At 35.0% G+C, this 72,089-nt stretch overlaps 1 protein-coding gene and 1 pseudogene across 1 annotated transcript; one reads left to right on the forward strand and one right to left on the reverse strand.

Annotated features, from left to right (window-relative positions):
- Positions 1-20,311: 20,311 nt before the first annotated feature.
- LOC146726086 (uncharacterized) lies at positions 20,312-23,814 on the reverse strand (annotated as a pseudogene).
- Positions 23,815-29,191: 5,377 nt separating this feature from the next.
- On the forward strand, positions 29,192-40,256 carry LOC146726087 (uncharacterized). The gene is made up of 6 exons (XM_085496281.1): positions 29,192-29,489; positions 30,679-30,866; positions 33,019-33,074; positions 33,830-33,924; positions 38,666-38,778; positions 39,966-40,256. Exons 1-6 carry the CDS (start codon positions 29,192-29,194, stop codon positions 40,254-40,256), a joined length of 1,041 nt encoding a protein of 346 aa, XP_085352407.1.
- Positions 40,257-72,089: the final 31,833 nt, after the last annotated feature.

Below are 72,089 nucleotides of genomic sequence, written 5' to 3' on the forward strand. Positions count from 1 at the left end.
GAAGACATTGGACAAGAGAATTGACCAAAATATTGGATGACCATATATGGTCATGCAACTCATTAAATATGCATGTCTCTAATATCTCAGGCACTATTGCAAGTACAAACATGGAACTAACGCTGTATTGAAGACATTGGACAAGAAAATTGACAAAAACATTGGATGACCATATATGGTCATAGAACTCATTAAATATACATGTCTTTAATATCTCAGGCACTATTGCAAGTACAAACATGGAACCAATGATATATTGAAGACATTGGACAAAAGAATTGACCAACATATTCGATGACCATATATGGTCATAGAACTCATTAAATATACATATCTATAATATCTTGATCACTTTTAAAGATATAGACATGTACCCAAACCTATACTGAAGGCATTGGACAAGAGATTTGAGCAACATATTAGATGACCATATATGGTCTTAGAACTCATTAAATATGCATGTCTCTAATATCTTAGGCACTGTTGCAAGTAGGAACATGGAACCAATGCTATATTGAAGACATTGGACAAGAGAATTGACAAACATACCCGATGACTACATATGGTCATATAACTCATTAAATATGCATGGCTATTCAATCTCGGACACTATCACATATACAAACATGGGACCAACGTTAATTTTGAGGGCTGTTGCAAACAGTCATACATGACCATGCATTGCATGTGACTTGGCCATGTGCCATGGTCTTGAAAACCGGTGATTGCTGCTATGCAGCTATATTTAGGTTTTCAAGACACATGTCTTGGAAACCTTTTGTAATTGTTATGTTTTTTATTATTAGGTTTTCAAGACACATGTCTTGGAAACCTATTGTAATCGTTATGTTTTTTATTATTATTATTCCGCCAGATTTTTCGCTAAGCGCCATTCGAACACCGTTGCACATATCTGGAAAATTTTTTCATATGTTTGTAAAGTTTGATGAGATCTAGTGCATATCCTAAAATGACGCATATTGGTCACGTGGTACGGCGGCCATTTTGAATTTTAGGCGAAAAATGGCATGCTCATTTAAACACCTTTCTGAGGGTCTAGGAGTTTCAAACTTTCGCTTAAAAGAAGCATTGACCCTAGAGCTACGTATTTCATGAAAAAAAAGTTGAACGGTCATGTGACTTTTTTTTCTAGAATTTTCTGAAATATTGTTTTGCATCTCATTTGCATAATTTTGATCGTATCAAATTTCTACGCCATAATTTTGAAGAACATCATACATACTACAGATTAATCAAAGAATCATGCAAGTGCGACCAGTAGTTTTGGAGCAGTTGATTTATGAATATTTTTCACATTTTATATAAAATACTAGTAGCCAGCAATGTTGCATTATGGGAAAGGGGGGAGGGCCCATTTACGATATACATTGAATTGACATATATAGAGAACTATTGCACATACAAACATGGAACTAACGCTATATTGAAGACATTGGACAAGAGAATTGACCAAAATATTGGATGACCATATATGGTCATGCAACTCATTAAATATGCATGTCTCTAATATCTCAGGCACTATTGCAAGTACAAAACATGGAACCAATGCTATATTGAAGACATTGAACAAAAGAATTGATCAACATAGTGTATGACCATATATGGTCATAGAACTCATTAAATATGCGTGTCTCTAATATCTCAGGCACTATTGCAAGTACAAACATGGAACCAATGCTATATTGAAGACATTGAACAAAAGAATTGACCAACACATTCCATGACCATATATGGTCATAATATGCGCCATAATCATATACGCCATAATTTTGAAGAACATCATACATACTACAGATTAATCAAAGAATCATGCAAGTGCGACCAGTAGTTTTGGAGCAGTTGATTTATGAATATTTTTCACATTTTATATTAAATAGTCAGCAATGTTGCATTATGGGAAAGGGGGAGGGCCCATATACGATACACATTGAATTGACATATATTGAGAACTATTGCACATACAAACATGGAACTAACGCTATATTGAAGACATTGGCCGAGAGAATTGACTAACATATTCGATGACCATATATGGTCATAGAAGCCATTAAATATGCATATCCATAATATCTCGAGCACTTTCAAAGACAGAGACATGTCCCCAAATCTATATTGAAGGCATTGGACAAAAAAATTGACCAACACATTCGATGACCATATATGGTCATAGAACTCATTAAATATGCATGTCTCTTATATCTCAGGTACTATCGCAAACACAAACATGGAACCAATGCTATATTGAAGACATTGCACAAAAGTATTGACCAACATATTCGATGACCATATATGGTCATAGAACTCATTAAATATGCAAGTCTCTAATATCTTCGCCACTGTTGCAAGTAGGAACATTGAACCAATGCTATATTGAAGACATTGGACAAGAGAATTTGTTAAGTTTGATGAGATCTAGTGCATATTCTAAGATGACGCATATTGGTCACGTGGTACGGCGGCCATTTTGAATTTTAGGCAAAAAATGGCATGCTCATTTAAACACCTTTCTGAGGGTCTAGGAGTCTCAAACTTTCGCTTAAAAGAAGCATTGGCCCTAGAGCTACGTATTTCATGAAAAAAAAGTTGAACGGTCATGTGACTTTTTTTTTTAGAATTTTCTGAAATATTGTTTTGCATCTCATTTGCATAATTTTGATCGTATCAAAATTCCACGCCATAATTTTGAAGAACATCATGCATACTACAGATTAATCAAAGAATCATGAAAGTGCGACCAGTAGTTTTGGAGCAGTTGATTTATGAATATTTTTCACATTTTATATAAAATAGTCAGCAATGTTGCATTATGGGAAAGGGGGGAGGGCCCATATACAATACACATTGAATTGACATATATTGAGAACTACTGTATATACAAACATGGAACTAACGCTATATTGAAGACATTGGACAAGATAATTGACCAACACAGTCAATGACCATATATGGTCATACAACTCATTAAATATGCATGTCTCTAATATCTCGAGTACTATTGTAAGCACAAACATGGCACCAATACTATATTGAAGACATTGGACAAAAGGATTGACTAACATATTCGATTACCATATATGGTCATAGAACTCATTAAGTATGCATATCCATAATATCTCGAGCACTTTTAAAGATAGGGACATGTACCCAAACCTATACTGAAGACATTGGACAAGAGAATTGTCCAACATATGAGATGACCATATATGGTCATAGAACTCATTAAATATACATGCCTCTAATATCTTAGGCACTGTTGCAGGTAGGAACATGGAACCAATGCTATATTGAAGTCATTGGACAAGAGAATTGACAAACAGACCTGATGACTATATATGGTCATATAACTCATTACATATGCATGGCAATAATATCTTGGACACTATCACATATACAAACATGGGACCAACGTTAATTTTGGGGGCTATTGCAAACAGTCATACCTGGCCATGCATTGCATGTGACTTGGCCATGTGCCATGGTCTTGAAAACCGGTCATTGCTGCTATGCAGCTATATTTAGGTTTTCAAGACACATGTCTTGGAAACCTTTTGTAATTGTTATGTTTTTTATTATTAGGTTTTCAAGACACATGTCTTGGAAACCTTTTGTAATTGTTATGTTTTTTATTATTATTATTAGGTTTTCAAGACACATGTCTTGGAAACCTATTGTAATCGTTATGTTTTTTATTATTATTCCGCCAGATTTTTCGCTAAGCGCCATTCGAACACCGTTGCACATATCTTGAAAATGTTTGCACATGTTTGTAAAGTTTGATGAGATCTAGTGCATATCCTAAGATGACGCATATTGGTCACGTGGTACGGCGGCCATTTTGAATTTAAGACGAAAAATGGCATGCTCATTTAGACACCTTTCTGAGGGTCTAGGAGTCTCAAACTTTCGGTTAAAAGAAGCATTGGCCTTAGAGCTACGTATTTCATGAAAAAAAAGTTGAACGGTCATGTGACTTTTTTTTCTAGAATTTTCTGAAATATTGTTTTGCATCTCATTTGCATAATTTTGATCGTATCAAAATTCCACGCCATAATTTTGAAGAACATTATACATACAACAGATTAATCAAAGAATCATGGAAGTGCGACCAGTAGTTTTGGAGCAGTTGATTTATGAATATTTTTCACATTTTATATAAAATAGTCAGCAATGTTGCATTATGGGAAAGGGGGGAGGGCCCATATACGATACACATTGAATAGACATATATTGAGAACTATTGCATATAGAAACATGGAACTAACGCTATATTGAAGACATTGGAGAAAAGAATTGACCAAAATATTGGATGACCATATATGGTCATGTAACTCATTAAATATGCATGTCTTTAATATCTCAGGCACTATTGCAAGTATAAACATGGAACCAATGCTATATTGAAGACATTGAACAAAAGAATTGATCAACATAGTGTATGACTATATATGGTCATATACACTGTGTAGACTGTTCCGTATTCAGAGTTACACATAGAAATCCACTTTAATGGATTCTCTTTGTATTTGTATAAATACAGCAAGTATACGGTAGTATCCATTACTTAGGTATCCAGTACATGTATAAACAATGTATTCTGAGAGAATCCATTATTTGATTATCCAGTACGAATATGCACAATGTATTCTGAGAGAATCCATTGCTCGCGTATCCAGTACCAGTATACACAATGTATTCCGAGAGAATCCATTATTTGATTATCCAGTACGAATATACACAATGTATTCCGAGAGAATCCATTGCTTGTGTATCCAGCACCTGTATACACAATGTATTCCGATATAATCCATTGCTTGTGTATCCAGTACCAGTATACACAATGTATTCTGAGAGAATCCATTGTTTGTGTATCCAGTATCAGTATACACAATGTATTCCGAGAGAATCCATTGCTTGGGTATCCAGTACCTGTATACACAATGTGTTCTGAGAGTATCTATTGTTTGGGTATCCAGTACTTGTATACACAATGTATTCTGAGAGAATCCATTGCTTGGGCATCCAGTACCTGTATACACAATGTATTCTGAGAGTATCTATCGTTTGGCTATCCAAAACGTGACACCTAGTGTATTCGGTGCATTCCATTGATTGTATTTTTTACTACTTGAATACAAAATGTTGTTGGAGAGAATGCAGTGCTTTGGTTCCCATTATAAGTTTTTTTTTTAAGTTTTCTTTGTTGTAGATTTACTATATAGTCGCAACTGTTCAATGTGTACATACGCAATTCATGTTTGAATGGATTGGGGAAAATAAATAGTGACATTCATTTAAACGTTACACTTAATGTATGCACTAAACGTACATAGTAAAGGTTGTACACTTCCACACCCTACACCATACAAACTATAAGCTTACTCAGTGTTACGAAACAATGAAAAAATCAGATTAAAAACAAGTATTGTTTTATCCAAGAGACTTGCCCCACAGTACATCCAGTTCGGTAAAATTAAGATGTTGATACCTAGTGATATCGCGCCGTTTTATTCATGGAATTGGTATAACAAAATATATACAGGTGCAGTCAACGGAGCTGTTCGTGAAAATATGTGTTTCGCTAAAGATTTTTAGCGGGCAGGCAAAATAAAACATCTTCAGTGGGAGGGCATTAAAAATAGGGTTTCTCGGAGGGGAATTCCAGTTGGAGAAGATTTTTATTCAGAGGGCAGGCAAATTCCATTTTTAGATTGAGCGGGTAAGGGCAAAATGCAGAATTTTCCGCGGGCATCAACAACCAAATTGCCAAAGGGGAAGAATGTTTAGACTGGCCAAAGGGGAGTAGTCCAATGGCGTAAACATGATAATATCCGCCGGAGGCAGACTGTGCCGTTCCATTTGTGGCACTTAGCACGTGATCAATTTGGCTGAACGCCACCACCGATGACAATCTGCGCAAACAATGCCTGTATTTTGCAGTCCAGTGCACGTTAGTTGTTTACGTTGCTTGTAGCGGAGCCGATTTACATGTATATATACAAATAGTACTTTCAATCATGTCTTACTACTCAATGATATATTTACACTCAATTTATATTCACATTCATTGATTTTTATCAAACATTGGTAGTAATATCAATGTGTAACAACTACGGACAACCTGAGGGTGTACACTTTGTACCGGGTGCGGTCAGAACTATGAGCTGGTATATACTGTTAAAAATGCGCTGAAAACACAAATTTAATGAGTTAATGTAGTATATTCACTGATTACTCGAACTGTGTCGCATTTGAACTTGGTCTTAATGAAGAGTGTTGTTGGTGAAATGGGTCATGGCATTTTGTCATCTTATGGAAAATATAGGTATTATATTACCATTAAATTCGCCTGCTATAAAATAAAAACGTTAAATTTAATTCACATGGGTTTATGGATTGGAGCTGGTGACCAAACGAGACTTTAACTTCTTCTCTGGGAAATGATAGGGAGGGCAGTGGGTAGCAAAATTGAGTGGGGAGAAGGCAGCAAGGAACAAAAACGGTGTGGCCAGAGGGAAGTGGGAGCGAAAAACAGTGGGAGAGCAATTTAATTTGGTTGAGAAGGAGGGGAGTTGCGAACAGATTGACCTCTCTCCTCCAAATTAAATTAAGCCTTAATAATGTTCATAACTTAGGTTACTGTTGATCAAACATAAATACCAAACATTTTTGCAAATTTAGGCCTAACTTTTTTTATTCCTTGTTTCTCGAGTTTTTATAAGGCAATTTTTTTGAGGAGAGCAAAAAAAAATAATTCTTTTTTTCCATTAGATTCTCAAAGTGTGATTCTCAAAGAATTGTAAGTGAGATCATTGATCGGAGAGAAGAAATGAAATACAATTTTATTCCATGTATAACCTTGTTTCTCATCTGCGCATATCATGATACTCCAACAAAAATGCCACTTGGATTTGTTATGCGGCGGGCGGTAAAATAATGAAGATAAAAATAATATTTTTTTAGCATTTTTTTGGGGTCCTACTACTTAACGCGCGAACACGCGAGGGAGTGTCTGGGCACGCGCGGAAGCGAACAGGGGGGAATACCTAACGCGCGGGGCAGCGGCTGTATAATACTTGTACTGTATAATATTCGTTTATGCTCAAAATTTGAACCAGAATGGCGAATTCGAGCAGCTATCCACACTTTTTATGATCGACGCCCAGGCATTCCGGCGAGTCGAGTCCGCCATGTTGTTTACTAATTTTGGTTAGCGTTTAACAATAGAACAATACCATTCGATCCATGGGGGTGACAGTTCTACGAATGTGCCGACATTGTCGAAGGACAAGGACAGGACAAGTTTGTGCAAGTGTGGCGAGAATCCTGTAATTACGCGGAAATTATTTACCTCATGTAAAAAAAGCATCGTTTCTGTTGTGCTGTATCGCATCATGGATCTAGGTAGTCCTGCGTACAGTCTATGGAGGTACGCAGGGCTGTGGTGGGGTCGTCTATCAACCAAACGCGCCCCCGTACACACAGCACTGCATGCAGGGCTAGCATCCAAAAGCTTCGTGGTTGTGTAGTCAAAATAATGTTACAATGTGAAAACAGACAACCGCTCAGCCATAATACGTATCGAGACAAAACATAATTTGTCGATAATCGAGTGTTGCCAGGAAAATTGAGATTGTCGCAAAATGTAGCAAATCGTTTCCAAAACAGTGCCGCTAAGAAAGTCTCGCTATATTGCAACGTTCAGTGAGACTTGAATCTTGTTTGCGCCCACTGTAAAACATGTATAGTAAACAAACCGCCCTTTTATAAAATATTTTTATTAAAAATAAGTACAAGTAAACGAAAAAAACGAAAATTAAAACACGCATAACATAAAATAGTTTTATTCAAAATTAGTCTTGTATATGCTACTGAAGAACAAGTCAACTAAAACGAAAATTAAAACATGTATAGTAAATAGACAGACACCCGCCCTTGTGGAAAATATTTTTATTCAAAATTATTCAAAGTACAAGTCAACTAAAACGAAAATTAAAACATGTATAGTAAATAGACAGACACCCGACCTTGTGGAAAATATTTTTATTCAAAATTATTCAAAGTACAAGTCAACTAAAACGAAAATTAAAACATGTATAGTAAATAGACAGACACCCGCCCTTGTGGAAAATATTTTTATTCAAAATTATTCAAAGTACAAGTCAACTAAAACGAAAATTAAAACATGTATAGTAAATAGACAGACACCCGACCTTGTGGAAAATATTTTTATTCAAAATTATTCAAAGTACAAGTCAACTAAAACGAAAATTAAAACATGTATAGTAAATAGACAGACACCCGCCCTTGTGGAAAATATTTTTATTCAAAATTATTCAAAGTACAAGTCAACTAAAACGAAAATTAAAACATGTATAGTAAATAGACAGACACCCGACCTTGTGGAAAATATTTTTATTCAAAATTATTCAAAGTACAAGTCAACTAAAACGAAAATTAAAACATGTATAGTAAATAGACAGACACCCGCCCTTGTGGAAAATATTTTTATTCAAAATTATTCAAAGTACAAGTCAACTAAAACGAAAATTAAAACATGTATAGTAAATAGACAGACACCCGACCTTGTGGAAAATATTTTTATTCAAAATTATTCAAAGTACAAGTCAACTAAAACGAAAATTAAAACATGTATAGTAAATAGACAGACACCCGCCCTTGTGGAAAATATTTTTATTCAAAATTATTCAAAGTACAAGTCAACTAAAACGAAAATTAAAACATGTATAGTAAATAGACAGACACCCGACCTTGTGGAAAATATTTTTATTCAAAATTATTCAAAGTACAAGTCAACTAAAACGAAAATTAAAACATGTATAGTAAATAGACAGACACCCGACCTTGTGGAAAATATTTTTATTCAAAATTATTCAAAGTACAAGTCAACTAAAACGAAAATTAAAACATGTATAGTAAATAGACAGACACCCGACCTTGTGGAAAATATTTTTATTCAAAATTATTCAAAGTACAAGTCAACTAAAACGAAAATTAAAACATGTATAGTAAATAGACAGACACCCGACCTTGTGGAAAATATTTTTATTCAAAATTATTCAAAGTACAAGTCAACTAAAACGAAAATTAAAACATGTATAGTAAATAGACAGACACCCGACCTTGTGGAAAATATTTTTATTCAAAATTATTCAAAGTACAAGTCAACTAAAACGAAAATTAAAACATGTATAATAAATAGACAGACACCCGCCCTTGTGAAAAATATTTTTATTCAAAATTATTCAAAGTACAAGTCAACTAAAACGAAAATTAAAACATGTATAGTAAATAGACAGACACAGGATACGACAGCAAAAAAATTATATTCTACGTCGACGTTTTGATTATAAACAAAATAAATCCTGGCTAACGAAATTGACAATGCTATGATAAATGTGTTTTTCGTTGTCCCTATAATGCAGTATCAGAACTCCAAGTTAAAATATTAACGGGGAAGTACAATTGCGCATGCCTTCCATTAGTTCCAATGAACGGCATTATCACGTCGGTATGTTCAATGGTCCACACTGAATACAAGGGCATAACACTTATAGTTTTGAAAAAAATACATTAACACGTCGGCAAGTTCAATCGTCCACACCTAAGACAATGGCATAACTCTGTAATAGTTCTGAAAAGAAGGCGTTATCATGTCGGCAAGTTAAATTGTTCAAACCACAGTCCCTCTATCATGATATCATGATCATGATCGAACTAAAAGCAACGTCATACACTGATTTAAAAAAAAAAAAAAAAAAAAAAACGCCAATAGCACACGGGTTTGGAAAAGATCGATCACGGGGCGTGTATACAGAAAACTACTGGTATGTAGCTCGCCAACTGGGCTTGGGATCTCTCCATCGCGTCAAGTGGTCATTCATTCGCAAACGTGAATTCGTACAGCGGGCGATGAACTGAACTTGGCCTTTCGATGTGTCGCTTCCAAGGCGTTGTGATACTCTCTTATTACTACCTATATTTAATAAAAGTGGGAACGTCATTCAGTTTCAGTTTCATTGTTAACGGCAGGTTACACTAGCGCACCGGAAGCGTGTGTGCGAATAGAGGTCATAGCCGTCGCATCGCGATTTTATAGTAGCTCATCACATACCGGACTCACATGAAGGCGCGACAATGTCATATAAATCATTATCGGATAATTATCGTCTAATAAAATCTAATGAAATTCTGGCAGAGATGTCTAACTTAGACATTTTTAGACGATATTATCGATAATATCGGAGAAAACGAACTGCCCCAATAGTTGCCCAGACAGACCTGTCTAACTTGGACATTATTAGACATTGTTAGACGATATTATCGATAATATCGGAGAAAAAACGAGCTGTCCCAATAGTTACCCAGGCAGACCAGTCTAACTTAGACATTTTTAGACATTGTTAGACGATATTATCGATAATATCGGAGAAAAACGAACTCTCCCGAGAGTTGCCCAGACAGACCTGTCTAACTTAGACATTTTTAGTTATTGTTGTCCAGACAGACCTGTCTAACTTTTTCTCCGATATTATCGTCTAATAAAGTCTAAGTTAGACAACCATGTGCGGGCAGCTATTGGGTAAGATAGTTTTTATCCGATATTATCGATAATATCGAAATTATCGTCTAAGAATGTCTAAGTTAGACACCCATACCCACCGGGAACCTTGTCATATTACATTTTATCGGTAATGTGACATGCGAGACGTATTTGCTAACTTGCGTATTTGCGATTTTGCTAACTTGTTTCCAGCGTTTCGGTGTTTTTGGTGGGAAATGCTTTAAAGCCGAAAGGAAGGAAGACAACTCTACGGCCGTTACGTAAAAACCCAACATACTCGTGTAAGAATTAACTATACTTTATTCCGCATTACGAATAAATAGCCATGGAAATATTTTCCTATGTTCATAGAGACAATAGTAGCATTAACACATTTTACATTTTATCTATCTATTAAAGTACGTAAATAAACTTTTTATTTATACTCTACGCGGCAAGTCGTGAACTAAATTGCACTATTAAACTTGTTTGTCCAGTTTTCACTGAGACAATAGTAGCACTAACACATTTTACATTTTATCTATCTATTGAAGTACGTAAATAAACATTTAGTTTATACTATACGTGGCATTGTTATGTACTTCTGTTAAGTCCGCCACTAACGCAATCCGATCGTTCTTGAGTAAATATATTTCGTTACGCTGTCAGTTGTCAAGGATTACTTGTTTATACTTAGAAAGATAAAGTATTTGTTGAGGTTTATAATTAGTTAATTCTGTAATTTATATTCAAATTAACTGAACGTGGGAAAGGTAAAATTAAGTCATTCCCTTCGAATGTTTTCAACGTTCAACGTAATGCTTGGACGCATTTTGTTTTAATTATAATCAGTTGACGAACGTTTCGGCTATACTAATACGGGGAATATAATTTTCAGACTAAAAAAAATCCTGGATGATTATAATAAAACATTTATTTCTCGACAAATCGCTGTCCGGGTAAATTACTTTTTTTAGTAGTTTATGCCACTATAAACACATTTTTAGACATTGTTAGACGATATTATCGATAATATCGGAGAAAAACGAACTGTCCCAATAATTGCAAAGACAGACCTGTCTAACTTAGACATTTTTAGACATTTTTAGACGATATTATCGATAATATCGGAGAAAAACGAACTGTACCCATAGTTGTCCAGACAGACCTGTCTAACTTAGACATTTTTAGACGATATTATCGATAATATTGAAGAAAAACGAACTGTCTCAATAGTTGTCCGGACAGACCTGTCTAACTTAGACATTTTTAGACTTTTTTAGACGATATTATCGATAATATCGGAGATAAAAGAACTGTCCCAATAGTTGTCCAGACAGACCTGTCTAACTTAGACATTTTTAGACGATATTATCGATAATATTGAAGAAAAACGAACTATCCCAATAGTTGTCCGGACAGACCTGTCTAACTTAGACATTTTTAGACTTTTTTAGACGATATTATCGATAATATCGGAGATAAAAGAACTGTCCCAATAGTTGTCCAGACAGACCTGTCTAACTTAGACATTTTTAGACTTTTTTAGACATTGTTAGACGATATTATCGATAATATCGGAGAAAAACGAACTGTACCCATAGTTGTCCAGACAGACCTGTCTAACTTAGACATTTTTAGACGTTTTTTTAGACATTTTTAGACGATATTATCGATAATATCGGAGAAAAACGAACTATCCCAATAGTTGTCCAGACAGACCTGTCTAACTTAGACATTTTTAGACGATATTATCGATAATATTGAAGAAAAACGAACTGTCTCAATAGTTGTCCGGACAGACCTGTCTAACTTAGACATTTTTAGACTTTTTTAGACGATATTATCGATAATTTCGGAGATAAAAGAACTGTCCCAATAGTTGTCCAGACAGACCTGTCTAACTTAGACATTTTTTAGACGATATTATCGATAATATTGAAGAAAAACGAACTATCCCAATAGTTGTCCGGACAGACCTGTCTAACTTAGACATTTTTAGACTTTTTTAGACGATATTATCGATAATATCGGAGATAAAAGAACTGTCCCAATAGTTGTCCAGACAGACCTGTCTAACTTAGACATTTTTAGACTTTTTTAGACATTGTTAGACGATATTATCGATAATATCGGAGAAAAACGAACTGTACCCATAGTTGTCCAGACAGACCTGTCTAACTTAGACATTTTTAGACGTTTTTTAGACATTTTTAGACGATATTATCGATAATATCGGAGAAAAACGAACTATCCCAATAGTTGTCCAGACAGACCTGTCTAACTTAGACATTTTTAGACGATATTATCGATAATATTGAAGAAAAACGAACTGTCTCAATAGTTGTCCGGACAGACCTGTCTAACTTAGACATTTTTAGACTTTTTTAGACGATATTATCGATAATATCGGAGATAAAAGAACTGTCCCAATAGTTGTCCAGACAGACCTGTCTAACTTAGACATTTTTAGACGATATTATCGATAATATTGAAGAAAAACGAACTATCCCAATAGTTGTCCGGACAGACCTGTCTAACTTAGACATTTTTAGACTTTTTTAGACATTTTTAGACATTTTTAGACATTTTTAGACGATAATATCGGATAACGTTAAAAAGTGAAATGTCGCGCCTTCCTCATGATTTATTCAAGACCTTTTGTTACCTGTTACAGCTCCAAACAGAAACAACAAATGCTTTGTCTCTAGATGCAACTCGCCCTGGTTATGTAAATGTTTTCCCTTACCATCAGGCTCCAAGCCGGAACAAATGACAACATTTTTTCTGAATTACACAAGTTTATCATATTTGGTATGTCATGTTTATTTGAAAAAAAAAACGTGCCTTGCTTGGGTTGAACGACGATTACTAAAAAATAGTGACCGTGGTTGAACTGAATTAGGGACAATGTACGTTCCCCCCTTTGTTGTAGTTGTACAATAGAGTGTCAATCACATGTGTCACGGCGTCAACACTTCGAAATATGTGGACGAAACGTAATATACCGTACGCTATATTGTGCACGAGATTGACCACAGTACTGTGGATTGACCAAACTCTGTGCTTTCGACAAGAGGTATAAACCAGGTTTACCGTAAACTGCGTGTACAATAAGAAATTTACCGCATGCTGTAAGAGTGGGGACAGGGGGTGGGTGACTGGTACAGGATGCAGTAAATAAAAAAAGCATCTTAAGTTTTTACAGGAGGTTACCATTTACAGTAAAAAAATCGATTTTTACACTTAAAGATATATTTGATATTTTGTAAATATCTATATTGGAAGCTTAATGTGGAAAATGCTTTAGACACTTACAAAATATACGATCTTTGTACAAATCATGGATGAATAAAACGGTTGATTACATTTTAAATCTTGTCCATGGCTACGAATATACGTTTTTTATTTGTTTGAATTACATTACAAAGTATAAAAACATTGGACCACAGCCTACGAAAATATCCCCTCTTTACCGTGTACGGACACGAGATTTACCGAACTCTGTACCGTTCACGATATTTGCCGTATACAAACTTGCACTGCAACAGGAAACACAGGGACGTTACGATATTCTTAGGATACCGATTTCATTGCACGTGTACGTAGCATTGTGAGAAAACAACATGAAGTGAATAATTTCTGCGTAACAGACGTCTTACATGGTCATTTTTTAATAAATCTTACTAAACAGTACTACGGGAGTCTCGCCACACTTCCACAAACTTGTCCTGTCATTGTCTTTCGACAATGTCGGCACATTCGCAGGACTGTCACCCCCATGGATCGAATGGTATTGTTCTATTGTTAAACGCTAACCAAAATTAGTAAACAACATGGCGGACTCGACTCGCTGGAATGCCCGGGCTATTATAAAAAGTGTGGATAGCTGCTCGAATTCGCCATTACAACAAAATAAGATCAAAACTTTACATTGTAGCTAATAAATGTATATCAAATTTTGACAAATTTAGTAATGAAAATAAATTCATATCATACTAAGTAACGAGAAAATGTCCATTCCTTTAGCGCAATATTTAAAAAACTGTTTTAATACAAGACAGCAGCACCTACATAAACTAAGCCAATAACACATTCCTTGTATACAAATTTATCTTTCTTTTTTTTAATGCTTTTTTGTTCCCTTACTTTTTATGTAGTTATTTTTCTTTTACTAATATTTGATTTGCAACCCTTTTCATCCCCTCCGGGGATGTTGTGTGTTAATAAATAAATAAATAAACTCTGTTTCAAATTTTGAGCATAAACGAATATTACCAGAGGTACATTACTTTGGGTTTGCAACGCACATAGTACTGTATGGTGACATCATGTCAAGATCCCATTCAAGTCTCATCTCGTAGTTAGCGAGACTGATGCTGCTACCTTCTGACATGACATAGGCGGTTTGTAATAAAACAATAAAACACGTATTACCACATTCATGGTGAAAAAATGTAATACATCGAAAATATACAGAAAATATAGTTATCGTAATCCGTCATATCGTGAGCAGCTATTTTGATCCACCTGGACATCCCAGTATCCTAGTTACCTCGGGCATGCGCATTCGCATTTTTCTGAGTTGGAACGCTTATGCGAGCGCGAGATTGTAACGGGATCTTGGTATCATGTCACCGTAGTTGCAAACCCCAAGTAATGTGCCTCTGATATTACACAGTACAAGGATTGCTGCCGCTACCCCGCGCGTTAGGTATTCCCCCTGTTTGCTTCCGCGCGTGCCCGGACACTCCCTCGCGTGTCCGCGCGTTAAGTAGTAGGACCGTTTTTGCGCTTACAAGTTGGCGGGCGCGAGAAATTACGCTGAAATAAAATTTTATTTTTATTTCATTTTCGGCTCCTGTTCATTCAGTAGGTTCGCAAAACAAGGGATAATAAAAGTCTGGCCTTACTCTATAGTGTAGTGTCAAAGCTGGGCAGTGATCTACAAACGTCAGATTGGCAAGCAATCTCTTGCCCGGTGTCAAAGTTGTACTGTGATTTAGCCATTATATCAGAGATGACTTTTTGTTCATTTCTGTTTTGCACAGATTTTTCCATAATCTGAAAAACCGGCAACATGATAAATACATGGTGCCATGAATACATTATTGTGATTGGACGATAATCTGTTTTAATTTATGCAAGTCATGGTTAAATAGAGTATAATGCACCATAATCCATTGATTGTGGTTTCAAAGTTATTGCCCAGAATATAAATACCAAGGAAAAAGGAATTTAATTATATTTTATTTATAGCTGGCGAAGTAAAAGGCTGAACATTGTGTTACATCATACAGATAAAAGTAACTTTACCTCAAATAAAGGCAGCGAAACCATTGTAATATTCTGCTGTCTACTCTAGCTCCCTCGAGCGAACATCACTGACCATTACATTGTACTTCAGATGCGTCAAGAACGAGCTGTTTAAGTTTAATTTTGTTTATCGGATCTTAATCGTTTTATAGTTGTTTTCCATTGCTTAAAAAACTATGGGAAAATAATATTGTAGCAATATTCCCCACCAAAGTCGAGTATACCACTCTTCATTGCAAAATTCACTGTATATATGCCGATGTGTGTGTCAGTAAATATACTTGTACCCTGGCTACTGAAGCAGGTGATTTCAGGGTATTCAGCTGTCATTCAAATACACGATTCTCTGTGCTCGTTCGCTTAACAGGCAAAATCAGGAGTTTTTTAATGAAAATAAAATTCAGGACTTTTCAATGTTTTTAGTGTAATTGTGAAACCCGTGTTTGGAACTCTCAACAGTTTTACTGCCGACTAAAATGCAATAATTACCACTATATACACCGAAGTGTTGATGCATATTTCCTTCTCTTTCTCTGTAATTGTAAAATTGCTGATGATACTAATTGAACTACCAACTATCACTTGACAAGTTTAACAAAATAAGCAGTTTTTAGTGACTGTGAACGTCAGTACTAAATAACTATTTACAATCATTATAAATATTTATAGTTCACTTGCACGATTTTTTTCTGTGATTCTGCTCATGACATTCATAATTGATTTCTAGCCAACTTGAATCAGATGCATGTACAAATATGTTACATGGTGTATGTGTGAAGTTTGAATATGATCAGTCCCGCCATGTTAGCAATATAACTCCAATATACAAAATTGCCATCAGTCAGCTCTTTTGAATCAAATCTGGGAAAAATATTATGTTCATTGAGGACCCATTATTTTTCAATGGACATACTGAGTTTGAATGAAATAAGTCCATGCCCAACCAAGGTTCAGAAACGGCAGAAATGCTTGATTTCGATGAGTTTTTAATATAGAATTCATTGCTATTTTGTCATCATGAATTGGATCATAAATAAATGTGTGTGAAGTTTTACTGAAATCTGGCCAGGTATGTCTGAGATGCATATACTGTGCTCCCGCCACTCACAGTTTTCACGTTTTTCTCATGACTAATTTCGTGCTGATGCAGTTCATAACATACAGAGGTAATTTGTAGCTAATACTGGGGGACACTGGTAATATGAGGTTATTACGAAAATACCTGTGTACTGTATGAGTGCATACTTTGAGGTATTTTCGTAATAACCTTATTATTATACATCTTTTCCTTCCAATGATACACCATGGGAAAGCTGAAATCTAAAATATTTAGAAAAGAATCAGTGGAACTTCTTTCTGTGGAATCGGGTCAAACTCTGGTGGCAGCCATGTTTGTTTGTATTATTAGAGGACACTTACGCGTGTAATCATTCCATATTTGGAATTGGTATTTCCTGGTATGGTAGGATGAAAATACAGCAAAATTACTGAACGGTGTAACTTATGGCGTTATGGTGACAGATGCACAATAATGATATATTATTCAATAAAATGCGTCTTTGTTCAGCTGGGGAAAATGCAAGTGATGTTGTGCAACTCAAAATAAAAAATTATTAATACCCTCTGACCCAATTCTCTCAATACCACAAATCATCTCTGGTATTAGCAGCGAATAATCTCTGAATATTCAACAAATATTTACCCGTGTACATCTTAAAAAATGAGGCAAATAGATGTAGTGTAAATGTTTTATTTTCAGTTTCATTTCAATTTGTTGTAATAAAACTAACCTGAGAAAATACATTACCTTAGCATACACAGCATGAATGAAAAAAAGGCACATCAAACCAACTTGTGCTTTTCAATGAAAATTACAGCTAAACTTCATAATAGAATATTATGTGAAATATCAAAAGGTATTTTTTGTACACCTTTCATTTACATAAGTGCATACCCTATCAATAGAGGAAATATAGTAACATGCACTTGTTAACAAATTGGCAAATTATAACAGTTTTCAGTCTACCTATATGTTTTGTATTAAGATTATCAAATAGAACATGATGCATGTTCAATGTTTCACATTTTACACATGGCAAACTTGAATGGTACTCAAAATTGCTAAAATGCAGTGACGAGAAGAAAAAAACTACTTATTTTTGCTTAATTAGACAAATCCTGCACAACAGTGAATTTTAAAATTAGAGTTGGAATTACAGTAAACGAACTTGTACAGAAAAATTAATTTGATTCACATAGTATTGTGATAAAAACAATCAAATGTACAACCAAAATTAGTAAGCTAATTTCATAGTTTGTCACCAGCATACAGCTGCGACATTTCTACTAGATAGGCTTGACACTTGGGTAAACAAATTTATTGCTTCTCATATTAGAGGAAAATTGAAAATGATTCAGTGACGAGGTTCTAATTATTTAATACTACAAGATATATGTTTAATATGTATAAAATTATGCATTTGAATACATGAAAAAAGGTTGGATCAAAGGGAATTTAAACAAATCTTTTTTCTATTACATTATCAGTGATCCTTATGGTAGTAAATGTGGTGTTTATCTTATCAGATTACAACTTTTAACTTAATTGAAATTGTAATCCTTGATTCAGATATGTAAATCTATAATGTAAACACCAAATAAACTGTTGATAACAGAGCCTTGGTTATGTAAGAGCTCTGTGGAAAGGTTTGAAGAAAAACAGCGAATTTTCTAAAAATAATTTTACTTGAATTACTTCATTCGTTCGGAATGACAAATCATCCCGAAAAAGTAAACAAACATTTCCCATTCTATTGATGTGGTTTTGAAACTGAAGGCATTTTATTTTTAGCCTCGTTGTATTTATTACAAACATAGCACAACTATAACAACCTTGCCGTTACCTAAATCTCAGAAACACAAAAACAATTTTGCAAGAACAGTGTAATAAGCAATATAAACAATTTGGTTGTTTCACACACAAGACAATTTTTTTTTCTCCAATTCTAAGGTGCAGTTTCACTTAGCAAATTTATGTGGACTCATCCCTTTGATCAACACATACACCATCGAATTTTGTTATTGTGGAGGGAGTAATGTAAAATTAACTGTAGAATAAGGATAAAAAAATAGGAAGCCAGATTTGTAAATAAGCACCAACATAGGAAGTTACCAAAAACTATCATTTTCATGTAATTTATATTTTAAGATTGTTTTCAGAATTATGTTTTATGTTAGAAAGTGGGAATACAACTTTAAAGCAAGGCCTGCACGACCATTTACATGAATATTCCGGTTATCCCATAATCTTATACTTTATAAAATAAGTTACTTATCGAAGCTGGTCACTATTACAATTTTCAAGTGGTACAACTACAGATACACGTTCACCCAACTGACAATAAGGAAATGACACTTTAACTTGCGTACATACACATAAGCACTGAATCCTTTGCACAGGTATGAATGCGGCTCCATGTACCGTTTCAATATCAGTTCCCCACACCTGAGTATGATTCCCATAATGGTTTTTCATGGGATGCCTTTTTAGCCATACAACTCTGGCTAATATATGGGGCACCTTCTCTATTTTCTCTCCCACAGAAAGAGTGACCTCACTTCTAAATATTTCTTGAATAATACAAGGCCTAGTGTCACTACATAAATCAATTGAACACATGCCATCACTACTCTCGTTACCAACCCACTTGGCCATCACACAGGCAGAACGATTATTACGGGAACGTTCAATGCTATACAGATTTCCAGCATAAGAAACACGCTTGTAGCGTTCTGCAATGCAAATCACATTCAAAATGTTACTTGGATTGTACAGTAAAGCATACATTTCTGTTAGAGCAGAAGTGTCATCACTGTCAAAATAGTGACATTGCTCTGGTGGCAACACAGTAATTTGGTGTTGCTCTCTAAAATCACTTAATGTCAATTCTGCAGATTGCGTCTCAGTGCATCTTTGAACAACATGTTGAAAAGTTGAAGTAGCCTCGCATGTCCCTCGTGACTGCTGACCGTAACCTAGTAGTGTTCGCAGATCAGGGATACATTCTGGCCACGGTTTATCTTCAATCTGCTGTCCTAAAGTAAATTTCCTCATAAGTTGAACAGTTATTCCCTGGTTATTGGTAGGGTAGTTGCCCAAAATACCATTATATCTTTCGAATGAAAAGCACCAAAATGCATAAACAGGCCCATAATCCAACAGACAATCTTTTAAATGGAGATGTAAATGCATATTTATAGTGCATGCTTCACTTCCATGGAGTTGTCTAAAAAACATGCAGAATTTATGCAAATAATCATGTGCCTTTAATACCTGTTCAGTGGATATAACTTTTGAACACATGATTCTGCATGCATTGACAAACAGGCCCCAGCAATTATATTGGTCATTGCTTATAATGTCTTTAAGAGCATATTGAGAGAAAATAAGCACCCAGTTTTTCCACTGGTCAGCAGTGAAACCAGAAAAACCTGACGCAATTTTTCTTGGAATTCTTCCTACATTTCCAGGAACTTTCATACCATCCACTTTAGACTGTATCATACTGAACATGTTGCCATCAATAACACCTTTATCTTTCCATATCTGAGTTACATGTTTAGCTGTGCCAAGAAGAAGGTTGTGCATCGGGTCTATTACATGAAATCTTACTGGATGGTAATACGGCAAATTGTTCAGTTCAGTCCAACGCGCTCCATACTCTCTTTCATGTTTGTTCTGTTCAGCCAGTGTTGCTGCATTCTCCACTTTAACAGCAAATGACTTATGATCTTCATCACATCTAGGTGGGTAATTGTCAGGGGAATAGCCTGAATAATCAGCCTTGGCTCCAAATGTTTCCCGCGGGAAGGTTTTCAAGCATTTACTGCAACCTAGAAGATGAATAATGAACATTTCAAAAATTTAGAAAAATGAGAAGCAGTTATAAATATGAACTTGTTTTCAGAAAATGTGATTTATTACTGTGCATTTAAATTTAATTTAGCATTGGAACACAGTTTGAGCAACAGGAAATTCACAAACTGCAGCGGCCATTGAAATCTATGTACTAGATACAGCAAATAAATATATATGTGATATTCTAATTTGTTAGTCAAAATAACAATTCTGTATACAACATCACAGGGAAATATGATTCACAATGTTACTTGTAGCCAACACTGATTCATCTATGGCCAAGACGATTTTACATTTTATATTTGTGGAATGCATGTTCTGCATTTTTAAAGTACTGTTAAAAATGCAGAACAAGCCTTCGATATCAAACATGAAAGCCATTCAAAAATTTGTATTTCACAAATGCAATTCTAGTGATTCTATGATGCAAAATTTAGATTGTTAATGACTTATATTGTATTCATTGTTATGCTAAATTGGTTCTATTGTTTATCCAAAAGTAAACGAATGAAAACCCCTACTCTATAATGCCCTGGAGAGAACCCTGGTTCATTCCATATTCTGTTTACCTTTCAAAAATTGTGAATTGCTAACTATCTTAAAAAAAAATCATGCCGTTTTTTTGCCAAATCAATTCCAACAGATAGTATATTGATGTGCAACAAGCGCCCAACCCCTTAAAAACATGATTTTGTGATTTTGCTAAATATTAGGCACTTTATGTAAACCCATTTTTCATAAAATCGCAATAGCAGCAAAGCAAAGCAATCGATCTCAATTATTTTATTTTTCTCATAAGAAACTTCGACAAAGGATACTGCATTCAACCATGGAGCTAAAAAAGGAGGAGCAATGATGCCTACTGTTTCCTTTGTGTACTATGATGGTTGGCAATTGTTAAACTGGTAAACTGGTATCTGTTTTTCTGCTATCTGTTTAATCCCTCAATAGCGATTATGCAATTCAGAGTATTTCAACAAATTTCAGAAATTTCAACTGCACAGTGGACGAGTCATAGTGTACATGGTTGGCAGCGAAAACCATACCATCGCACCAATATTCGTGATTTTCGACAACCGCTCGCTGTCGCACGCCAGATTTGACAATGGTTTTCAAAAGCCGATTCTACAAAAAGTTAAACATTTTTGCGGAATTCTGTGGATCATATAAATGAAGTGTTTCAAAAGCTGACTCGTCAGAAAGTATAAAATATAGTCAATCTTCAACTACAAACAATTAAATGTCCAAGTGTCTAGTTTGTGAATGGTGACTTCTTGTTTTCAACAAAAGTCACCGCACATAAGTACAGGCCTTATTTATGATCTGCGCAATTGATTTAATATTTCATCAGAAAATTTTTTCTGTGTAATCTGAACATTACGGCCGGTACACTTGCTTAAAGAAACGGCTTCGAGTTCAAACACCAGAAGTACAAAGGAATTAGGAGCTTAACAATTGAAGTTCATAGGCTTATTTTCCACCACTGCTTCTTCTTTTTTTACCTCCATGATGCATTATTTTAGATCAATTGGTCAAAATATTAATTTCAAACACAAGCTTGAATTTTTGGCTCCTTATGCAGGAGATTCAAGATGATCCAAACCATGTAACCAGTCAAAATTATTTTATTTTTTTCTCATATTAAGAAGCGTTTCAACATATCAAAATGATTGCTTCAAGTACTCACGAAAGAATAATGACAAGCATTTTTGATCAATAGTAGCAATATTTGGTTAAATTTTTCTATGGGCAACAGTGTTCAAGTTAGGGTTCAAAAACAAAAACTTGACTTGGCCTCTATGTACAGTACATGTTGAAGTTTTAGAGGAACACATTTTTAAAGTTTTTAGGGTATAAACATGTGACATTTTGTGTATTAATTATTACTGGTACATGTATAATGTGACACAGTGTCAAACAATTTAGGTCTCTTGCATAATTTCTCAACATATAGTTACGCAGTACAAATTTAAATCACAAACAAAAATCAGTTTGTAACACATTCATCCATAGTTGTGAGTTTATTTATGAGTGTGGATAATAAAAAATATTTTTTCTCACCTCTCAAAGCTCCATGTCCAACGAAACCTCCACATTTCCGACAGGCAGGAATATCACTTGACAGGCACATAACAATTGCTCTGTATGTGTTACCAGACATTGAACCATCTTCTAACTTTACTCCTTCAACCAACTCCTGCAACTCTGCTACAAGTGGCTTAAGATAGGAATTTAAATTTTTCTTTGGTTCATCCGGTCCTGGTAGGACACCAACAAGAATCACATTTTCTGCATTAAAACGTTCCTCTCTGGGAAGGTTATTGATAACCATATAAATGGCCCCTGCTGAGTATGGGCTGTGCTCATATGGTTGAAACCAATCAACATTGAGTGTCAAGCTCAGATCATAATCACTACTAAAGAAACCAGCTTCTACAAAATCTTTCCAAACTTTTCCATCATAAATGTCACTCATAACTCCTTCAGGAATGTTTCTATTTCTCCACTGGTTACATCGATTTAGAAAATTAGGTCTTCTAAGAAATGACTGCAATGTTTGTTTGAGGCTTTTGTAACAGTATAGTTTTATAGGATACAAATATTCTTTCATATTTCCTTTTACTTTCTTCAAAAGTGGAGAATTACAAGGCTGGCGATGTTTTCTCTGTGGGTGCTTTGGAAATCTAATGAAAGAACATTTCAGAGGTATTTTCAGCCCATTTCTATCAGTTCGGTAGCAATCTTGAAATCTATACAATTCTGCACACTTTGGACACACCACATACTTGTCAAAATCATCTCTGTTAAGACCCAGCAATTGTCTAACCTTGTAAAGTGACAGAGGAATGTAACTTGCTAACTCTATTAGCAATGGCAACTCCAAGTGGTCTGAACACATTAGAAGGAACTGTTTCATAAATTTCAAGAGAATTGTGATTCCTCTATCAGAAACGTTGTAACACTTCTGCCATAATAAAAGAAAAAACATCATTGCATCTACAAGTATCTGAAACATTGGTTTCGGTATGGATGAATCTTCATTAGTAGCTGATTCCTCATTCAATAACTCTGCTTCTCTCACATCTTCATCAGATTCCCATATTTCACTGCAGCAGGATTCTGGGTCTCCAGCTGTTTCCTATTGACAAAATGGACTTAAGAATAAACCTGTGTTTTATTTACTTTTATTTGTTCAAACAATGCAACGTAACAATACAGGGTCGGCCTGTACAATACACATGTTATATCTTTTAAACTAGCAAATAATTATGAAGACTAACAATTTTCCATTTGTGTAATAGTTTTACAATAATACAATACATATGCACATATACACATTTATACTAGTATTGCTGAATACTAGCATAGCTTGAATGACTTTGCATAACGCAATGTTCAAAATCAGGGCGCTAACTTGACTGCCTGCTAATGAATTGAGACTTATAAAGAAAGACTTGTTTATTTTTATAAAGGCAGTGTAGTTACTGTCACTGTTACATAACAATGATTGGCAAGGGTTTATTCGCAAGTGACCAGTTTCTTTTCAGTCTAGTTCTCAGTAGCAGTGTTGAAATCTGTATACTTGCCTTTGTTCTAGGTCTTACAATGGATGTACATCCATGGTCTTACATAGTCAAAAAACGTTTAATATAACTACTCAGCAAGTTACAGTATTTAAACATAGTTGAACTCTTATGACCCTGCCCTTGTTGTATAATATTATTCCATTTACCATCGTTTCAATATCAATATGCATGGTCATAATTAATGTTGTTTTGGGAAAAGCAAATCTATTGAAAGTCCTTGATTGATGTAAATATCTTACAGGAACATTGGTGTCTAATTTGTTTAATTATTTTAAGGGACATAATTTCCAGCTTTATTAAAAGTATTTTAGTATAAAAACAAATGCCTCATCTCAGAAAAAAAGTGCTGCATTTAGATTAGATTAGATTCATAAAACATCCAAGAAAATCTTAGCTGGGATCAGTGACCTTTAAATGTCTAGCATCAGTCATGGAGTTAGCTCCATGCACCAGTGAGCAGTCAAGTAGAATATTTATCAGATTTTCTCAATTTTTCTCATATTTTTACACAGGATATCTGTCACTTGAACTAAGGGAAAATTTTATATTGATGAATAAGGTGACCAAATTTGATAAAGTTTGGAATAGAATTAGTAAGTTATTGTGCGCACATTAACAATTATTAACAATGATGACGACGAAGACAACAACAACAAAGCTGACAGACTTTTTTCCCTTAATATACCTTTCCCTTCCATCTTTGATGATACAGGAAAGGTAAAAATATATGTCAAAATTGGAATTTGTTGATGTTGACACTGGGTATTACATGCAACCTCAGTCCTCAGAACAAACTGTGAATGACTTTGTTTATGGTGTGAATTGGGAATCAACAGCATGCATGCGTTTCTGAAAATACTCTATCTACGTTGTGTGTTTTTGTAAAGTCAGTTTTGTGCCAAAAGTGCGATAGAATAAGTTTGGGTCTATTTATGAATATTTTTTGAATGTAAAATATTTGTGAACTCTTTTCTACATCACTGGTTCTGGCAATGCATGTAGCAGACAGTAACAAATTTAAAATCTTAAAAACAGATCATATTTAGCTTACAGAATTTAACGGTTCATAGCCTGTACTAAGCACATAGGCTAACATTTGTTATCCCTTATAGCTTGTGCTAAGCTGTGCACAAATGCAACTAATAGAGTGGACTTTGTTACCAATCTGTTTTTTTTACTGCTATCTGAATCTGTGCCAACAATCATGGAGCTTTTAGCTCCATGCAACAATTGAATCAAGAATAACAAGCCAAGGTAGACAAGACAGCATTTCTGAGAGCCAAAAAAAAAATATTCTGAAATCATCTGCGCAATTATGCCTAATAACAATAATTATGAAGTCAATTTGCTTGCAAGCCATGAAGTCTACCTCCCAATGTTTAGTGGAAATCGTTGTACTATCATATACATACCCTGAATAATGTTTCTGTATCAATATCAACTGTCTCATGAATAGCATGCTGTTCATCTTCTACATCAGATTGAGTGTCAGAACTAATGTAGTCTAGATCCTCAATATTCCTTATTGTTAGAATATCACTGAAAAAAATTATTAATTTATTCAAGGAATTGAATTGAATAATAATGGTATCCATCTACTAGTATGTCACATAATTTGACAATGCAGAAGCATTTACTTTGTGTAATAATATGTGACAATGTTCTTATCAGAATAAACTTGGGTTGAAACAAAAGGAAAAGGAAAGCCAGTTAAGAGACTTAAGTGGCCACTTGAGAGGCATGGAAGGGCTCCTTTCATTGGTACCTTCCATAGCCTGTTCATGGAACTATAAACTATTATGGTTTATAGTTCCATGACCTATTCAACAGGGTTCTGCACAGCCAGATTTGAGTGCTGATTGCTCATTAATATTCATTCTTGTCATCCTATGAATTACGAATTAAATTGCTTTAAACAAATTCAATCTGTTTTTCTTTTCTAATAGAATGTTGTTAAATTACACTAATAGTGATAAATAATTATTTCTTGGATCGCCTACTCAACATAGGTTCTGAATTCAATTTTATGAACTAGTCATGAAGACAAAAATATCAACAAAGCTTTCTACACTAGCTGCAATGATAAACCTTCCTCCTGTTTATTTATTAGTCTTTCCTTCCATTATCTTGATGTATCACTTATTCCAATTGAGTTTGTTTGTTAGATAAAACCGAAATTAATACACATTAGGCTGAACATGGTGTCTCAAGTCAAGATTTGTTCTATTGTGAAAGCCCAGACATCTATAAGTACACTTATAAACAATAGAGATTATTTTTTTGCAAGTCTCCCTGTAGTAAACAGATCCAGCCAAGCTTTGTTAAATTCATGTTTTCCTAAACTTACAGGTTGATTTACTCATGGAACTATAAACCCCAGGAAGAACAACGAAACTAAGAGGATTAAAAAAACCTTTGTCTTAGTTTATCTTACAGTGCTTTCGCTTTTGTTTCCACAACATTAGTCATACTCCATGTTAATTGCCGCCGATACGCCCGTATCAACTTTGCTGGAAAAAAAACTTGAAAAAAAAATTTCATATCTGCGCAGTAAAATATTTCGTTGCGCAAACAAGATGGTCTGCAGGGTGACCTTCAGTGTACCGGAAATCATGCAACGAGTTGGAGTTTTAGCGAGTTTTCATAATTTTCAATGTCGTATTTAGATTACGAAAAATAAGGTTGCGAAAGTTTGCGAAACATGGTGTTTGGTTTGCTATTTGTTGTCGAAATATCCCGACTTATTATCCGTGTTTCCCTTCGATCGCCAGAAGTGGCAATGTGTGTTTTTTTTCCTGTTGAATGTCGCTCATTTATCAGTGTTCTTGTCTTGGCGCCATGGTTTTTTTTTATGCTATAACCGAAACAACTCGATCACGTGATCTCCCGACGTCGCCGGATTGATTCCGAAAATGACCGATAGTCGGAGATAAACGTTCATTTGCGTAAATCGGCTTATTTTTTAATGCGACGAAATAAACAGTCAAAATAAACATTCAACATCGCGGCAACTATCATAGTTCAAAGGAAACGAAGTGGTTGTTCTTCCTGGGGTTTATAGTTCCATGATTTACTAAAGTGGATATATGTGACTATGAATATCTCAGCAGTATATAGTATATATGTATGACAATAAATAGTACATGAATTGAGATTTTGACCAATAAAAGTCAAAAACACAAACCAGTTAAAGACTAGGCTAAGCTCGAACAATTACTAGTAACCGCTGTCAATCAATGTCACATGCCTTGAACCACTGAAACAAGGTGCATCATCTAAAGTTTCTAAACTTCACAAACATTGACAAATTCTCTAATGTATTTCTCATTATCACATAGCAGATTCAGCAAAGACAATGACAAACCTATGGAAAGAGTTCCTTAAAGTCTCCCCCATTCCAAATCTAAACCCTGAATCTCTTACTCTAGCCATATGATGTAATTTTATATGCCCCTCCAGATTACTATACATGCCCTGAGTTGGAGCATATGCAATTAAAATGACAGCGAAGAACTGGAGAGGCAGGGGTAGAATTAGCTTCAGGTGATGTGGCTCTAAGGAACTCTTGCCCACTGGAAAATGCATGTACGTTTATACGATTTATAGACATCTCGACCCAGACACCCTGGACATTTCGACCCACTGCATCGACGTGACCCTATCTCAATGTGGCAAACCTCTATTTAGTTCAAAGTTGATCGACATCTATTGATTTGAAACACCGGCCACAGAGAGAAATCAAATGCAATGGGTCAATCCAAAAAATGACGACATTGTCAGGGGTTACGTGCTGTGAAATGAACAACGAAAGTACATAACCGCCACAGTCCGCTTCATGTATATGACATTGAATGTTTAGTTTGATTATTGATAAATATACATTCACTGGTAGACTGTTGCTTTCATGTTGTGTCAAACAGGATTTAAAATTGTCTTTCCCGGGGTTTATTTTCCCTTGTCATATATTCAATGTATGTTTGTTTTGTCATGTATCACAACTGAATGTCAAAGCTGACTGTTTTGGCTGTGTAGGTGGGTCGAGATGTCTAGGGGCACTGTGTCGAGTTGTCCAATGAAAAACAGGTCGAGATGTTCAGCCTTGTTTATACCTACCTAGATGCAGAGTCGGAACATGGTGCACATACACTCATCGTTTCCGTCATTGTAGTACCCCCACTTTGGATATCGGACTCTTCTGCTGGTATTGCCGGCGACGGCGGGTTGTCAACCAAAATCGGCGCGGTTTTTTCACATTTTTTCCAATGACCATAGGGGTCAAAATACGATCGTCTATGCTCATAATAAGCAGATTTCTGCAAAAACTGACCACAGTGGCCACACTCTTTAGCTTTATAACGACGATTGTTCATAATGTATGGAGAAACAAAGACTAAAACTTTCGTATACAAATACTAATTTCCAAGCTGACCGAGCGCCTCCAGACTGTCAACTTCCGTTTATCAAGGCCCCTCGTGTTGCTAAGTATTATCACAATCGATTATGCGAATAAAATAGCTGAACTGAAACTTTTGAAAAATTTATTTAAATCCATAAAGTTATTTACTAGTATACGGTATTTTGTAAATCATATATGTACATCAAAAAGTGTACATACACGCTGCATAAATTCAGCTAAAGCATAAACCTATATAATAGGTAACTTAGGGCGTCTTCTCATGGCATGACGGGAAATGTGTGGTTCATTTAAATCTGTTCACAATTAGAAATTGTATTTACGTAACTCTCGTCATTCTGCCAACACTATCAAGTTTTATTTGCAACTTCACAATGATGAGACGCAATCGACCACTTTCTAGACAGGATATTTTAGATGACGTTTTAGTCAACCCAGCTACTGGCGTAAGAGATTTCAACGGGGATCCCAATGTCCCGTGGAATGAAGATGACGGTGTTCAACCATTTTCTCCTGGACCGCTCCGTGGTCATCAACTTGCCAACGGTGCATTTTCCTCCAGAACACCATCTTTACACAGTACTCCAAGCCCAGACATGAGATTTCTAAATCGACGAAGTCATGAGAGTGCTAGTAGCAATGAAGGATCACCAGTTGTGGGCAATGTTCAAGGTATTGTTATATGTTGTAATGTTACTTTCTTGTATTTTAGAGCATCGGCTCATGGCCTATGTAATAACCTATATTTTTCAGTGACCCTACCAGTTTTTTATCTTATGATTGTCAAGTGTTTTTCTAAAATTCAGATTGTTTTGGGCTCTAACCAGATATTACTGCTGACTATAACATTTTACCATATCATGCCATATTAAGCCCATTGTCGACGTACATTGTACCCGACACACTTGTCATTGTCTGCTACAATCATGTGTTTCATTTCCTAGTATTTGTTTATATACATGGCATTGTTCTCTTCAACGACTTTCACACCTTTCTTAGGGTAGGGCATGGCTTATTATGCTAGTTTAAAATCTAGTGACGTCATGTTATGACCAAGGCTAAACAAAGCTGGTAAATTTAAAAGAAGATTGCTTGAGTCACAAATTATTTTGTCTTGAGTTATTACATTTATAATATGCACAAACCTAAATTTTACTAAACTTGCATGTACTGCACTGTATAGGAATGCAGTTTTGAAAGGAATAGCATATTCTCTAAGACAGACCGGAAACAAGACAAAAACAAAAGATTTTTTGAAGTTAGCATGGGGGTAATATAGTTGCTAAGTATTATCGTCAGGAAAAGCTATTGTTTAAGCTAGTCAGTGATTGGTTGCTGGCAATGTTTGGGGGATTTTGACCAGTTTGTGACGTAGAATTGACTTGAATTGGAGAATTTGAATAAAAAATGTTTGCAATGTTAATCACCTATCTTAAACAGAAGCTTTCAAACACTCCATTAAACATAATTTCTGGGGGGTAATTCTATTATGTAATTATCTTTTACCCAATGAAGATGTTTCCCCTTGCATAAAGGGACATAGGAAATCTTTTGAAAATATTCTTTTAATAAATTTATAAGATAACTCTTCATGTATGTCACAAACTTTAAATACTGTTAGCACCAATCACAAGGTTCCATCATGGTTAATTTTTGACCAAATGAACACAATTGATCAATATCTCTATAGTCTTTATTTTACTGAGCTAGATGATGTCATATTATTTAACAGTCTCAGTACATGTACCGTAATTGCATTTTTGCATTTAATTTGATTATTTTATAATATCAAACATATCTCATTATCGGAAAAAGCTTTCATGCAATTATAAATAGTTATTATCAATATTTTTTCTTTTAGGGCAAGTCGCTATAAATACATTTCTTGAAGGTCTGAAGAAAAATCAGGATGCCTTCCAAGAAAAGGTTTTAGAAAAAATTAACATTCTTGTGGAGAAATCAAATATGCAAGTAGTTGAAAAAAATATTCCGCAAGACTGTAGTGGTGAGTCAACTACCAGTAATATAAGAACTCCACGTGAACTTAGTGTAAGTAAATTTCTCTTATTTATAATCACCTGAAGTATCTTCACTATTGTTAATCATAGGATTAGAAATTCCATTTGATCATATCATGTGCATTTTCAGTTCAGCTGTAAGCAAAGTTTATATTTTCTAGTGTTTTTTTCCTACTGGTATAATTTATTCACTATTGTTTCATTTGTTGAGATATAAACAATATGGTAACTGGAAGTCTACAAGCACTTCCCGGCAAAGTGAAAGAGCAAACAGTTGTTCATCCATAAATTTTCTAAACTATTGTCTTCACTATTGTGTACAGCACACAATTACAGTAATTCCGATCACAGCTATTTTTTTAATAACCATGTTCCAATCACAAAAATGAATATATGAACAAAAAATAGAATTAGAAATTAATGAGTGAGTTACTTGTGTAGTCAACATGCTTCTCCTTAAGAATAATGATGTACTTAGGCCAGGAAAAAAAACCTCTGTTTTAATTTTTAATCGCGCTAAAATGGGGGGGACAGGGATCTCGCCAGCCCAACGTGAGTGCCGGTCGGTCATGAATATTGATGAGCTATATGAATATTAATTAGCAATGAATATTAATGAGTTCAGTCGCAGTGTAAAATATTTTTGAAATTATTTCACAATTTAGAAGAGTTTTTAATGTAAAAATTTAAAATATTCAAAATACGAATGCTGCAGACTAAAAAACAGAAACAAATAAATTATTGTTGCAATATTAATGTCTATTGTAAAAAGTTAAATAAAACGCATTTGAAACGTTTCAGCCAGGAATATGTTCACGGTCTTATTTACTCTAAATACATTCTCCTTCAAAAAATCGACCACATAATTATTTGGAGTATTGTTGTAATTTATTATTCGTACCATCAACTTCTATATTCACAGTAATGAACGAACAAATAAAACTTCTGAACTTTCAAAGTTACGATGTGACATAACTTACTTCACGATGTTATTCACCGATTATACCAATAATTCCTCTTACTCAGTCATGATGCCAAGCAAAAAAATTTACTTATTTAAATTTGACTTAGTTTTATCGGGAGTGAATATTTTTGATCACTCGATCGCTTCTGTCAAAAAACACAGCCCGCCATAATGTTTGTGACGTATTAGTTGACAGGCACGTGTTCTTTGACCTGATGGATCAATAATTCCATTAACCAATCAGAATGCCGCATGGTAATGCCGGTAGAATCCAAAGTTTTCCGAATGGTTGTGATCAGTTCAAATGTACTTAACCAAATCACGCAATAAACACGTTGATTTTTTTCTTGAGTAGCGTAAACTGATCGTGAACTCCGCTTTGACCATGTTATATCGAGGTAGAATTGATTTTGAAAGAATTTTAGCTTTCAATCTAATTAAGACTGTCTATCACAGAAAGTATTTACTTACATACAAAGAGGTGCTAATTTCACAAAATTGACTAGCCGCTACGGATCGTGCAACTAGGTCTATTGCTTACAAATTATAATCCACGACTGGCAGGAAGCGTGTCGGTCGGTACATAATTAAAATAACAATCGGACAATAGTTCTGGTCGGGAGCATTTCCGTGGTGGCCACTAATTTTGAGTGCCAGTCGGGGCTGACCACCACCGAACAGCGTGGCGAGATCCCTTGGGGAGATTTGAGACAAGTGCGAGTACAAGCGCATTTTGGAATGCTTCAGAAGGAAAGAAAACGTCTGAGGCATATACTGTAAAACATGTCTTTTTCACAAGCATGTCTTTTTTGCGAATTTAGTGAGAGAATTGATTTCCTAATTCAAGATGTTGCTAATGACTTCAAAATGGCCGGCAAACATAGAAATCAACAATGACAAGAGAGATTCGCTAAATCAACATTTCGCTATTGCGTCATTTCACACACATTCGCTAAAATTGCATGCCACTTTTTCAACATGTTTTACAGTAGTTCAAAATGATGCGCGTGGAAACGAGAAACAGAGATATGTTTTTTCTAAGCCTTACAAATGTGTTTCACTTTCTTGTGTGTGTATGAATTCAAATGCATGCTATTAACTTGATACATACTGTATATGATTCTGTGTGCATTTTTAGTATGCAATTGTGCATTTTTCTGTGATGCACTCAGCATTGTTGACAAAATTGGTGTGTAATTCAAAATATTTTATATTGCAGCGAACATTGAAAAATTTATCAAAACAAGATGGCTACCAGTTCATACCAGAAGAGAGGCAAGTATTCTTTATAGAAGCTACTCTTGCAGGATTTAGAAATGCATAATAATATTTGTATTGCAGTGGTATCATGTCAAAGATGGAAATATTATACTCTACTTTAATAACTCTATTTCTATTCGAACATCCATTATTTTGATATTAACTAATTACCAGGTATTAAATGTAATCTATTAATTCAAAATTTTCAAAAATCATTTAAATTGCCTATCCAAACTAACCCTTGGCAGATTGAACCATTACAGTGTGTAGTGAATGGGTGCCCTTAACAACAAGGAGAGGAAATGCGACAAAATAAATAGGCAATCAGTTATCTTGAATCAAAATACAGTAGGGCGTTTTTTGTTAAATGGTAACCCAATGAAAAACAGATCACGCAGTTTTTCAAGATAAAAAGTCTCACCGATCACCAAAACCAAGCAATTGAGTTATTACTAGCTAGTTTGTTGCAATGAAGACAGTTTCATTAGAAATTTTGTAAGTAATCGTGCTACATGTCACTATTTCGAACATTTTGTTCTTTAGCTTAGCATGCAATGTTACACAGCATCTGATAGGGCACCTTTCCAATAGGTGCACCCAATCAAACTTGGCCTTTTTAACATAAAATACGCGTTTACCCAGGCTGATCTTGCACGGGTTGGTGAAGTCGACAATGATTCGGCACCAACAAATCGTGCCTTTCGGATGATGTTAAATAGCGCACTATTTTTTGTGTACATTAAATTGTTTAATCCTTTCTTCTATTGTAGAATTGAATCTGTGCGAAATAGTGGTGTGAGAGAAAAATTGAATAATGTTTTAAAGGACAAGTTTCAAGACAAATTTACTCATTTAGAGTATCAAGGTATGTTAATATTTATATTGGTTTTGTTAAGTTACATTCACCAAGTGGCCCAACGAATGACCAAATTTACATACACATTTCCAACAATCAAGATTTCAATTCAAGCTAAAAGCTTCATTGATTCAAGTCATTTGGTGCTAACTTCACCTCCTGGTGGACAAAGTTGGTTGAACTACTCATTCAAAATAATCATAAAACAAATTAGAATGAAGCTGGTTCAGTCTGCATGTAGTCTCAATTAAATTAGCAAGAGGGAAAAAATGAGCAATAGTTTAATAGGTATGACTTTCCCAGTCGTTATTAAGCATGCAGCTTTGCTAATGTATATATTTTCACAAACATGAGATATATAATAATATGATCAAGTATTTTTTCATACATTTGCTTGGGAGATTTAGTTACAGACACACAGGAGCTACATTCACACATGTCTAAAAAAAACTCCGGTGTTGACACTGTTTTTTTGTGGTGGAAATATTAGTCTGCTGAATTGTCAGCTCACGTTCTCACTTAGAAAAAACACCGGTGTTTGAGGATTGAATGCTGGCCTTCCACCTAATATTTTGTGTTGTTCATCCCAAAATGGCACAGTTTTCAAATCTCTACCGCTTCTGTTGTTGTGCTCAGTCACTTCTCTGTACTTATACGTAAAGTTTTGATCTTCCGTTGACATTGTAATGACTTCCTGTACAACCCCTTTCCAGCCGCTTTTCTGCAATCACAGCATATACTCTACCATCATTCCTTGAAAATATTAGATTCTCTCCATACAGATATCAGTAATCATGTTTCTTCGTCTGACCAGTTCAAAATTCGATCTGTAACCTCTGACGGCATCTTGTGTAATGACAAGCATAAATAAGTTGGCGATAGAGGGTGTTTGTCCGTCATATTGTGTTCACATTGTGCTGTGCATGAGCCGGTGTGACAGCTGCGTTAAGGATCTAGTCCACCCCTTTTACCACAGTGTCAAAAACGCTGATGCCACAACGGCGTATTCTATTCACACACACATTTTAACAACGATCTCAAATAAAAGGCAGTTTCTTATTGTTTGTTCTTCCATAAAAGAAGGTGATATTTTTTATGGTCATGATAGTCAAAAATTAATTTCAGTAAAAACGCTATAAAATGTTTCTGTGTTTTTGGAGAAATATCTCCAAGAGAGTGAAAAAAATAACTTGCTAACTTGAACAAGATAGCATATCACAAAACTAATTTATTCAAGATTTTCTATGTTAAACAACTCACCAGTACAATCAGTTCTTTAATCATGGGGCGGGCTGTTGTGACAGCATTTGTTTACCTACAACATATACACTGTACATGATATACTCTGCCTATGGAGAGTATTGTTATCTGTTTTTTGATAACAAAGTTGGAGCTAATTGTTTTGCATCTTGATAAACAAATTGGATGTAGTGTTGACTATGTTAAACAGAGATTCATGTGTGGTTGTTGTTTTGTTATATAGTATATATGTGATGAGGATTGACTAGCATATACCGGTACTATCCTATGCTGTGTGTCACAGTCCCATAATACTGGAGGGGGTTTCGTTATATGAATTATATTTGTACATAGTTGTAGTATACATTTATATAGTACCACTGTCACTATTTAATTTTCAAAACTATCATTCAACATAGACACTTCAAAATATATACACAGCATAGGGGCAAGTCAATTTAAAATTCTGTGTTCACCTTTCTTGTCATCATTGCACTTTGAAACTAGTAATGTTAACGTTCTGACCATGATGCGGACAAGTCTTTTTGTTATGCAAAAACCACAGTGCCTATAGTCTACAAAGAATGAACTAACATTAAAATGGCAGAAAAACGTCCAAGTAAATGAAGACACTGAGAAAACCTTGAAATCTAAATACTAGTACTTACTATAGTGGGAGTCTTTGTGCTATTAATGTGATCTTGCAACAGTCAGATTACCAAGATATAATGAACCTTGATGGCCAACAAATCAATGTGCAACTTGAATCCTTTGTTTCAGTCCATCTCTCAACCTGGTATGTAAATGTTCAGAGGACCACATAGACTTTATTTCTGACTTTTCAAAGCACGTTTATGTCTGCTAAAGTTCCCTCACCACCGAATGACTATGTACACAAGACTAAAAACATCTCATTCATTGTTCAACCTGTTCAGATGCCTTGAAAATTGGTTATGATCTGGAATATTTTTTCCATGGCATGACGGACATTTATTCAGAATTGCTGTTTTGATGTGGTGTTTGTGAGGAGTTATCACTGGAATTAAAGGCAGATGCTGAGGTGTGTCATAGTCATGCACAGATTCAACTGATCTGGAAGCAGTACATTGCACAAGAGACAGTAAATCATTCTGATTTCTCCAATTAGAATGTTTTTGAATGTGACCACAAGTGTCCTGATGTGGTTTCAACAAGATGGCCCATAGTTTCACAAATGTAATAAAAACAATGACTGTAAATGTAAGATCTAGTCATCCCCTACCAAAGGCATCACAACTATCATTAACAAACCTCTTAAGATACTGGAAATGTCTACTCATTTGTGTCTACAGAATATGATGAGTCTTCCCTATCAGCTTTTACAGCATACTACCATAGCAATGTGAAGATGAGACTCCTGTTGGCACATTGTGTTGTCAAATACCTTTTCTACAAATGAGTTATTCAGAGAATATTGATAAATCATGATTCAGGCAATATCCTGCCCAAGAGAATGTTATTAGCATACTGCAAAAAGTTATTGATGTCACATCAGAAAAGCATGAATTTACATATATATCGTTAGTACCACCCATGATGTTTACTTATCTGAACATCTTGATTCTCCTAGATGTCAGCACAGATGATTAAACTAATGTTTGCAAATCACCTTCTAATAATGCCTCCATCTTAGATGAAGACAGTGGTACCACTATTGAATATTCATCACTTCTCACTGTTGTTGTGCATGACATGGAATAAAAATGGATATTTCGTGGTATATTGCTTGGCAAGTAGATATTAGAAAGTATATCACATGGTTGATGTCATTAAAACTATACTGGGCATAATAAATTATGATTCACTGAACTGAACCGTGTCATCCAGCTACACTGAATACAATGCCAGGTTCCCTGCACGGGAGTGCTGGCTCCAGTCCTCTCTTTCAAGGTTTTGAACAGAGCCATTCAGCTACACAAAGAACATGCCACATTCACTGCACTGAACTGGTCCTGTCCTGGCTGCTATTGCTTTCAAAGTTTTGAATGGTGCCATCCAGCTACACCGAGAACGTGCCATGTTCACTGCACTGCTCCTGTCCTGGCTGTTATTGCTTTCAAGGTTTTGAACTGAGCCATCCAGCTACACTGAGAACCTGCCACATTCACTGAACTGGTCCTGTCCTGGCTGTTATTGCTTTCAAGGTTTTGAATGGAGCCATCCAGCTACACCGAGAACGTGCCATGTTCACTGCACTGCTCCTGTCCTGGCTGTTATTGCTTTCAAGGTTTTGAACTGAGCCATCCAGCTACACTGAGAACCTGCCACATTCACTGAACTGGTCCTGTCCTGGCTGTTATTGCTTTCAAGGTTTTGAATGGAGCCATCCAGCTACACCAAGAACATGCCATGTTCACTGCACTGCTCCTGTCCTGGCTGTTATTGCTTTCAAGGTTTTGAACTGAGCCATTCAACTACACTTAGACGTGCCAGAATAGATATTGTAAGATACGCCATCTGATATTTGGGATTTATATGATGTGAATATGTTTGGCAAAGGTACAACTGAATCGTTGCGTCATGTAAGATCGCAGTGACACATTTTATGCATACCATGCTGATGCTCACAAGAACATTCTAAGCTGAGCAACATGTGAATACAGATAGTTGATAGGGTATAATCTTGAGAAAACTTTCACAGTCACTTCAACATGTTGACAGTTTTATCTGGCGAGTGACAGAATAACTTGCATTTGAAATAATTTACACCTGTTCCATTTCACATTACTAAAACATTTATTGTGTATTTCACAGTTGTTGTACAAAACTGCATGCTATTGCGTAATGTATCACTTATTATATAATACATTAAGTATTATATTGCATATTACAAAATATGAATGTTATTTTGGAACAGGTGTGGGAGATGTATGTTAAATGTAGTTGTGCATGGTATATGCATGTTTAATGTAATCAAACATATGGTCATTAGGGCAATATCACGATTTGTTGTTGGCCCTTATATAATGATTATGCCCTCACATATTTAGATCTGGCATACTGTGGTCAGGTAACAAATGTAATCTCGCCCTCACAAAAATTATTTAAATATAACTCAAGGATGTATTTTGTTTGGGGTTGAATGAATCCTCGCCGGTCATTAATTGCACACATACATAATATTTGCATGCCTTAAAGCTACAAAATGTGCAACAATACATATATTCTTTATACATAGCCTACTAAACATCATAAAAAATAACTCCATTTGTATTCATATTGGTACCCGGTACCACCATGCTAATTATTTTTTATCAATATCAAGTGCATGCTTCCTGAATTGTTATGATTAATACATTTATTAACTGGCAACCATTATTCAACTTTGAATATTGCAGATCTTACTCATCTGTGCTAACAAAATCTTTTTATAATGATTTTTTTTTTTTTTTTGTACCTGTTTGCGAGTCATGGGTGAACGTTTAGTAAAGGAAATAAGTACATTCACATTGTATTTTCACTTATATTGCAGTTTCTGTGACACAAAGATACAATAGTGAAAGGGTAAAATTCCGTGAAAGTCAAAATCCTGATTTTGGCGACCAACAAAAATCGAGAAGAAGGATTCGAAGCAGACAGCATAAGGTAATTATCAGCTACTATAAGTGTGAATACTAAATTTTTAAAAGGTAAAAGTAGTGTTGAAAAAAGTTTTGACATCAATCGCAATGATTAACAGTTCAAATGTATTTTACCTACTTATGCATTGAACAGACCATAACCTTTGCATTGACCATAATATACCGGGAAGTGATTTTGACAGAATTTTAGCTTTCAAATTGAAGGACTTGTGTATTGTCAGAAAGTGTTTACTTACAAACAATTGGGTATAATTTTACAAAATTGACTTTTTCTGTTTATAAGACACAACTTGGTTCATTGTTTTACAAATTCTAATCCACGACTTAAAGGATGCATGCCAGTCAGTGAGTAATTAAAATGATAATTGTCCTGGTCATGAACATTTCAGTGGTGGTAGCTAATTCTGAGTGCAAGTTGAAGCCGGTCACCACCAACCAGCTTGGCAAAATCTCTGACTAAATGTGTTTGTCTAATATCCCATCTTCGATGATGTTTTTAAAGGTAATATTTTCAGGCTAGCCCATTGAATTGTTTGGTGCATTTGGTAAGCCTACATACAATATTACAATTGAAATCATCAGTAAAAACAAGAAATAATGATTTTAATGTAATGGTAAGCATTAGTTTGAATGAAAGTTTCAAATAATAATAAACATGAACGCATTGGTTTGGTAGCAAATGACCACATGCTATACCCTACTTGTTGTAAAAATATTATTATTCTGTTGCGATTATAATAGCATAAATGTCAGTTTATTATGAAATGCAAGTAAAATCAAACTTATTTTCATTGTTAGCAAATGTTTTTGGTTGCAAGAAAACATTTCATGCAAAATAATGTTTGCTTTTTGCACGTGAGGCTGACATTTGACCTGGCATTTGTTAACCATCAGAATGCTCGGTGATTTGAGCCGAGCATATTATCAAATATTAGCAAATTATCGCCACACAAAAGTGTTGTAGTACTATCAAATCTACAGTAAACAATAGATATATCAGTATCTGACCATGTTTGACAGTAATCCTTATTTAGAAAAAAAATGCTTTATATTGCACATTGTTTACTGCTATTGTATAGCTTACAGCTATATTAAATGACTGATAGTAGTCAGCAATTTTGCAAATCATGCTGCAAATTGTAAACTACAGTAATATTCATATTTCAAAAATGATGTATTTTATATCTACAGTTAATGAAAAGACGGCAACTAAAAGTTTTAGAGAGTGAGAGGCCTATATGGAAGCACGTCAAGGCAGAGCTTATGTCAGAAGAAGAGGGCGAGATTGACGGAGCAGTGCTATGTCAGAAGCCAAGTTGGCGAACGGACAAACTCAATGAAATAATAAATACAATTGACGAGCGCTTAAAAGCGAACCCAAAATTTAGGGTCTTGATGAATCGACGAAAATACGCTCAACGCCCATGCAGCCGACCTCGGCCAACAAAGTACTTTCCTGCTGAACTGGTTCAACCAGAATAGTTTTTTGTTAGCTCCGATGTCGAGCGAAGCTTATCATATGAGTGATTGATTGTCCACCGCCATCCATTGTCCGTGTCAACTTTTTACTTTTTTGACTTCTTTTTGAAAACTACAAACCTGAATGCGTTGATACTTGGTGTATATGTACATTGGGTAGACCTCTCTTAGATTTGTTCATTTCATGATGTTTCCTTCAATTCTCTAATTTTAATGAATATTTTTGTCTTTTTTGGCAAAAATTGACATTTCAACTCCTTATTAAAAACCGCAAGTTTGATTGTTTTGATATTATAATATAAGTACTAGAGGTCAGGTAGACCTCTCTGAGATTTGTTCATTTCATGATATCTTCAATTATTTAATTTTGATAAATATTTTTGTAATTTTTGGTAAAAAGTGATATTTTAAATTTTTTCAACACCAAGTCTGATTGCTTTGGTAGTAAACATATTGTCATCTATGCGTTCCATTGTATTGTAACCGATCGCAGTTCAGAGTTGGGGAATAGTTTCAGTTTTTGGGGAAAAGGAAAGTAATATATTGACCTGGTTCAGATCACAAGTTTGATTGCTTTGATATTATAATATAAGTACTAGAGGTCAGGTAGACCTCTCCCAGATTTGTTCATTTCATGATGATATCTTCAATTATTTAATTTTGATGAATATTTTTTTCATTTTTGGTAAAAAGTGATATTGCTTTGATACTATACATATTGTTCATTTTATAATTATATCTTCTGTTCTATATTTGAAATGTGCATTGCTAACTGCGAAAATATTTCAGCCGACCGGCTGCTTGTTAAAAATAAAAAAATAATACTTTACTTCACTCGATATATGCTGTTTGAGTGAGTGTGGGTGTATGGGGTGTGTGTTGATACCCACTTTTTCTCCAACTCAAACCACAGAACCAAGTAACCTACAATATATGCAATAAGTAAATGGAAAGTTTATTTTCCTTTACTAATCATGCATACTACTCTTGAACAATGTAATACTGGGCCAAAGTAGTTTTTGTGACAATAAATTTATAAACAAAAATACAGTAGTTCTGGCTATGTAGATGTCTCAACATTTATATTTTAATTTGATACTACAAATTCATTTTGGATGAGTGCAGTATTCTGTTTTAAAACCTGTTGCTAACGTTTTCTATTATTAGAAAATTTTAATCCATGAGGACAAAATTTTGCACAATATCCTGCAAAACTAAAGCAGTGTTACCCTTTAAGGAAATAGCAGAAATATGTTGTATACGCTGTAATCTCAGAGAATAAAAAAGGATTCCATTGAAATCCTCTGTTATGGATAGTCATAATTACATGCCAAAGGAATCCAGCGGAAATTCATTGCCATACACATTATTTGTAAAGAATACATAAAGAATCCATTGTGTATAATGACTAGGCATAATTACATGTCAGAGGAATCCAGCAGAAATCCATAGCCATACATACTGTATTCTCAGAGAATACATAAGGAATCCATTGAAAAACATTGTGTATAAATACTAGGCATAAATACATGCCAGAGGAATCCAGCAGAAATCCATAGCCATACACACTGTATTCTCAGAGAATACATAAGGAATCCATTGAAAAACATTGTGTATAATGACTAGGCATAATTACATGCCAGAGGAATCCAGCAGAAATCCATAGCCATACATACTGTACTCTCAGAGAATACATAAGGAATCCATTTTGTGGATTCTATGATGGATATTATTGTTCCGTATTCATTGGAATCCACTATGCATTTCAGATGAATTCTTCAGATATCAATAATGGATTCTTTCACATTCGTATGGATAGTGAAGATATCTAGTAGAATAAAGATAGGAATCAACAGTGGATTCTAGCTATTTCGCACAGTGATAACTCATTAAATATGCGTGTCTCTAATATCTCAGGCATTATTGCAAGTTCAAACATGGAATCAACGCTATATTGAAGACATAGGACGAGAGAATTGACCAACATATTCGATGACCATATATGGTCATAGAACTGATTAAATATGCATATAAATATATCTCAAACACTTTTAAAGATAGAGACATGTACCCAGACCTATGTTGAAGACATTGGACAAGATAATTGACCAACACAGTCGATGACCATATATGGTCATACAACTCATTAAATATGCATGTCTCTAATATCTCGAGTACTATTGTAAGCACAAACATGGAACCAATACTATATTGAAGACATTGGACAAAAGGATTGACCAACATATTCGATTACCATATATGGTCATAGAACTCATTAAGTATGCATATCCATAATATCTCGAGCACTTTTAAAGATAGGGACATGTACCCAAACCTATACTGAAGACATTGGACAAGAGAATTGTCCAACATATAAGATGACCATATATGCTCATAGAACTCATTAAATATGCATGCCTCTAATATCTTAGGCACTGTTGCAGGTAGGAACATGGAACCAATGCTATATTGAAGTCATTGGACAAAAGAATTGACCAACATAGTAGATGACCATATATCGTCATAGAACTCATTAAATATGCATATCCATAATATCTCAAGCACTTTTAAAGATAGAGACATGTACCCAAACCTATACTGAAGGCATTGGACAAAAGAATTGACCAACATTTTAAATGACCATATATGGTCATAGAACTCATTAAATATGCAAGTCTCTAATATCTTAGGCACTGTTGCAAGTAGGAACATTGAACCAATGCTATATTAAATACATTGGACAAGAGAATTGACAAACATACCCGATGACTATATATTGTCATGGAACTCATTAAATATGCATAGCTATAATATCTCGGACACTATCACATATACAAACATGGAACCAACGTTAATTTTGAGGGCTATTGCAAACAGTCATACATGGCCATGCATTGCATGTGACTTGGCCATGTGCCATGGTCTTGAAAACCGGTGATTGCTGCTATGCAGCTATATTTATTATTAGGTTTTCAAGACACATGTCTTGGAAACCTATTGTAATCGTTATGTTTTTTATTATTCCGCCAGATTTTTTCGCTAAGCGCCATTTCGACACCGTTGCACATATCTGGAAAAAATTTTCATATGTTTGTAAAGATTGATGAGATCTAGTGCATATCCTAAGATGACGCATGTTGGTCACGTGGTACGGCGGCCATTTTGAATTTAAGACGAAATATGGCATGCTCATTTAAACACCTTTCTGAGGGTCTAGGAGTCTCAAACTTTCGCTTAAAAGAAGCATTGGCCCTAGAGCTACGTATTTCATGAAAAAAAAGTTGAACGGTCATGTGACTTTTTTTTCTAGAATTTTCTGAAATATTGTTTTGCATCTCATTTGCATAATTTTGATCGTATCAAAATTCCACGCCATAATTTTGAAGAACATCATACATACTACCGATTAATCAAAGAATCATGAAAGTGCGACCAACAGTTTTGGAGGAGTTGATTTATGAATATTTTTCACATTTTATATAAAATAGTGAGCAATGATGCATTATGGGAAAGGGGGGAGGGCCCTTAATACGATACACATTGTATTGCCATATATTGAGAACTATTGCATATACAAACATGGAACCAACGCTTTATTGAAGACATTGGACAAGAGAATTGACCAAAATATTGGATGACCATATATGGACATAAAACTCATTAAATATGCATGTCTCTAATATCTCATGCACTTTTAAAGATAGAAACATGTACCCAAACCTATTGTGAAGGCATTGGACAAGAGAATTGACCAACATATTCGATCACCATATATGGTCATAGAACTTGTTAAATATACATGTCTCTAATATCTCAGGCACTATTGCAAGTACAAACATGCAACCAGTGCTATATTGAAGACATTGGACGAGACAATTGAGCAACATATTCGATGACCATATATGGTCATAGAACTCATTAAATATGCATATCCATATTATCTCGAGCACGTTTAAAGATAGAGACATGTACCCAAACCTATATTGAAGACATTGGACAAGAAAATTGACCAACATATTCGATGACCATGTATGGTCATAGAACTCATTAAATATGCATGTCTCTAATATCTCAGTCACTATTGCAAACACAAACATGTAACCAATGTTATATTGAAGACATTGAACAAAAGGATTGACCAACACATTCGATGACCATATATGGTCATAGAACTCATTAAATATGCATATCCATAATATCTCGAGCACTTTTAAAGATAGAGACATGTACCCAAACCTATACTGAAGGCATTGTACAAAATAATTGACCAACATTTTAAATGACTATATATGGTCATAGAACTCATTAAATATGCAAGTCTCTAATATCTTAGGCACTGTTGCAAGTAGGAACATTGAACCAATGCTATATTGAAGACATTGGACAAGAGAATTCACAAACATACCCGATGACTATATATGGTCATGGAACTCATTAAATATGCATGGCTATAATATCTCGGACACTATCACATATACAAACATGGGACCAACGTTAATTTTGAGGGCTATTGCAAACAGTCATACATGGCCATGCATTGCATGTGACTTGGCCATGTGCCATGGTCTTGAAAACCGGTGATTGCTGCTATGCAGCTATATTTATTATTATTATTATTCCGCCAGATTTTTCGCTAAGCGCCATTTGAACACCGTTGCACATATCTTGAAAATGTTTTCATATGTTTGTAAAGTCTGATGAGATCTCGTGCATATCCTAAGATGACGCATATTGGTCACGTGGTACGGCGGCCATTTTGAATTTTAGGCTAAAAATGGCATGCTCATTTAAACACCTTTCTGAGGGTCTAGGAGTCTCAAACTTTCGATTAAAAGAAGCATTGGCCCTAGAGCTACGTATTTCATGAAAAAAAAGTTGAACGGTCATGTGACTTTTTTTTCTAGAATTTTCTGAAATATTGTTTTGCATCTCATTTGCATAATTTTGATCGTATCAAAATTCCACGCCATAATTTTGAAGAACATCATGCATACTACAGATTAATCAAAGAATCATGCAAATGCGACCAGTAGTTTTGGAGCAGTTGATTTATGAATATTTTTCACATTTTATATAAAATAGTCAGCAATGTTGCATTGTGGGAAAGGGGGGAGGGCCCATACACGATACACATTGAATTGACATATATTGAGAACTATTGCACATACAAACATGGAACTAACGCTATATTGAAGACATTGGACAAGAAAATTGACCAAAACATTGGATGACCATATATGGTCATAGAACTCATTAAATATACATGTCTTTAATATCTCAGGCACGATTGCAAGTACAAACATGGAACCAATGCTATATTGAAGACATTGAACAAAAGAATTGATCAACATAGTTGATGACCATATATGGTCATATAACTCATTAAATATGCGTGTCTCTAATATCTCAGTCATTATTGCAAGTACAAACATAGAACCAACGCTATATTGAAGACATAGGACGAGAGAATTGACCAACATATTCGATGACCATATATGGTCATAGAACTGATTAAATATGCATATCCATATATCTCGAGCACTTTTAAAGATAGAGACATGTACCCAAACCTATATTGAAGGTATTGGACAAGAGAATTGACCAACGCAGTCGATGACCTTATATGGTCATACAACTCATTAAATATGCATGTCTCTAATATCTCGAGCACTATTGCAAGCACAAACATGGAACCAATGCTATATTGAAGACATTGAACCAAAGGATTGACCAACATATTCGATTACCATATATGGTCATAGAACTCATTAAATATGCATATCCATAATATCTCGAGCACTTTTAAAGATAGTTACATGTACCAAAATCTATACTAAAGGCATTGGACAAAAGAATTGACCAACATTTTAAATGACCATATATGGTCATAGAACTCATTAAATGTACAAGTTTCTAATATCTTAGGCACTGTTGCAAGTAGGAACATTGAACCAATGCTATATTGAAGACATTGGACAAGAGAATTGACAAACATACCCGATGACTATATATGGTCATGCAACTCATTAAATAAGCATGGCTATAATATATCGGACACTATCACATATACAAACATGGAACCAACGTTAATTTTCAGGGCTATTGCAAACAGTCATACATGGCCATGCATTGCATGTGACTTGGCCATGTGCCATGGTCTTGAAAACCGGTCATTGCTGCTATGCAGCTATATTTATTATTATTATTATTCCGCCAGATTTTTCGCTAAGCGCCATTCGAACACCGTTGCACATATCTGGAAAATGTTTTCACATGTTTGTTAAGTTTGATGAGATCTAGTGCATATCCTAAGATGACGCATATTGGTCACGTGGTACGGCGGCCATTTTGAATTTTAGGCAAAAAATGGCATGCTCATTTAAACACCTTTCTGAGGGTCTAGGAGTCTGAAACTTTCGCTTAAAAGAAGCATTGGCCCAAGAGCTACGTATTTCATGAAAAAAAAGTTGAACGGTCATGTGACTTTTTTTTCTAGAATTTTCTAAAATATTGTTTTGCATCTCATTTGCATAATTTTGATCGTATCAAAATTCCACGCCATAATTTTCAAGAACATCATACATACTACAGATTAATCAAAGAATCATGCAAGTGCGACCAGTAGTTTTGGAGCAGTTGATTTATGATTATTTTTTACATTTTATATTAAATAGTCAGCAATGTTGCATTATGGGAAAGGGGGGAGGGCCCATATACGATACACATTGAATTGACATATATTGAGAACTATTGCACATACAAACATGGAACTAACGCTATATTGAAGACATTGGACAAGAGAATTTACCAAAATATTGGATGACCATATATGGTCATGCAACTCATTAAATATGCATGTCTCTAATATCTCAGGTACTATTGTAAGTACAAACATGGAACTAACGTTGTATTGAAGACATTGGACAAGAAAATGCACCAAAACATTGGATGACCATATATGGTCATATAACTCATTAAATATACATGTCTTTCATATCTCAGGCACTATTGCAAGTACAATCATGGAACCAATGCTATATTGAAGACATTGAACAAAAGAATTGATCAACATAGTTGATGACCATATATGGTCATAGAACTCATTAAATATGCGTGTCTCTTATATCTCAGGCATTATTGCAAGTACAAACATGGAACCAACGCTATATTGAAGACATAGGACGAGAGAATTGACCAACTCATTCGATGACCATATATGGTCATAGAACTCATTAAATATGCATGTCTCTTATATCTCGGGCACTATTGCAAACACAAACATGGAACCAATGCTATATTGAAGACATTGTACAAAAGGATTGACCAACATATTCGATGACCATATATGGTTATATAACTCATTAAATATGCATATCCATAATATCTCGAGCACTTTTAAAGATATAGACATGTACCCAAACCTATATTGAAGACATTGGACAAGAGAATTGACCAACACATTCGATGACCATATATGGTCATAGAACTCATTAAATATGCATGTCTCTTATATCTCAGGCACTATTGCAAACACAAACATGGAACCAATGCTATATTGAAGACATTGTACAAAAGGATTGACCAACATATTCGATGACCATATATGGTTATAGAACTCATTAAATATGCATATCCATAATATCTCGAGCACTTATAAAGATATAGACATGTACCCAAACCTATATTGAAGACATTGGACAAGAGAATTGACCAACACATTCGATGACCATATATGGTCATAGAACTCATTAAATATGCATGTCTCTAATATCTTAGTCACTGTTGCAAGTAGGAACATGGAACCAATGCTATATTGAAGACATTGGACAAGAGAATTGACAAACATACCCGATGACTATATATGGTCATAGAACTCATTAAATATGCATGGCTATTATATCTCGGACACTATCACATATACAAACATGGGACCAACGTTAATTTTGAGGGCTGTTGCAAACAGTCATACATGGCCATGCATTGCATGTGACTTGGCCATGTACCATGGTCTTGAAAACCGGTGATTGCTGCTATGCAGCTATATTTAGGTTTTCAAGACACATGTCTTGGAAACCTTTTGTAATTGTTATGTTTTTAGGTTTTCAAGACAGATGTCTTGGAAACCTTTTGTAATTGTTATGTTTTTTATTATTATTATTATTATTATTATTATTATTATTATTATTATTATTCCGCCAGATTTTTCGCTAAGTGCCATTCGAACACCGTTGCACATATCTTGAAAATTTTTTCATATATTTGTAAAGTTTGATGAGATCTAATGCATATCCTAAGATGACGCATATTGGTCACGTGGTACGGCGGCCATTTTGAATTTTAGGCAAAAAATGGCATGCTCATTTAAACACCTTTCTGAGGGTCTAGGAGTCTCAAACTTTCGCTTAAAAGAAGCATTGGTCCTAGAGCTGCGTATTTCATGAAAAAAAAGTTGAACGGTCATGTGACTTTTTTTTCTAGAATTTTCTGAAATATTGTTTTGCATCTCATTTGCATAATTTTGATCGTATCAAAATTCCACGCCATAATTTTGAAGAACATCATACATACTACAGATTAATCAAAGAATCATGAAAGTGCGACCAGTAGTTTTGGAGCAGTTGATTTATGAATCTTTTTCACATTTTATATAAAATAGTCAGCAATGTTGCATTGTGGGAAAGGGGGGAGGGCCCATATACGATACACATTGAATTGACATATATTGAGAACTATTGTATATACAAACATGGAACTAACGCTATATTGAAGACATTGGACAAGAGAATTGACCAAAATATTGGATGACCATATATGGTCATAGAACTCATTAAATATGCATATCTCTAATATCTCAGGCACTATTGCAAGTACAAACATGGAACCAACGCTATATTGAAGACATTGGCCGAGAGAATTGACCAACATATTCGATGACCATATATGGTCATAGAACTCATTAAATATGCATATTCATAATATCTCGAGAACTTTTAAAGATATAGACATGTACCCAAACCTATATTGTAGGCATTGGACAACAACATTGACCAACATATAAAATGACCATATATGGTCATAGAACTCATTAAATATGCAAGTCTCTTATATCTCATGCACTATTGCAAGTACAAACACGGAACCAACGCCATATTGTAGATATTGAAGAAGAGAATTGGCCAACACAATCGATGACCATATATGGTCTTAGAACTCATTAAATATGAATGTCTCTAATATCTCAGGCAGTATTGCAAGTACAAACATGGTACCAACGCTATATTGAAGACATTGGACAACAGAATTGACAAACATAGTTGATGACCATATATGGTCATAGAACTCATTAAATATGCATATCCATAGTATGTCAAGCACTTTTAAAGATAGAGACATGTACCCAAACCTATACTGAAGGCATTGGACAAAAGAATTGACCAACATTTTAAATGACCATATATGGTCATAGAACTCATTAAATATGCAAGTCTCTAATATCTTAGGCACTGTTGCAAGTAGGAACATTGAACCAATGCTATATTGAAGACATTGGACAAGAGAATTGACAAACATACCCGATGACTATATATGGTCATGGAACTCATTAAATATGCATGGCTATAATATCTCGGACACTATCACATATACAAACATGAAACCAACGTTAATTTTCAGGGCTATTGCAAACAGTCATACATGGCCATGCATTGCATGTGACTTGGCCATGTGCCATGGTCTTGAAAACCGGTGATTGCTGCTATGCAGCTATATTTAGGCTTTCAAGTCCCTTCAGGCTTGAAAGCCTATTGTTTTTGTTATGTTTATTATTATTATTATTATTATTCTTCCGCCAACTTCAAACGACTTCTTCTCTGAAACGGCTGGACCGTTTTGCCTGAAAATTTGTATATACCTTCTACATGTCATGCCATTAAAAGTGACTGAAACAGATTTTCGATTAGTCACGTGGTTCGGCCGCCATCTTGGAACTCATTAAATATGCATGTCTCTTGTATCTCAAAAACTATTGCATGTACACACATGGAACTAACGGTATATTGAAGGCAACGGACAAGAGAATTGGCCAAAATATTCGTTGACCATATATGGTCATAGAACTCATTAAATATGCATGTCTCTTATATCTCAAGCACTATTGCATTTACAAACGTGAAACTGACGCTATATTGAAGGAAATGGTCAAGAGAATGAGCCAACATATTCGTTGACCATATAAGGTCATATACCTCATTAAATATGCATACCTATAATATCTCAGGCACTATTGCACATACAGACATGGAACCATTGCTATATTGAAGGCTTTGGACAAGAGAAATTGTCAACATCTTTAATGACCATATATGGTCATATAACTCATTAAATATGCATGTCTCCAATATCTCAAGCACTATTGCATGTACAAACATGGAACTAACGGTATACCGAAGGCAATGGACAAGAAAATTGGCCAACATATCTGTTGACCATATATGGTCATAGAACTCATTTAATATGCATGTCTCTATTATCTCAAGCGCTATTCCATGTACAAACATGGAACAAACGCTATATTGAAGGCAATATAAAAGAGAATTGGCCAACATATCCGTTGACCATATATGGTCATAGAACTCATTAAATATGCATGTCTCTAATATTTCAAGCAGTATTGCATGTACAGACAGGGTACCAACGCTATAATGAAGGCAATGGAAAAGAGCATTGGCCAACATATCCGTTGACCATATATGGTCATAGAACTCATTAAATATGCATATCTATAATATATCAGGCACTATTGCACATACAGAAATGGAACCATTGCTATTTTGAAGGCTTTGGACAAGAGAAATTGTCAACATGTTCAATGGCCATATATGGTCATATAACTCATTAAATATGCATGTCTCCAATATCTCAAGCACTATTGCATGTATAAACACGGTACAAATGCTATATTGAAGGCACTGGGAAAGAAAATTGGCCAACATATCCGTTGACCATATATGGTCATAGAACTCATTAAATATGGATGTCTCTTATATCTCAAGTGCTATTCCATGTACAAACATGGAACAAACACTATATTGAAGGCAATAGAAAAGAGAATTGGCCAACATATCCGTTGACCATATATGGTCATAGAACTCATTAAATATGCATATCTATAATATATCAGGTACTATTGCACATACAGACATGGAACCATTGCTATATTGAAGGCTTTGGACAAGAGAAATTGTCAACATGTTCAATGCCCATATATGGTCATATAACTCATTAAATGTGCATGTCTCCAATATCTCAAGCACTATTGCATATATAAACATGGTACCAATGCTATTTTGAAGGCACTGGGAAAGAAAATTGGCAAACATATCCGTTGACCATATATGGTCATAGAACTCATTTAATATGCATGTCTCTAATATCTCAAGCGCTATTCCATGTACAAACATGGAACAAACACTATATTGAAGGAAATAGAAAAGAGAATTGGCCAACATATCTGTTGACCATATATGGTCATAGATCTCATTAAATATGCATGTCTCTAATATTTCAAGCAGTATTGAAGTTAGAGACATGGAAATAGCGCTATAATGAAGGCATTGGGCCAGAACGTCGTGTAACCTACACTTATATACATTGCACAAATCAAATCTTCAAACTTTTTTTTCCAAATTTAATGGTGTTATGGCCCTTTTTTCTTGAAAGCCGTTAATAGCTGCTCTGCAGCTATATTTTATTATTATTATTATTATTTTTCCGCCAGATTTTTCGCTAAGCGCCATTCGAACACCGTTGTACATATCTTGAAAATTTTTTCATATGTTTGTAAAGTCTGATGAGATCTAGTGCATATCCCAAGATGACGCATATTGGTCACGTGGTACGGCGGCCATTTTGAATTTTAGGCTAAAAATGGCATGCTCATTTAAACACCTTTCTGAGGGTCTAGGAGTCTCAAACTTTCGCTTAAAAGAAGCATTGGCCCTAGAGCTACGTATTTCATGAAAAAAAAGTTGAACGGTCATGTGACTTTTTTTTCTAGAATTTTCTGAAATATTGTTTTGCATCTCATTTGCATAATTTTGATCGTATCAAAATTCCACGCCATAATTTTGAAGAACATCATACATACTACAGATTAATCAAAGAATCATGCAAGTGCGACCAGTAGTTTTGGAGCAGTTGATTTATGAATATTTTTCACATTTTTATAAAATAGTCAGCAATGTTGCATTGTGGGAAAGGGGGGAGGGCCCATATACAATACACATTGAATTGACATATATTGAGAACTATTGCACATACAAACATGGAACTAACGCTATATTGAAGACATTGGACAAGAAAATTGACCAAAACATTGGATGACCATATATGGTCATAGAACTCATTAAATATACATGTCTTTAATATCTCAGGCACTATTGCATGTACAAACATGGAACCAATGCTATATTGAAGACATTGAACAAAAGAATTGATCAACATAGTTGATGACCATATATGGTCATATAACTCATTAAATATGCATGTCTCTAATATCTCAGGCACTATTGCAAGTACAAACATGGAACCAACGATACATTGAAGGCATTGACCGACAGAATAGACCAACATAGTTGATGACCATATAAGGTCATAGAACTCATTAAATATGCATATCCATAATATCTTGAGCACTTTTAAAGATATAGACATGTACCCAAACCTATAGTGAAGACATTGGACAAGAGAATTGACCAACACATTCGATGACCATATATGGTCATGGAACTCATTAAATATGCATGTCTCTAATATCTTTGGCACTATTGCAAGCGCAAACATTAAACCAATGTTATATTGAAGACATTGGACAAAAGGATTGACCAACATAGCCGATGACCTTATATGGTCATACAACTCATTAAATATGCATGTCTCTAATATCTCGAGCACTATTGCAAGCACAAACATGGAACCAATGCTATATTGAAGACATTGAACAAAAGCATTGACCAACATATTCGATTACCATATATGGTCATAGAACTCATTAAATATGCATATCCATAATATCTCGAGCACTTTTAAAGATAGGGACATGTACCCAAAGCTATACTGAAGACATTGGACAAAAAAATTGTCCAACATATGAGATGACCATATATGGTCATAGAACTCATTCAATATGCATGCCTCTAATATCTTATGCACTGTTGAAGGTGGAACATGGAACCAATGCTATATTGAAGACATTAGACAAGAGAATTGACAAACATACCCACTGACTATGTATGGTCATATAACTCATTACATATGCATGGCAATAATATCTCGGACACTATCACATATACAAACATGGGACCAACGTTAATTTTGAGTGCTATTGCAAACAGTCATACCTGGCCATGCATTGCATGTGACTTGGCCATGTGCCATGGTCTTGAAAACCGGTGATTGCTGCTATGCAGCTATATTTAGGTTTTCAAGACACATGTCTTGGAAACCTTTTGTAATTGTTATGTTTTTTATTATTATTATTATTATTATTATTATTAGGTTTTCAAGACACATGTCTTGGAAACCTATTGTAATCGTTATGTTTTTTATTATTCCGCCAGATTTTTTCGCTAAGCGCCATTTCGACACCGTTGCACATATTTGGAAAAATTTTTCATATGTTTGTAAAGGTTGATGAGATCTAGTGCATATCCTAAGATGACGCATGTTGGTCACGTGGTACGGCGGCCATTTTGAATTTAAGACGAAATATGGCATGCTCATTTAAACACCTTTCTGAGGGTCTAGGAGTCTCAAACTTTCGCTTAAAAGAAGCATTGACCCTAGAGCTACGTATTTCATGAAAAAAAAGTTGAACGGTCATGTGACTTTTTTTTCTAGAATTTTCTGAAATATTGTTTTGCATCTCATTTGCATAATTTTGATCGTATCAAAATTCCACGCCATAATTTTGAAGAACATCATACATACTACAGATTAATCAAAAAATCATGAAAGTGCGACCAGTAGTTTTGGAGCAGTTGATTTATGAATATTTTTCACATTTTATATAAAATAGTCAGCAATGTTGCATTATGGGAAAGGGGGGAGGGCCTATATATGATACACATTGAATTGACATATATTGAGAACTATTGTATATACAAACATGGAACTAACGCTATATTGAAAACATTGGACAAGAGAATTGACCAAAATATTGGATGACCATATATGGTCATGCAACTCATTAAATATGCATGTCTCTAATATCTCAGGCACTACTGCAAGTACAAACATGGAACCAACGCTATATTGAAGACATTGGCCAAGAGAATTGACCAACATATTCGATGACCATATATGGTCATAGAACTCATTAAATATGCATGTCTATAATATCTCAGGCACTATTGCAAGTACAAACATGGAACCAATGCTATATTGAAAACATTGAACAAAAGAATTGATCAACATAGTGTATGACCATATATGGTCATAGAACTTATTAAATATGCGTGTCTCTAATATCTCAGGCACTATTGCAAGTACAAACATGGAACCAATGCTATATTGAAGACATTGGACAAAAGAATTGACCAACATATTCGATGACAATATATGGTCATAGAACTCATTGAATATGCATATCCATAATATCTCGATCTCTTTTAAAGATATAGACATGTACCCAAATCTATATTGAAGACATTGGACAAGAGAATTGACCAACACATTCGATGACCATATAAGGTCATATAACTCATCAAATATGCATGTCTCTAATATCTCAGGCACTATTGCAAACCCAAACATGGAACCAATGTTATATTGAAGACATTGGACAAAAGGATTGACCAACACATTCGATGACCATATATGGTCATATAACTCATTAAATATGCATATCCATAATATCTCGAGCACTTTTAAAGATAGAGACTTGTACCCAAACCTATACTGAAGGCATTGGACAAAAGAATTGACCAACATTTTAAATGACCATATATGGTCATAGAACTCATTAAATATGCAAGTCTCTAATAGCTTAGGCACTGTTACAAGTAGGAACATTGAACCAATGCTATAATGAAGACATTGGACAAGAGAATTGACAAACATACCCGATGACTATATATGGTCATGGAACTCATTAAATATGCATGGCTATAATACCTCGGACACTATCACATATACAAACATGGGACCAACGTTAATTTTCAGGGCTATTGCAAACAGTCATACATGGCCATGCATTGCATGTGACTTGGCCATGTGCCATGGTCTTGAAAACCGGTGATTGCTGCTATGCAGCTATATTTATTATTATTATTATTCCGCCAGATTTTTCGCTAAGCGCCATTCGAACACCGTTGCACATATCTTGAAAAAGTTTGCATATGTTTGTTAAGATTGATGAGATCTAGTGCATATCCTAAGATGACGCATATTGGTCACGTGGTACGGCGGCCATTTTGAATTGAAGGCAAAAAATGGCATGCTCATTTAAACACCTTTCTGAGGGTCTAGGAGTCTCAAACTTTCGCTTAAAAGAAGCATTGGCCCTAGGGCTACGTACTTCATGAAAAAAAGTTGAACGGTCACGTGACTTTTTTTTCTAGAATTTTCTAAAATATTGTTTTGCATCTCATTTGCATAATTTTGATCGTATCAAAATTCCACGCCATAATTTTGAAGAACATCATACATACTACAAATTAATCAAAGAATCATGCAAGTGCGACCAGTAGTTTTGGAGCAGTTGATTTATGAATATTTTTCACATTTTATATAAAATAGTCAGCAATGTTGCATTGTGGGAAAGGGGGGAGGGCCCATATACGATACACATTGAATTGACATATATAGAGAACTATTGCACATACAAACATGGACCTAACGCTATATTGAAGACATTGGACAAGAAAATTGACCAAAACATTGGATGACCATATATGGTCATAGAACTCATTAAATATACATGTCTTTAATATCTCAGGCACTATTGCAAGTACAAACATGGAACCAATGTTATATTGAAGACATTGAACAAAAGAATTGATCAACATAGTTGATGACCATATATGGTCATAGAACTCATTAAATATGCATATCTATAATATCTCGAGCACTTTTAAAGATATAGACATGTACCCAAACCTATAGTGAAGACATTGGACAAGAGAATTGACCAACACATTCGATGACCATATATGGTCATATAACTCATTAAATATGCATGTCTATAATATCTCATGCACTATTGCAAGCACAAACACGGAACCAACGCTATATTGTAGATATTGAAGAAGAGAATTGACCAACACAATCGATGATCATATATGGTCATAGAACTCATTAAATATGCATATCCATAATATCTCGAGCACTTTTAAAGATAGAAACATGTACCCAAACCTATTGTGAAGGCATTGGACAAGAGAATTGACCAACACGTTCGATGACCATATATGGTCATAGAATTCATTAAATATACATGTCTCTAATATCTCAGGCACAATTGCAAGTACAAACATGGAACCAATGCTATATTGAAGACATTGGACAAAAGAATTGACAAGCACAGTCAATGACCATATATGGTCATAGAACTCATTAAAATGCATATCCATAATATCTCGAGCACTTTTAAAGATAGAGACATGTACCCAAACTTATATTGAAGGCATTGGACAAGAAAATTTACCAACATATTCGATGACCATATATGGTCACAGAACTCATTAAACATGCATGTCTTTAATATCTTAGGTACTATTGCAAGCACAAACATGGAACCAATGCTTCATTGAAGACATTGGACAAAAGAATTGACCAACACAGTCGATGACCATATATGGTCATATAACTCATTAAATATGCATATCCATAATATCTCGAGCACTTTTAAAGATATAGACATGTACCCAAACCTATATTGAAGGCATTAACCAAGAGAATTGACCAACATATTCGATGACCATATATGGTTATAGAACTCAATAAATATGCATAACTCTAATATCTCAGGCACTATTGCAAACACAAACATGGAACCAATGCTGTATTGAAGACATTGAACAAAAGGATTGACCAACATATTCGATGACCATATATGGTCATAGAACTCATTAAATATGTATATCCATAATATCTCAAGCACTTTTAAAGATAGAGACATTTACCCAAACCTATACTGAAGGCATTGGACAAGAGAATTGACCAACATATTAGATGACCATATATGGTCATAGAACTCATTAAATATGCATGTCTCTAATATCTCAGGCACTATTGCAAGTACAAACATGGAACCAATGCTATATTGAAGACATTGGACAAAAGAATTGACCAACATAGTTGATGACCATATATGGTCATATAACTCATTAAATATGCATATCCATAATACCTCAAGCACTTTTAAAGATATAGACATGTACCCAAACCTAAATTGAAGACATTGGACAAGAGAATTGACTAACACATTCGATGACCATATATGGTCAGAGAACTCATTAAATATGCATGTCTCTAATATCTTAGGCACTATTGCAAGTACAAACATGAAACCAACGCTATATTGAAGACATTGGCCGAGAGAATTGACTAACATATTCGATGACCATATATGGTCATAGAACTCATTAAATATGCATATCCATAATATCTCGAGCACTTTCAAAGATAGAGACATGTACCCAAACCTATACTGAAGGCATTGGACAAAAGAATTGACCAACATTTTAAATGACCATATATGGTCATAGAACTCATTAAATATGCGTGTCTCTAATATCTCAGGCATTATTGCAAGTACAAACATGGAACCAACTCTATATTGAAGACATTGGACAATGGAATTGACCAACAAAGTTGATGACCATATATAGTCATACAACTCATTTAATATGCATGTCTCTAAAATCTCGAGCACTATTGCAAGCACAAACATGGAACCAATGCTACATTGAAGACATTGGACAAGAGAATTGACAAACATACCCGATGACTATATATGGTCATGGAACTCATTAAATATGCATAGCTATAATATCTCGGACACTATCACGTATACAAACATGAAACCAACGTTAATTTTCAGGGCTATTGCAAACAGTTATACATGGCGATGCATTGCATGTGACTTGGCCATGTGCCATGGTCTTGAAAACCGGTCATTGCTGCTATGCAGCTATATTTATTATTATTATTATTCCGCCAGATTTTTCGCTAAGCGCCATTCGAACACCGTTGCACATATCTGGAAAATGTTTTCACATGTTTGTAAAGTTTGATGAGATCTAGTGCATATCCCAAGATGACGCATATTGGTCACGTGGTACGGCGGCCATTTTGAATTTTAGGACAAAAAATGGCACGCTCATTTAAACATCTTTCTGAGGGTCTAGGAGTCTCAAACTTTTGCTTAAAAGAAGCATTGGCCCTAGAGCTACGTATTTCATGAAAAAAAAGTTGAACGGTCATGTGACTTTTTTTTTTAGAATTTTCTGAAATATTGTTTTGCATCTCATTTGCATAATTTTGATCGTATCAAAATTCCACGCCATAGTTTTGAAGAACATCATACATACTACAGATTAATCAAAGAATCATGAAAGTGCGACCAGTAGTTTTGGAGCAGTTGATTTATGAATATTTTTCACATTTTATATAAAATAGTCAGCAATGTTGCATTATGGGAAAGGGGGGAGGGCCCATATACAATACACATTGAATTGACATATATTGAGAACTACTGCATATACAAACATGGAACTTACACTATATTGAAGACATTGGACAAGAGAATTGACCAAAATATTGGACAACCATATATGGTCATGCAACTCATTAAATATGCATGTCTCTAATATCTCTGGCACTATTGCAAGTACAAACATGGAACCAATGCTATATTGAAGACATTGGACAAAAGAATTGACCAACATATTCGATGACCATATAAGGTCATAGAACTCATTAAATACGCATATCCATAATATCTCGAGCACTTTTAAAGATAGAGACATGTACCCAAATCTTTATTGAAGGCATTGGATAAAAAAATTGACCAACATATAAAATGACCCTATATGGTCATAGAACTCATTAAATATACATGTCTCCCATATCTCAGGTACTATTGCAAGTACAAACATGGAACCAATGCTATAGTGAAGACATTGGAAAAAAGAATTGACCAACATTTTAAATGACCATATATGGTCATAGAACTCATTAAATGTGCAAGTCTCTAATATCTTAGGCACTGTTGCAAGTAGGAACATTGAACCAATGCTATATTGAAGACATTGGACAACAGAATTGACAAACATACCCGATGACTATATATGGTCATGCAACTCATTAAATATGCATGGCTATAATATCTCGGACACTACCACATATACAAACATGGAACCAATGTTAATTTTCGGGGCTATTGCAAACAGTCATACATGGCCATGCATTGCATGTGACTTCGCCATGTGCCATGGTCTTGAAAACCGGTCATTGCTGCTATGCAGCTATATTTAGGTTTTCAAGACACATGTCTTGGAAACCTATTGTAATCGTTATGTTTTTTATTATTATTATTCCGCCAGATTTTTCGCTAAGCGCCATTCGAACACCGTTGCACATATCTGGAAAATTTTTTCACATGTTTGTTAAGTTTGATGAGATCTAGTGCATATCCTAAGATGACGCATATTGGTCACGTGGTACGGCGGCCATTTTGAATTTTAGGCAAAAAATGGCATGCTCATTTAAACACCTTTCTGAGGGTCTAGGAGTCTCAAACTTTCGCTTAAAAGAAGCATTGGCCCTAGAGCTACGTATTTCATGAAAAAAAGTTGAACGGTCATGTGACTTTTTTTTTTAGAATTTTCTGAAATATTGTTTTGCATCTCATTTGCATAATTTTGATCGTATCAAAATTCCACGCCATAATTTTGAAGAACATCATACATACTACAGATTAATCAAAGAATCATGAAAGTGCGACCAGTAGTTTTGGAGCAGTTGATTTATGAATATTTTTCACATTTTATATAAAATAGTCAGCAATGTTGCATTATGGGAAAGGGGGGAGGGCCCATATACAATACACATTGAATTGACATATATTGAGAACAACTGTATATACAAACATGGAACTAACGCTATATTGAAGACATTGGACAAGAGAATTGACCAAAATATTGGATGACCATATATGGTCATGCAACTCATTAAATATGCATGTCTCTAATATCTCAGGCACTATTGCAAGTACAAACATGGAACCAATGCTATATTGAAGACATTGGACAAAAGAATTGACCAACATATTCGATGACCATATATGGTCATAGAACTCATTAAATATGCATATCCATAATATCTCGATCACTTTTAAAGATATAGACATGTACCCAAATCTATATTGAAGACATTGGACAAGAGAATTGACCAACACATTCGATGACCATATAAGGTCATAGAACTCATTAAATATGCATGTGTCTAATATCTCAGGCACTATTGCAAACACAAACATGGAACAAATGTTATATTGAAGACATTGGACAAAAGGATTGACCAACACATTCGATGACCATATATGGTCATATAACTCATTAAATATGCATATCCATAATATCTCGAGCACTTTTAAAGATAGAGACTTGTACCCAAACCTATACTGAAGGCATTGGACAAAAGAATTGACCAACATTTTAAATGACCATATATGGTCATAGAACTCATTAAATATGCAAGTCTCTAATATCTTAGGCACTGTTACAAGTAGGAACATTGAACCAATGCTATATTGAAGACATTGGACAAGAGAATTGACAAACATACCCGATGACTATATATGGTCATGGAACTCATTAAATATGCATGGCTATAATACCTCGGACACTATGACATATACAAACATGGAACCAACGTTAATTTTCAGGGCTATTGCAAACAGTCATACATGGCCATGCATTGCATGTGACTTGGCCATGTGCCATGGTCTTGAAAACCGGTGATTGCTGCTATGCAGCTATATTTAGGGGCCCAAGCCCGAAGGGCGAGGCCCCTATTCTTATTGTCCGGTTTTTTCTTTCTTCTTTCTTTCTTCCGTAACTTTTTTCGTCAAGCCGTTTGAGAAAACCGCTGAACGGAATGGTCTGATAATGCTCTATACTGATAGTCCCTAATGTGAACTGGTGCAACATGCTTTCAGAATTTCGATTGGTCAATTAGTTTGGCAGCCATATTGGATTGAAATAAAACCGGAAGTGGCTGTTTGACCACTTTCTGAGGGTCTAGGCGTCTAGATTTTTTTATGGTATATAGTACAACTCATGTGTAATAAATATCAGCAATAAAAACTTTAGCGGTCATGTGACTTTTCCCGCCATTTTGTTTTTCCTAAAAACGGCAAAAAACACTTAAAAATCTTCTTCTTCAGAACCACCAAGCAGAATGCTCTCATATGTAGTATTTAGCTTCTATATATGAATCCCATTTATGTTTGAAAAAATGTTTACGATTGGTCACGTGGTTTGGCCACCATTTTGGATTTCTTCTAAACAGGAAGTTGTTTTTTACTCTGGCAACACTTGAGGGAATATTTTCAATTTTGCTTCATGGCATCTGTGTATCAAGCCCTTTCAGAAACCTAAAAAAAAATTTAGATCAGTCACATGGTTTGGCCGCCATTTTGGATTTTAAGCAAAATTGACCAAAAGTTTGGGTATTTGTTTCTCAGAGACGATTCAACCAATCTACCAGATGTTTTTATATTTACCATGCCTGGCCTTAGCTGCATACGAGAAAAATAATATTATTTTGATCGGTCACGTGGTTTGGCCGCCATCTTGGATTTTGTGAAAATAGAAATTATGCAACTACATGTTTTGTATTAGTCTGATTTCTTTCAAATTTCGTATGTGCATTTGTGTCATCAGATGCATCATTTTGCCCCAATAGCACACTGTTAGGCCACGTGGCTGGGCACCCATGAGGTGGGGGGCTTCTAACCTCATTAATATGCATAACTGTTATATCTCAAGCACTGTTGCAGGTAGGAAGATGATTCCTGTGTTATCATGACAACAGTGAACCTGAGATTTGATTAAAATAACATATGACCATATATGGTCATGTGAGCTCATTAATATGCATAACTGTTATATCTCAAGCACTGTTGCAGGTAGGAAGATGAAACCTGTGTTATTATGATGATGTTAAACAAGAGATTTGAATAAAATAACAGATGACCATATATGGTCATGTGAGCTCATTAATATGCATAGCAGTCATATCTCAAACACTGTTGCAGTTAGGAAGTGGAATCCTGTGTTATTATGACAACATTGATCAAAAGATTTGATTAAAATAACAGATGACCATATATAGTCACGTGAGCTCATTAATATGCGTAATCGTTATATCTCAAACACTGTTGCAGTTAGGAAGATGAATCCTGTGTCATTATGACAACAGTGAACAAGAGATTTGATTGAAATAACAGATAACCATATATGGTCATGTGAACTCATTAATATGCATAACCATTTTATCTTAAACACTGTCGCAGTTAGGAAGATAAATCCTGTGTCATTATGACAACAGTGAACAAGAGATTTGATTAAAATAACAGATAACCATATATGGTTATGTGAACTCATTAATATGCATAGCAGTCATATCTAAAACACTGTCGCAGTTAGGAAGATGAATCCTGTGTTATTATGACAACAGTGAACAAGAGATTTGATTAAAATAACAGATGACCATATATGGTCATGTGAACTCATTAATATGCATAGCAGTCATATCTAAAACACTGTCACAGAACAGGACATGTAACTAGTGTTATTATGAAGACATTGAATGAAAGATGTAACTGACATTAGAAATGGCTGTATATGATTATGTAATCTCATTATTGTGCATAAGAACATGGCTCATTATATATCCTGTAAACCATATTTCGATAACCAAACCAGGTAAATACATGGTACCAACTTTATTTCGACCTCATGTTACTGATAATAAGAGCTACCTGATTGTCTAACATGTGACCTCATTAATTATGAAACAGAATCTTATCAGCTTGGGCCCCGGTGACGCCGCTTGCGGCTTTATTAGGGGCCCAAGCCCGAAGGGCGAAGCCCCTATTATTATCGTTCAGTTTTTTCTTTCTTTCTTTCTTTCTTTCTTCCGTAACTTTTTTCGTCAAGCCGTTTGAGAAAACTGCTGAACGGAATGGTCTGATAATGCTCTATACTGATAGTCCCTAATGTGAACTGGTGCAACATGCTTTCAGAATTTCGATTGGTCAATTAGTTTGGCTGCCATATTGGATTGAAATGAAACCGGAAGTGGCTGTTTGACCACTTTCTGAGGGTCTAGGCGTCTAGATTTTTTAATGGTATATAGCACAACTCATGTGTAATAAATATCAGAAATAAAAACTTTAGCGGTCATGTGACTTTTCCCGCCATTTTATTTTTCCTAAAAACGGCAAAAAACACTTTAAAATCTTCTTCTTCAGAACCACCAAGCAGAATGCTCTCATATGTAGTATTTAGCTTCTATATATGAATCCCATTTATGTTTGAAAAAATTATTACGATTGGTCACGTGGTTTGGCCACCATTTTGGATTTCTTCTAAACAGGAAGTAGTTTTTTTACTCATGCCACACTTGAGGGATTATTTTCAATATTGCTGTATGGCATCTCTATATCAAACTCTTTCAGAAACCTAAAAAAGATTTCAGATCAATCACATGGTTTGGCCGCCATCTTGGATTTTAGGTAAAATTGACCAAAAGTTTGAGCATTAGTTTCTCAGAGTTGATTCAACCGATTAACTTCTGGTTTTGAATATAACATGCCTGAACATTGCTACATATGAGAAAAATAATATATTTTCGATAAGTCACGTGGTTTGGCCGCCATCTTGGATTATGTGAAAATGAAACTTGTGCAATTTCATGTGTTGTATTGGTCAGGTTTGGCTGAAATTGTGTATGTCAATTCTACTCAAGAGTCGCATTCTTTTCCCTGAATGTCACATGGCTAGGTTGTGTGGCTACGCGCCCATGGGGTGGGGGCTTCTAACCTCATTAATATGCATAACTGCTATATCTTGAGCACTGTTGTAGTTAGGAAGATGAAACCTGCTGAATTGTGATGACGTTAAACAAGAGATTTGAATAAAATAACAGATGACCATATATGGTCAGGTGGACTCATTAATATGCATAACTGTTATATCTCAAGCACTGTTGCAGGTAGGAAGATGAAACCTGTGTTATTATGATGATGTTAAACAAGAGATTTGGCTAAAATAACAGATGACCATATATGGTCATGTGAACTCATTAATATGCATAATTGTCATATCTGAAACACTGTTGCAGAACAAGACATGCAACCAGTGCCATAATGAAGACATCTCCCAAAAAAATTAACTCATATAAGAGAATATCATTTATGATTATGTAACCTCATTAATATGCATGAGCACATGGCTCCTTGTATATTCTAAAAACCGTATCTCAATAACCGAACCAGGTAAATAGAAGGAAGCATCAGCATGTCAACCTCATTGTACAAATCATTCAAAGTACTTTAATGGCAATTCGCTGAATTATGGTGACATTAAACAAGAGATTTGAATAAAATAACAGATGAACATATATGGTCAGGTGAACTAATTAATATATGCATAAGCACATGGCTCCTTGCATATTCTAAAAAAATATCTCGATAACCAAACCAGGTAAAAAGAAGGAACCATCGGCACGTCAACCTTATTGTACAAATCATTCAAAGTACTTTAATGGCAATTCATTGACCACTTTAATTACATAATTCGTCTGATAGCTTGGGCCCCGGTGACGCCGCTTGCGGCTTTAATTCTTCTTTCTTCTTTCTTTCTTTCTTCCGTAACTTTTTTCGTCAAGCCGTTTGAGAAAACCGCTGAACGGAATGGTCTGATAATGTTCTATACTGATAGTCCCTAATGTGAACTGGTGCAACATGCTTTCAGAATTTTGATTGGTCAATTAGTTTGGCAGCCATATTGGATTGAAATAAAACCGGAAGTGGCTGTTTGACCACTTTCTGAGGGTCTAGGCGTCTAGATTTTTTTGTGGTATATAGTACAACTCATGTGTAATAAATATCAGCAATAAAAACTTTAGCGGTCATGTGACTTTTCCCGCCATTTTGTTTTTCCTAAAAACGGCAAAAAACACTTAAAAATCTTCTTCTTCAGAACAACCAAGCAGAATCCTCTCATGTGTTGTATTTAGCTTCTATATACGAATCCCATTTAGGTTTGATAAAATTATTACGATTGGTCACGTGGTTTGGCCACCATTTTGGATTTCTTCTAAACAGGAAGTAGTTTTTTACTCTGGCAACACTTGAGGGATTATTTTCAATTTTGCTTCATAGCATCAGTGTATCAAACCCTTTCAAAAATCTAAAAAAAAATTCAGATCAGTCACATGGTTTGGCCGCCATTTTGGATTTTAAGCAAAATTGACAAAAAGTTTGGGTATTTGTTTCTCAGAGACGATTCAACCAATCTACTAGATGTTTTTATATTTACTATGACTGCCCTTAGCTCCATATGAGAAAAATAATATTATTTTGATCAGTCACATGGTTTGGCCGCCATCTTGGATTTTGTGAAAATAGAAATTATGCAACTACATGTTTTGTATTAGTCTGATTTCTTTCAAATTTTGTATGTGCATTTGTGTCATCAGATGCATCATTTTGCCCCAATAGCACACTGCTAGGCCATGTGGCTGGGCACCCATGGGGTGGGGGCTTCTAACCTCATTAATATGCATAACTGTTATAACTCAAGCACTGTTGTAGTTAGGAAGATGAATTCTGTGTTATTATGACAACAGTGAACAAGAGATTTGATTAAAATAACAGATGACAATATATGGTCATGCGAACTTATTAATATGCATAACCATTATATCTTAAACACTGTTGCAGTTAGGAAGATGAATCCTGTGTTATTATGACAACAGTGAACAAGAGATTTGATTAAAATAACAGATGACTATATATGGTCATGTGAACTCATTAATATGCATAGCAGTCATATCTGAAACACTGCCGTAGAGCAGGACATGTAACTAGTGTCATTATGAAGACATTGAATGAAAGATGTAACTGACATTAGAAATGGCTATATATGATTATGTAATCTCATTATTGTGCATAAGAACATGGCTCATTGTATATCCTGAAAACCATATTTCGATAACCAAAACCAGGTAAATACATGGTACCAACTTCATTTTGACATCATGTTACTGATAATTCAAGCTACCTGATTGTCTAACATGTGACCACATTAATTATGAAACAGAATCTTGTCAGCTTGGGCCCCGGTGACGCCGCTTGCGGCTTTAATTATTATTATTATTATTCCGCCAGATTTTTCGCTAAGCGCCATTTGAACACCGTTGCACATATCTTGAAAATTTTTTCATATATTTGTAAAGTTTGATGAGATCTAATGCATATCCTAAGATGACGCATATTGGTCACGTGGTACGGCGGCCATTTTTAATTTAAGGCGAAAAATGGCATGCTCATTTAAACACCTTTCTGAGGGCCTAGGAGTCTCAAACTTTCGCCTAAAAGAAGCATTGGCCCTAGAGCTACGTATATCAGAAAAACAAAGTTGAACGGTCATGTGACTTTTTTTTCTAGAATTTTCTGAAATATTGTTTTGCATCTCATTTGCATAATTTTGATCGTATCAAAATTCCACGCCATAATTTTGAAGAACATCATACATACTACAGATTAATCAAAGAATCATGGAAGTGCGACCAGTAGTTTTGGAGCAGTTGATTTATGAATATTTTTCACATTTTATATAAAATAGTCAGCAATGTTGCATTATGGGAAAGGGGGGAGGGCCCATATACGATACACATTGAATTGACATATATTGAGAACTATTGCATATACAAACATGGAACTAACGCTATATTGAAGACATTGGACAAGAGAATTGACGAAAATATTGGATGACCATAAATGGTCATGCAACTCATTAAATATGCATGTCTCTAATATCTCAGGCACTATTGCAAGTACAAACATGGAACCAATGCTATATTGAAGACATTGAACAAAAGAATTGACCAACATAGTTGATGACCATATATGGTTATAGAACTCATTAAATATGCATATCCATAATATCTCTAGCACTTTAAAAGACAGAGACATGTACCCAAACCTATATTGAAAGCATTGGACAAGAGAATTGACCGACACATTCGATGACCATATATGGTCATGCAACTCATTAAATATGCATGTCTCTAATAGCTCAGGCACTATTGCAAGCACAAACATGGAACCAATGCTATATTGAAGACATTGGACAAAAGAATTGACCAACATATTCGATGACCATATATGGTCATAGAACTCATTAAATATGCAAGTCTCTAATATATTAGGCACTGTTACAAGTAGGAACATTGAACCAATGCTATATTGAAGACATTGGACAAGAGAATTGACAAACATACCCGATGACTATATATGGTCATGGAACTCATTAAATATGCATGGCTATTATATCTCGGACACTATCACATATACAAACATAGGACCAACGTTAATTTTGAGGGCTGTTGAAAACAGTCATACATGGCCATGCATTGCATGTGACTTGGCCATGTGCCATGGTCTTGAAAACCGGTGATTGCTGCTATGCAGCTATATTTATTATTAGGGTTTCGAGCCCTATGGGTCGGAAACCCTTTTGTAATTGCTATGTTTATTAGGCTTTCAAGTCCCTTCAGGCTTGAAAGCCTATTGTTTTTGTTATGTTTATTATTATTATTATTATTATTATTATTATTATTATTATTATTATTATTCCGCCAACTTCAAACGACTTCTTCTCTGAAACGGCTGGACCGTTGTGCCTGAAAATTTGTATATACCTTCTACATGTCGTGCCATTAAAAGTGACTGAAACAGATTTTCGATTAGTCACGTGGTTCGGCCGCCATCTTGAAACTCATTAAATATTCATGTCTCTTGTATCTCAAAAACTATTGCATGTACAAACATGGAACTGACGGTATATTGAAGGCAACGGACATAAGAATTGGCCAAAATATTTGTTGACCATATATGGTCATAGAACTCATTAAATATGCATGTCTCTTATATCTCAAGCACTATTGCATGTACAAACGTGAAACTGACGTTATATTGAAGGTAATGGTCAAGAGAATGAGCCAACATATTCGTTGACCATATAAGGTCATATACCTCATTAAATATGCATACCTATAATATCTCAGGCACTATTGCACATACAGACATGTAACCATTGCTATATTGAAGGCTTTGGACAAGAGAAATTGTCAACATGTTCAATAACCATATATGGTCATATAACTCATTTAATATGCATGTCTCCAATATCTCAAGCACTATTGCATGTACAAACATGGAACTAACGGTATATTAAAGACAACGGACAAGAGAATTGGCCAAAATATTCGTTGACCATATATGGTCATATAACTCATTAAATATGCATGTCTCCAATATCTCAAGCACCATTGCAAGTATAAACATGGTACCAATGCTATATTGAAGGCAACAGAAAAGAGAATTGGCCAACATATCCGTTGACCATATATGGTCATAGAACTCATTAAATATGCATATATGTAATATCTCAAGCACTATTGAAGTTAGAGACATGGAAATCGCGCTATAATGAAGGCATTGGGCCAGAACGTCGTGTAACCTACATGTATATACATTGCACAAATCAAATCTTCAAACTTTTTTTTCCAAATTTAATGGTGTTATGTCCCTTTTTTCTTGAAAGCCGTTAATAGCTGCTCTGCAGCTATATTTATTAGGGTTTCGAGCCCTATGGGGCGAAACCCTTTTGTAATTGCTATGTTTATTAGGGTTTCGAGCCCTATGGGGCGAAACCCTATTGTAATTGCTATGTTTATTAGGCTTTCAAGTCCCTTCAGGCTTGAAAGCCTATTGTTTTTGTTATGTTTATTATTATTATTATTATTATTCTTCCGCCAACTTCAAACGACTTCTTCTCTGAAACGGCTGGACCGTTTTGCCTGAAAATTTGTATATACCTTCTACATGTCATGCCATTAAAAGTGACTGAAACAGATTTTCGATTAGTCACGTGGTTAGGCCGCCATCTTGGAACTCATTAAATATGCATGTCTCTTGTATCTCAAAAACTATTGCATGTACAAACATGGAACTAACGGTATATTGAAGGCAACGGACAAGAGAATTGGCCAAAATTTTTGTTGACCATATATGGTCATAGAACTCATTAAATATGCATGTCTCTTATATCTCAAGCACTATTGCATGTACAAACGTGAAACTGACGCTATATTGAAGGAAATGGTCAAGAGAATGAGCCAACATATTCGTTGACCATATAAGGTCATATACCTCATTAAATATGCATACCTATAATATCTCAGGCACTATTGCACATACAGACATGGAACCATTGCTATATTGAAGGCTTTGGACAAGAGAAATTGTCAACATCTTCAATGACCATATATGGTCATATAACTCATTAAATATGCATGTCTCCAATATCTCAAGCACTATTACATGTACAAACATGCAACAAACGGTATACTGAAGGCAATGGACAAGAGAATTGGCCAACATATTCGTTGACCATATATGGTCATAGAACTCATTAAGTATGCATTTCTCTAATATCTCGAGCGCTATTGCACGTACAAACATGGAACTAATGCTATATTGAAGACAATGGACAAGGGAATTGGCCAACATATTCGTTGACCATATAAGGTCATATAACTCATTAAATATGCATGTCTTCAATATCTCAAGCACTATTGCATGTACAAACATGGAACTAACGGTATACCGAAGGCAATGGACAAGAAAATTGACCAACATATTCGTTGACCATATATGGTCATATAACTCATTAAATATGCATGTTTCCAATATCTCAAGCGCTATTGCACGTACAAACATGGAACTAATGCTATATTGAAGACAATGGACAAGGGAATTGGCCAACATATTCGTTGACCATATAAGGTCATATAACTCATTAAATATGCATGTCTCTAATATCTCAAGCACTATTGCATGTACAAACATGGAACTAACGGTATACCGAAGGCAATGGACAAGAAAATTGACCAACATATTCGTTGACCATATATGGTCATATAACTCATTAAATATGCATGTCTCTAATATCTCAGGCACTATTGCAAACACAAACATGGAACCAATGTTATATTGAAGGCAATGGAAGAGAGAATTGGCCAACATATCCGTTGACCATATATGGTCATAGAACTCATTAGATATGCATGTCTCCAATATCTCAAGCACTATTGAAGTTACAGACATGGAAATAGCGCTATAATGAAGGCATTGCGCCAGAACGTCGTGTAACCTACACGTATATACATTGCACAAATCAAATCTTCAAACTTTTTTTCCCCAAATTTAATGGTGTTATGGCCCCTTTTTCTTGAAAGCCGTTAATAGCTGCTCTGCAGCTATATTTATTATTATTATTATTATTATTATTATTATTCTTCCGCCAAGTTCAAACGACTTCTTCTCTGAAACGGCTGGACCGTTTTGCCTGAAAATTTGTATATACCTTCTACATGTCATGCCATTAAAAGTGACTGAAACAGATTTTCGATTAGTCACGTGGTTCGGCCGCCATCTTGGAACTCATTAAATATGCATGTCTCTTGTATCTCAAAAACTATTGCATGTACAAACATGGAACTAATGGTATATTGAAGGCAACGGACAAGAGAATTGGCCAAAATATTCGTTGACCATATATGGTCATAGAACTCATTTAATATGCATGTCTCTAATATCTCAAGCGCTATTCCATGTACAAACATGGAACAAACACTATATTGAAGACAATTGAAAAGAGAATTGGCCAACATATCCGTTGACCATATAAGGTCATATACCTCATTAAATATGCATACCTATAATATCTCAGGCACTATTTCACATACAGACATGGAACCATTGCTATATTGAAGGCTTTGGACAAGAGAAATTGTCAACATCTTCAATGACCATATATGGTCATATAACTCATTAAATATGCATGTCTCCAATATCTCAAGCACTAATGCATATATAAACATGGTACCAATGCTATTTTGAAGGCACTGGGAAAGGAAATTGGCCAACATATCCGTTGACCATATATGGTCATAGAACTCATTTAATATGCATGTCTCTAATATTGCAAGCAGTATTGAAGTTAGAGACATGGAAATAGCGCTATAATGAAGGCATTGGGCCAGAACGTCGTGTAAGCTACACTTATATACATTGCACAAATCAAATCTTCAAACTTTTTTTTCCAAATTTAATGGTGTTATGGCCCTTTTTTCTTGAAAGCCGTTAATAGCTGCTCTGCAGCTATATTTATTATTATTATTATTATTATTATTATTATTATTATTATTATTATTCTTCCGCCAACTTCAAACGACTTCTTCTCTGAAACGGCTGGACCGTTTTGCCTGAAAATGTGTATATGCCTTCTACATGTCATGCCATTAAAAGTGACTGAAACAGATTTTCGATTAGTCACGTGGTTCGGCCGCCATCTTGAAACTCATTAAATATGCATGTCTCTTGTATCTCAAAAACTATTGCATGTACAAACATGGAACTAACGGTATATTGAAGGCGACGGACAAGAGAATTGGCCAAAATATTCGTTGACCATA

The sequence above is a fragment of the Saccoglossus kowalevskii genome, unplaced genomic scaffold (assembly GCF_978046115.1).
Source record: "Saccoglossus kowalevskii unplaced genomic scaffold, keSacKowa6.1 SCAFFOLD_42, whole genome shotgun sequence".
Taxonomy (NCBI): domain Eukaryota; kingdom Metazoa; phylum Hemichordata; class Enteropneusta; family Harrimaniidae; genus Saccoglossus; species Saccoglossus kowalevskii.

Coding starts and splice junctions, on each gene's coding strand:
- LOC146726087 (XM_085496281.1), top strand. CDS start 29,192: ATGATGAGACGCAATCGACCACTTTCTAGACAGGATATTTTAGATGAC. Junction 30,867..33,018: donor GAACTCCACGTGAACTTAGT/GTAAGTAAATTT, acceptor TTTATATTGCAG/CGAACATTGAAAAATTTATC. Junction 33,925..38,665: donor TACTCATTTAGAGTATCAAG/GTATGTTAATAT, acceptor CTTATATTGCAG/TTTCTGTGACACAAAGATAC.